The sequence below is a fragment of the Lactuca serriola genome, chromosome 8 (genome assembly GCF_051521515.1).
Source record: "Lactuca serriola cultivar US96UC23 chromosome 8, Lser_US96UC23_V15, whole genome shotgun sequence".
Lineage (NCBI taxonomy): Eukaryota > Viridiplantae > Streptophyta > Magnoliopsida > Asterales > Asteraceae > Lactuca > Lactuca serriola.
This window is the reverse complement of record NC_136415.1, coordinates 231,691,130-231,763,218: the sequence shown is the minus strand read 5'-3', so window position 1 is coordinate 231,763,218 and position 72,089 is coordinate 231,691,130. Positions and strand designations below refer to the sequence as shown.

Below are 72,089 nucleotides of genomic sequence, written 5' to 3'. Positions count from 1 at the left end.
GATTGTTGTTATCCCGACCCTAGTGGTCATATCACATTGAGTGTGACTACGATTAGTAGGTTACATGGTTCAAAGAACCAAGTTTGATGTAGCGTCCGACTTAAACTAAACGATTGAAATCAAAGCGATTAATAGAAGTATCGCGCTTGTTGTTAAAGAAGTTGGTAGCTAGAAATGCTACATGTTAAAATGTGATTATATCACATTAGACCATGAAGGAAGGCATATTCCATTCTGGAATTGGACTCTAAGAGACCTAAGTCTAAGCGTTGCTACATACGATGATAGGTCATTAGAATATGACACATCGGTCAATTGTAGTAAATCAAATTGACTTATCCTAAGTTTGTTAAGAAAAAGAAGGAGTCTCTGATAAAGAATGAGGTTGTGACACGACGTTCATGATTGAAAGTCTAACGAGAAGGTGCAAGACCAAGCACCGCCTGCAGTCAAGGAGTCCAAGAGTTAGATACTCGTTCAAAGTTCTTCAGAAGATTGGGAACTAAGCTTACAAGTTGGAATTGCCCGAAGAACTCGATGGTATTCATAACACCTTCCATGCGTATTATCTGAGGAAATTCACGAGAGAAGTTCCCGACATAATTCCAATCTCAAAGTTAAGGATGGATGAGAATAAGAGGCTGATTGAAGAGCCTGACAATTATTGACCGTAAGACTAAGAAGTTACGACGCAAGATGGTCAACTTAGTGCTAGTCCGATGGAAACATTCGAATGGGCCGAATCTCACTTGGGAAACAGAGGATGACATGATGACTCGTTATCCACATCTATTTGCTGATGCATGATTCTGGGACGAAATCATCATAAGGGGGAGAGAATTGTAACGCCCGGTTTTCAGGGCTAAGCATTTTTGACGATGTAATAGTCTACGTCAACTATTGTAACTCTTTTTAATGTAATAAAGATGAAATATTTTAATTCTACGTGAATTATGTGTATTTGTGTGCTTATTACTTTATTATAAATATATAATTAATAAACGATAAAAATAAGCGTCAAAATTAAAGTGTGACATAAGCCCGATATCTCTACATAAAGTTTTAGTGTTCGAAACAAGGATTCCGGAGATATAAATTACGCCGAAATTCGAGTTATAACGAAAAAGTTATGGCCCGCCGAAGTTTTACGGCAAAACCGGCACGACAACGGGAAGCGTAAATTGTGAATTTACGATAGAGTGAGATTTAGCCTTAGAGACCTAAACGAAAGTCGTAGAATATGTTAAACTGAGAAAATCCATAAAGAGAACGCCCAAATCTGACTTCGTATGAAAAAGTTATGATTTTTCTAAGATTCGGCTTAGCAGTGCACGACTCGAAACTCGAATTTTAGTTCGAGCGGTTTTTGGCTTACACAACCTAAATGAGATGGACGAAAACGGAGTTCGTATGAAGGAGTTACGAATTATCCGCGGTCATTTAACAGTCTAAATGCCTCCTACTGTTAAATTTGAGATCGGTCGAGAATTAGCTAACGGAGTCTGAATGAAAATTGTAGATATTATTTTTACCTACGCGTGGATATAAAGAACGTCAAAAACAGAGGTCGTATGTGAAAGTTATGGATTTTAGAAGTCGGAAGTGTGTAGTGAAAAATGGGTGATGTGGCACAATCTTAGCAATGCACGACCCGAAACTCGAATTTTAGTTCGAGCGGTTTTTGGCTTACGCAACCTAAATGAGATTTGAATATGTCATTAATAGGAACTCAATGGTAAAAAGATGGACGAAAACGGAGTTCGTATGAAGGAGTTACGAATTATTCGCGGTCATTTAACAGTAAAAACGCCTCCTACTATTAAATTTGAGATCGGTCGAGAATTAACTAACGGAGTCTGAATGAAAATTGTAGATGTTATTTTTACCTACGCGTGGATATAAATAACGTCAAAAACAAAGGTCGTATGTGAAAGTTATGGATTTTAGAAGTCGGAAGTGTGTAGTGAAAAATGGGTGATGTGGCACAATCTTGGCCATTGCTTTCTCCCCAAGTCTTGCCACTAGATGGTGACATGTGGCACCAAGTTCAGCCAATTTTCACCTTATAAAAAGAACCTCTCCGCCCTCATTTTCATCACACCTTTCTCATTCTTTTTCTCTTTACTCTCTCTCTCTAGAACCTCTCTCTAGCCCCGAAACCCCCCGAAAAGCCTAGGGAATCTCCCTAACACGAGGCGGAAGCCCCGGAGTGCTCGAAGGCTCCGAGAAGAAGAGCTTTTCGGCTCAGTAATGCTGCTCCAAGCAAAGCCCGGTTTTCTATAAAACCCGCTGTAAGTGAGCTACGTCTATGCTATTTTTACTATATCGTTTATTTAATTATAGTAACGTTATTAGGAACTTATAATAAATACTTGGGCTATTATTATGGGTTATATAAGTATTGTTTGACGCTTATATAATACTAATAATAGCTAGACTATTAATTAGTCTCGGCGAATAATAGACTAAACTCTAGTGTTAATAATACTAGGTTTCGTCGAAGGAAATTATTTTTAAGAAGCGAAGCGTTGTCTGAGTTCAGATTCACCACCTTTTCAGGTGAGTGCATAGTTACTTTCAACTTACACATAGATATGAAATATTTTATATATATATTACGTGTTGTGAGTGCATAGTCTCTTTCATCTTACACATAAAATATGAAGTATTTAATATAAATTACGTGTTGTGAGTGCATAGTCCCTTTCATCTTACACATAAATATGAAGTATTTAATATAAATTACGTGTTATGAGTGCATGGTCCCTTTCATCTTACATATAGATATGATGTATTTTAATATAAATTACGTGTTATGCGTGCATATTGTCTGAATACTTGCTGTCTATGCTGGTGAAAGATTTTTGTACATGTTTTAAATGATGTAAACTTTATAATGTATTTTATATCTACAAAATATGTTGGGTAAAACATGGGTAGATGAATGATGAGGGATAAAAGCTGAAATAGAGGAACATTAGTAGTACGGACCTAGTGCCCGATAGGTATACATTGGCAGCAGTGGAACTAGTACCTTATAGATGAGCACTGGCAGCTGCGCCACAACCCGTAGATGATTTAGATCTAAAGTAAACGTCCTAGCAGCTGCGCTCTAAGGATAGTATCGGCAGTTGCGCCTAATAAGGAGCCTTATGACCATGACAGTAGTGTTTAAAGGTCAATACCGGCAGAAGAACCTCATACAAAATGTCCCAATTCTGGTAGTTGTGCCTAAGTGAACATATTAGTAGCTGCGCTTGACCAATGTGTCATTGGCAACAATGGACTTCACGTTGTTTCCTTAGGATGATCCTTAGGAATGAATGAATGAGAAATATTTAATTCTTAGGGTAGATACTTAAGAATAAAGAAGATAATGGGGATGGGTAATTGGGTTGATTGTTTGATTTTTTAAACATAATAATTATATTATTGTGGGTTGAAAACCCTATGTACTCACCAGGTTTCCCAACCTGACCCACTCAGTTTATTTATATCACAGCTGTTGATATGAAGTCACATTACACTGAGAGATTTAAAAGAGATGTAGATCACTAGTGTAAATAAATGTAAGTTCTGTTTATGCTTATGTTTCTTTATTGACGATGACATCCCAAATGTTTTAAAAGTGAATTAAAATATATTTCTTTAGAAATGCTTTGATAACCGATTATCATGTTTTTCTGGGAACAAATTCCGCAACCTTTTTTATTAAAAGAGATACTCTGATTTTTATAAAGCTTAAAAAAATCGGTCTTTTCTGACTGTAAAAATGGGGATGTCACAGATAAGGCCCATTGGACAGGCTTGGGCCCAATTGGAAAAATTGGGCCATAGATGGGCCATAACTGGGCCTTGGTGATTATGAGATGTTGGACCATCAGAGTGTCAAGTTTTCGACCAAGAATAAATGGTTGGGCCTTAAGGCAAGACCATGTAGAGGTTTGGCCCAATTTGGAAAATTAGGCAATAGTTGGGCCTTGGTTAATTATTAGACTTATGGTCCTTTGGATTGGGCCTTGGGATTGAATCTAAGACAGAGGCAAAGTAGTATTTTACCCCAAACATGGACTTATGGATATGTGTTGGAACCCAATTGTTAATTGTGTATTATTTGATGTTGACAGATTCGGGAATCTGTCTTCCAGCAGCTAGGGTTTTTTTCAGCGGGACTTCAGCAGTGCGAGGTGAGTTTTCCTCCAGTAGGAATGGGTCGAAGGCACTAATGTCGGCCCTTTTATGTATGTTAGCATGTGTTGGAATTAGGTTCGATGTTGGGGATAGCCCGATGTAGCTTATATGTTCCAAACATCGGTCCGATGTTGGGGCGGTCCCGAGAAGCGTTTATGTATGCTTGATGTCTTTGTGATTCTTGCATGTTATGTGTTATGTGTTCCGTACTTCAGTCCGATGGCGGGGCAAGCCCAATGAATGTTTAGCTTATATGTTATGTTGTATGTATGCCAGACTACGGTCCGAAGCCGGGGCAAGCCCGAGGAATGTTTATATGCTTATGATATGTGTTTATGTTATATGATATGTTGTATGTATGACAGACTTCAGTTCGATGTCGGGGCAAGCCCGATGTCGGGCGGGGCCTAATGTCTGATGCAGTCAGATGCCGGGTGGGGCCCACTACACTTGGCTAGGCCCAAGTTATGCTTATGTTATGTGTTTATGTATTTGCGTTATTGATGTGTTTACATTTATTCCATATTTTGGTCCGATGCCGGGCGGGGCCCGATGTAGCGGGAAAGGCCCAGTGTATGGTGTGTGGTAGTATAGGGAGACTCACTATGCTTCGTGCTTATAGTTTTCAGTTTTGGTTTCAGGTACTTCGGTTTTCAGAAGAGGAGATCGGGATGATTGCAGTGCACACACCATTTGTTTAGCCTGGGATGTTGATACTCTGATATATTTTGATAGCTGTTATGATATTTTGAGATACATTATTTATGCTTTTTATATGATGATGATATTTATGGTTTTATTAATGATTTAAAAACGAAATTTTTGGCCACTATTTTTGGGATGTTACACTAGAAAACAAAATACAAAGAAGAAAAACATACCTCTTATGTAGCCCTCGATCTCCATGCTTAAGATCTTGATATTGTGCTCCACGAAGTTGTTTGGATGAGAGGACCCAGATCAGAATCCCTCTAATGGTATCACACCCAATGACACCAAAGAGTGGAATAAAAATAACTAGGAGAATGATCAATTTCACAAACCCTAAGAAGGTTAGAAATCGTCCCTAAATGGGGGAAGAAGAAGGGTTGACGAAACTTCAAGCCAAGGTGCAAGGAAGTATGAAATCCTTAAGGTCCTATTTATAACATTGGATGTCTTCCTAGGTTTTGTACTCCTTCCCATGTGGAATGGGAGCGTAACTACGAAATTCACTCATTTTCTCATATAGGATGGAGTGATTTTCATCCAACCCTAACTCCATAAGGGTTCTGGATTATTCTTGATTAACCAACTATCGATTAATGAATATTCAACCCTTTGATTAACTAAACTGTTAACTAATTCCCAAAATAAATTTCCAATTAGTTTCTAGTTAATTATTAACCATAATAATTAATAAACCAGTTTCTCATTTATTTATTCTACTTAATTTGGGTCTTCAGGGCAACCAAAAAGAAACTTGTTGTTATTAGAAATATTATCAATAGTTAATGACATTGGACACTCTTTCCAACAAAAAAACATAAAAAGAATATTTCTGATATATTTTTCCAAAAGACAAATAAATAACTTTTGATTTTGAAAGACGTTTTCTAAGTTCTAACCTTATGTGGTATTTTTTTTCCTCCACCAATGCCACCATCAGCTGTTATCACAACCCCCCCCCCCCCCCCCCCACCCATTGCAACCACCACCACAAACTCCATCATCACTTCACCTCCACCACCAACAACACCAATACCGTCATTACAGCCATCACCAACACTAATACAACCGATCTTTTTTATGAAAAATTTAAAAAACAAAAAAAAATATTATGAAGATTTTTGGTCCATATTTAATTCTGCGGACAAAAAAACAAAAAAATTCATCTGTTAAAAACAAACACCATCTAAGACTTTTTCTCCAAGTTCTAACTTTCTAACAAGTAGGTCAATGAAAAATTTTAATTAAACCCTGAAGTTTGACTAACTTGTTGAATTTAATCCTTACTCATTTATTTTATATTTTTATATTTTAAATGTTTATTTTTTAATATTTAATATAAACCTTTTATTAACTCATTTCTTTATTTATTTTATTATTTCATAAATTATTTAGACGAATATTTTTACTTATTCAAAAAATTATTTTCACTAAAAAAGACAAGATTTAGCGTGCACAAAATCGTTAAAAAAAATGGGTACCTCCAATATGATGATTCGAGCATTATGGAGTACCACATAAGGAAAGATTAGTGTGTTAGTTCCATTACTCTCTCTCTTTCTAAATTCTTTTTATCTTCTTCAACCGAATGTTATTTATATATCATGCATAAAAACTTATATTAAAATGTGTTTGTATGTTATTAATTTGTCTGTGAATTAATTTTATATATTTTTAATGTTTTATAAATTATGTATCTATTTTGTAGGCTGAGAAATAAAATAATAGTAAAAAGAAAAAAAATGATTGCAAACATTTCACGTTTGGTCCTTTTTTATTATTTATTATTTTATTATTATTATTATTATTATTTTTTTGCGTTCGGACTGTTCTAACAGTTTTTTTTTTTTTTTTTTTTTTTTTTTTTTTTTTTTTTTTTTGTCTCTAGCCACCATGAAATGACTTTTTTGTGCTTTAAGTTTATTTTTTAATTTTTGTACTTGTTTTTTTTATAAATTTAAAAAAAGTAAATTAAATAAGTTATCTATTTATGGAACCTAGTCCAACTCACTCCTGCCACCGCTAGTGCCGCCCAACAACAATAAGTAGTCACTGGTGACCAGCAACCACCGACAACCTTCGGCGACCACCTCCGACAATCACCTGTGTCATCGAACCACCGCTACAACAATATCGAACATCGCCAATAGATGTGGATCTGGTTTGAAAACACCATCACCACCATCATTGCCATCAAATGTCACCACCACTTCCATTAAACATCACCACTACCAACCTAAACCAGAATGTAAATTAAAAACAAATCTATATCAAATGTTTTAGATCCAAAAAACATTATCAGGTGTCTAGTGAATTTAAATTGGTTATAGTTCAACAACCGTACTGTTGATGTAGATTGGGGGTGTTAGCACAATCTAGGTGCCGACGGCCTTTTACTTTAGCTTCTCCGACTTTGTAGATCAGGAAACTGGAGAAAAAACAACACTGGAACAGGTCATTAATGGTGGGTAGTGGGTGGAGACCTTTGGGTTCCAAAAGGGAGGAAGACGGAGTAAGGACATCTCCAACTCACCCCCAAACTCTATTTTTTCTCCCATTCTTCTCCAACCCTACCCCATTTTCACCTCCATTTTTGGAGATATGAATAGTATTCCCCCATATATGGGGGAATACTATTCATATCTCCAAAAATGGAGGTGAAGTTTGGTTGTCAATTTTAGTCTCTTTCATTTTTATTTTATACATTTCTAGTTTATTTTATCTACTAATAATAATTTAAATACAATATTTAATATTTATAATATAATGTTATATACTAATTTATATTAATTAATCATAAATATAGAGTTTAATTAGTAGAGGGGTGTATTTGACAATATATATAAGTTATAAAAATAGAATATTCCAAGAATATACTTTCTTGGGTAAAAAATGGGGTAGAAATGGAGTAGGGCTGGAGATGAAACACTGTTTACTCCATTTTTTACTCCATTTATCGGGAAAAAAATGGAGATGGGTTGGAGATGGTCTAAAGAGAACCACCGCCTCCCTTAACCCATACAGACGAAAGTAGATGTCGGCGAAGATGGTTTCCAGCACGAAGAGAAAGTCGCCAATCTGTTGTTTTCGAGGTCAATCTGCTGGTTAAAATGTAGATCCGGTTGTCCATGTGTTTTAGTGGGTTTTGGAGTCGACACGTGTTCCGGCATCATTCTGGTGGTTCCAAAGGCGATCCGACTGTGTTGGCAGGAGGTCCAGCCATGGTGAAGGGAGGTCCGACGATGCTAAGCGTAGATCCACAAGGTTAATGTTTTATTTCTTCAACTTGCAACTGAGAGAGATATGTGAGATACGAACGAGTTAGACCTACAAATTTATTACTTATTTTATTTATATAATAACAAATAGAAAAACTAAAAAAGAAAATATAAAGGGCTAAAGAGTAATTTCATGTTGATCAGAGTCAATAAACGCAACAAAAAACAAACTATAAGGACAGTCCGAATGAAAAAAAAACAATATTAATAAAATAAAAAACATAAAGGGACCAAGCATGAAAATTTTACAAACCACATACAACTTTAGTAATTTGTTATAAGAAATGAATTGTGGGTCTGTTGTCTCTACTCCCTCTATTTTTAGGCTACATGGTGTCCTACTTTTAGGCTTGAGAGTATCATGTCATCCTACAAACTAAGTGTCATCCCATATTATTGTTACAAAAATGTGGTTCTTGCCGCACATTCAGTTTGGATACCTTGGCAGAGAGAGAGGTATAAAGAGTGAGAGAGAGAGAGACAATTGAATAGAAAAGAGAAGAGGAAATATAGAGGAGAGAGATGCAGCAAATTATTAACGTGTGTGGCAAAACCACACCAAGACCGTATTTGGAGCCGGTGTTTCCTACTATCACCGTAACAAACCCTAACGAAGACCGTACCAAATTCCGATAATCTTAATGTCTTATAAGCAAGTTTCTAAAAAGCTCGCCGACATTGCACGCCATGACTCCAAGGCTTGTGGTTGCGGTCAAACTTTACAAAAACGCTACCATAACTCATATATGTGTATAAAATAGAATAATAGTTCAAAATACTTATAAAAATATTAATTATATATAAAACTGCCAATTTAAAATCACGCCTTAGAAACAACATGACTCGTCTAACACTGGAAAAAACTTAAGGTTTGACATTACCGCACGCCTTACGTTATTTAAAACATTAGTTATAAATTATTACCAAAGTGGTCTACTCCGTCCAACTTTAGACCCCCAAATCGTGCAACTTTAGACCCCAAAATGGTTTTTTTTTTTTTGAATCGGCAAATACAAATATAGTAATCTACTCCTAAACTAACACCTAATTGTACCTATGTCCACTACGGGACTTGAACCGTCGACCTCAAAGAGAGAAGGCACCACCTGATACTTCTGGGCTAGAAAGCCCTTTGGTAGACCCCAATTAATATTGCCGCCATAATGAAAAAGTGTATTAAATGGTAAATAACTGTTTGGTTGTACATAATTAAAGATTTTGTATCGGTGTTGGTGAAGTGTAATTAAATAGTTATATTTGGACGGCATCGAACTACCCTGCCGCTCCTTCGCTGAGATTGACACTTTTTTTCATCATAAAAGTCATTAGAAACAAAACAATACAAAATCTTTAAGCATGATGCATAAATTATAGTAAAAATGGTGGATTTAGAAATTTTTCTCAACCGGAAGGTACAGAGATTTTTTGATCGAGTTTGACAATAATTCTGATAGGTCAAATAAAAACATTTGGTTTCTAAAATTAATGAGTCTGTGTTAAATAATTTATAGCTCTATTTATATAAATATATTACATTACTTGTTATAAGACTCATGTATTATATAAATGAATTAAAAAAAAAAACTAAATATAAATGTTAAAATATTTAAGAACTTTGAATTTATAAAAAAATAATGAATAATTATAATGAAAATGTTTTTTATCTTTTAAATTTAAACAAATAATTTAAATAAATAAAAGAAACCATGAAGATTTAATTTTGAGAATTTTAAAAATAAAATGTAAGTTCATTAATGAAACTGATATCAATTTATTACTACATTTATTTTAATTATTACATTAAAATATTATATGAAATTTAATAAAAAAAACTCATAAACTCACATGGACAAAAAATTAATTCAAAATAATAATAAAATGATATTTGGCCAATTGAATAAAAATGACAAGTAGCAAAAAAACATTAATTTATTAGAGATTTTTTTTGGAACCGACAAATAAATATATTAATTAAAAATCTGCTACCCGCCTAACAAGGAGCTAGACAGACATAGCAGAAGCAAAAAAAAAAAAAAAAAAAAAAAACAGGTACATGTTTAAGATTTACAAGCATAACAAAGGGCAATTAACCCATTCAACCCATTTAATTGAACATTTCAACCTCCTATATTTTACCCAAGTAAAGGCCTGTGACTTGATGATCTCCACTACCTTGACCGGTGGGATATGGTTACCTTTGAAAACTCTAGCACACCTTGCTTTCCATATCCACCATAGTGTCCCAATGCTGATGAAGTTGTTCCTCCTAATGCGACAGTTCCCCCATGAGTTTGCTAACTCGATCATCTCGTCGACTATTTTACATTGGTGCTTAGGAATACTGCACCAACTATAAGTACAGTCCCAAACATCTTTTGCATACGGACAGGAGATGAGAATGTGATCTGAGTCCTCTTCAGCTTCAGAGCAGTAACCACATATTGTCGCTCCTGCATTGAGTCCTCTCCTAGATAAAGCAATTAAAGATGGGATACGACCTTGCATTGCTCGCCAGACGAAACATGTAACTTTGCTAGGAAGTTCTCTAAATCTCAGCATAAATCATTTTACCTAACATTTTATAAAGAAAACGATAAAATCTAATCTATTAAATATTAAGAATTATCAATAACAAATCTCAATCAACAAACCTAACATATTATTAGACATTAATTATTAGTAAGACAAAACTGTAAAATGTGTGATATGCATTTTTTTTCGGATTTTGCTCCAATCGTGACTTTTTTGGATTGATGGTTTTTTGAGCTACTTTGTCTGTGGTTTTTGTCTCTCAGTAAGTTTAAAAGACTAAAATGACATTCTTATATAATTTTTTTTATGTTTTTTTGTATTTAATTTAAATTCTTATTAATAAAAATTATGGGCCCGACCTCTATCTCTCTCTCTCTCTCTCTCTCTCTCTCTCTTTCTCTTTCTCCCCCTCTCTCTCTCTCTCACACACACAACTAGCATTTGCGGGCTAGGAAATTCGTCTATGTGTAATCAACTTTTGATTTATCTTGTAACTCCATGTTTGATGTTATACATATTACCCATTCAGAAACAATTATTCGAATCAATACTCACTCGTGAAGCCCTAAACCTACTTCAATGCACTATACTCATTCTACTTTGGGTTGTAACCCTAAACTTCCTGGTTCAAAACTCTTATTGGACCAGGATACCCTTATTGGGCCTAATGGACCAATAAACCCTCAATTTGATTATTTTGGGTTAAGAAACCTCATATGGGCCCTAGTTGGACCCACATTCATTAAACTATAGGATTTTTGGTCAAAAAGACTCTTCATGGGCCTTATTGGGCCTAAAATTTCCTTCTTTGATTATAATGGGCCGAAAACCCATTCCTTTTATCATATTGGGCCGTGAACACATGTGTGGGCCCAATGGGACAAAAATCCTTATTGGGCTAAGATTCTCTCGACTTTTATATGCATAATTCAAGCCCAACACCAAATTTCTTTCTTTCCCTCACTCCATTCTCATTTTTTTTTAAAAAGGGAGGGGGATGGAAGAAGGTTTGATTTAGGCTTGACAACACATAATTAACCATCATGTATCAAGGTAATCACATACATCTAGAAGCCTATTGTCCTCCATGCAATAATGTCTAATCTCTCTCCTCCTTCCTCTCTACTTAAGGTCGAAGATCCCACACCCTTCCCCACTTCATCCATCTTCAATCCCTAAAATCCTCTAATAGCTCTCAAGAAGTCTCTCATTTCTCCTATAAAAAAATAGTGAGTTAGTGTGTGTGTGTGTGTGCTCAAGAAGGTCCTTCAAACTCACACACTAGGTAAGATACTCCTCTCTAAAGTTGAATAAACCCATCTTATGCTAAGATCTTACCTCCAAACCTCACGAATCTCATGTTTATGCTCCTAGAACTCTCTAGGAACCGAAAATCTCATCAAAGGAGCTTGCTAGGCCGAAATCTCCTTCAAACTTCTCTTCAAAACCGAATCCATCACCAATGTGAGTTCATACCCCTTGTTTTCGGTTTTAATATGTTTTTGGGGGAGAATACAAGTGGCTTTTGTGTTAGATCTATGTATTTATGCATGCATCTATGTGTTTTCATGCTATATGTTGTGATTATGTTATGAAAACATGCTAAATCTTCACCAAACTCGAAATATCTACTACACTTGGTGAAGTTTGTAAACTAAACCATCTGATGTGACTTACTATGAAGTTGAAAGGATTAAACATGCCTAGGATGTTTGAAAACTAAATAAATTCGTATAAGGGGCCATTTTTGACAAATAAACAAAAAAGTGAGGTCTTTATGACACTCATGGTTTTGGAGAGGGCCAAAAGAGTCATTTTTAGATGAAAATGAATCATTATGATATTCATGGTTTTAAAAGGGCCAAAAGTGTTAATTTTCATAAAATGGGATTCTATTTGGGCCTTCACGGTTTTAATGGGCTAAATTAGTCAATTTCCACAAAAATGGTTTTCATTTAGAAACTGACGATTTCATGGGCCTAAAAAGGAAATATTTGACTTTTTATGGATTAAATTGATATTTTAAACAAACATGGGACAAAAATGTAAATTTTCGGTTAAATGGACTGAAAATGTCATTTTCATAAAATTTGGGCCAAAAATGTTATTTCTATCAAAAGTGGGTTAAGAATGTCATTTATACAAAATCAGCCCTTAAAAGTAAACTTTTGGTCTTAATGGGCCTAAAGTGTCGTTTTTACTAAAAATATGCCTTAATTGTAAATTTTCGGCTTAATGGGCTAAGACTGTCATCTTTTACAAAAAATGGGCCTTTTATGTCATTTTGGTAAATAACTGAGCTAAAACAATCAATATAATAACAAACGGGTTAATTACGTCGTTCTCACTTTTATTGGGCCTTGTTTACCATTTTTCATGTTATTGAGCCTTTGTGGCCCATTTACATGTTTATTGGGCCTGATACATTCATTACATGTTTATTGGGCCTTGGTGACCCATTACATGCTTATTGGGCCTGATACATTCATTACATGTTTATTGGGCCTTAGTAACCCATCTACATGCTTGATAGGTCCTGTATACTCCTTACATGTTTATTGGGCCTCAGTGACCCATCTACATGCTTGATAGGTCCTGTGTACCCCTTACATGTTTGTTGGACCTTGTTAACCCATTTACATGCTCGACGGACCTTGTATACACATTTCATGCTTATTGGGCCTCATTCATCGTGTACATACCCATTAGGCCTTGTTATCTAAATACATACATGAAAACATTATTTAAAACACTAAACAGTGTGTTACAATATTCGCGTAAATATAGTTAAGGTTCTTGTGAGACATTCTTTCATTCGTACCTATCCAGTGTACAACCTTCAGTCCTATAGTTATAACCAGAGTCTCCTGGAGGGAGAGAGAGAGAGTTTGTGTATAGATCTATACGGGGTTGACAGCCCCACACCTGAGCTGTTCGCTACAGCTACACTAGGCTGTTCTAGGGTGACAAACGTCTTATCTGAAACAAGTCGACGTCTAAAAAACATCATAACAGGAAGATCCGTCATATCAAGCATGGTTATAACGACTCACATAGAAATTAACTCCACTGTAAAGTTACAGAATACATATGCGTTTCTGGTGATACAAAATCATACACACATTGCTACTCGGTCTTAGGTTTTTTTAGACCACAACTCCTTTACATGCAGAAAATGTCACAACTAGCATTTTCGGCTAGGAAATTTCGTCCTCATGTAAACATCAACCATTGTAAAACTTGTGCTAAAATGTTAAACTTTACATTATGATTCCTAATGAGCCATGTATTGTGAAAATGCAAAGCATATATGTATCCCAGATCTCTGCCAAATCTCTCTATGAATCTCAAATCTCCCTATGTAATTTCCTTAGTCGAAACTAACTCAAACTGAAAGGAGAAAACTTGAAAGAGAAAGCCCAGTTCGGAAACCCTTAAGTGACTTTGGACCCTCTCATCCGGACAAATTCGCATCCAAAACTCCCTCCAGTTTTGCTTCGGAACTCGCATACTCCGGAAGATTTCGCCCCAGAAAATGTCGCTCCGGACGACCTGCTGATCTGGAACTGCTGACTTCGGAAGGTCTCGTATCACTCCGAAAGGATCAGCCACCGAGCCATCTCACACCGGAACCCTTCACACCTCAGAAGAAGGCACTCTGGAATTTGAGGTTTGACTTTGGAACCTCTTGAACCCACTCCAGAATCTGAGAAGAGCTTCGGAACTCCTGGTTTGACTCCATAATTCACCATTTGACTTTGGATTTTGGACCACTTCGGACTATTTCATCACTTTAAGGTATTTTGATGTCGAAAATCCCACCAAACTCGTATTCTTTGTATCTCCTTAAACCCCTATTTTAAGCCAAATTTGATTACTTAAAATAATATTTAAGATATCTAAAGATGTAATAAGATGTGAAGAAGATAAGGATAAGAGTGTTGACCTTGTTGATTAGACACTTTTCCCTATTTTCCCATGTATTTTAATATTCAACATGTATCCATGAAATTCACCAACGGATTCCAAAGCAAATATCACATCAAAATTCCTACTCCCTATATTTGGATGATTTCCTTCCAAAAAGCCCCACCATTCCTTGTCATTTTACCTCCTGTTCACTTCCATTTTTTCTCAAGAGTGACTCAAAGCTTCAAAAGGAGTTAAAGTCTTCAAGCTTACTCTAATCTTTGGATAAAATCACCTCCACGGAATTTTATTCTCTCATTCAAGATTTTATGTTGAGATCTTCAAACATCCCATAAACCAACTCAAGGTGAGCTTCATATCCCTATCTTTTGAGTTTTCATTGTTTTTGGGGGAGAATACAAGTCAAGGGTCTGGTGAAATTCTAGTATAATTGTTTGGTTATGCATGTATGTTATGATTTATGTTCTTAAAGTTATGAACTCTGTATATTGGTTCCAGAACTCAAGATTTTTAGCAAGACTCAAGATTTTTAACTATATATCACAAAGTAGATGCTAGAAACAAAAACTAATCTGTTTATGAAATATAAATCATAAATTCTTATATTAAGAACCATAAGGTTTTGCTTAAAAAATTTTTTAAAGCAAGTTGTTGGACAAAATATTTGGAAGCGGTTACATTACGAAAATAATGATATTTTTGGAGGATACTTTTGGCCATATCAATATATATATGGGCTATTTTGGATCATGGGATATATTTGGGAATATATTAAACATCTCAATTTCTAAAGGGCCAAAATGAAGTGTTTGGATAAACAATGGCCTTTTTGAGCAATTTCTTAAATATAAGTCGAAAATTAGCATTTTAGATGAAATGTGCCATTTTCAACAATTCACCAAGTTTTGGGCCACTTATGACACCTTTTGACAAGTAAGGATCTTAGTTTGATACTTTACGAAAAGAAGAGTCATTTTTGCCAATATCGATAATATTGGATCATTTTTGATAAATAGGATTCAATGTGGATTATTTTTAAATAGACAAAACGAGATGATATACCTAGTCAACAATGCACAATTAATGTTACGAAACAAAAACGATAATTCTATTCAACGAGTACAACTATTGTTATTTATTTAATAGATAACGAATTTCAACTATTAGCACAAATATCTGTTAGTATTCTAGTCATATGCATCTACAAAGTACCTATATATATATATATATATATATATATATATATATATATATATATATATTAGTGTACGTTTAAAGTGCTGTAAAGAGTTGTAACCAAAGTCTTTTGGAGGGAGAGCGGTAATTTGTGTATAGATCTATACAGGGTTGGCGCCCCGCACCTTCGCTGTTCGCTATAGCTAGACTGGCCAGTCTAGGGTGACAAATGTCTTTAAAGGATTCGGGCACCTGAGAAACTCAAAGACAGGCCTCCGTCATATTGGTATGGTTATAACGGCTCACTAGAATATAACAAAGTTATTTAGAAATTTACGTAGGGAAAACCTTTCAAATAAATTGGCACGTTGTGTCCACTACCCCTATGCACGGTAGTGATTGTCCACATTCGTTGTGTTGATCGTCCACTTGCATTGTGCGGATTTTCCACAATCGCGTGTTGATTTCTCACACCTCTCCAGTCTTAGGGTCTTAAGACCACAAACGATTACACACACACAAAAAAAAATATAGGATTTTCTGGGGAAAACAATGCCATCAATTCTGAAAGATGGTCAACTAACACAGACACACATGCAACAATACTCGATTGGAACCAAAACTTACAACTATTTTATACAAGAAAATATAGGATTTTCTAGAGAAAACGGTTTTATACGTTTTCAAAAACGATAATCTAAAACACACACCCAACTCTACCTGATAAGAAAACAAGACTTACAACTATATTTCTTTTAGAAATCATGGGATTTTCTGGAAACTATTTGTTGTTACTACTCAAAAGAAGTATTCTCGAATGCAGCTTGCCTTTATAATTTATAGTACTTTCCAAAAATCACTCCTTATAAAGAAGAATAAAAAGTAATGACAAGCATGCATATATCCATGATTTTAGAACGAGACTCCAAACAATCGGACTTTCTGAAAGTACAATGAGAGCAATTCTAAAATGGTGTAAAACTATTTTTATACAAAAATGCTTATGAACTCACCAACTTTTTAGTTGACGCTTTTCAAAACAACTTGTATTCTTAGGGATCTAGTAAGCAGGCAATCACCACGATCGAGGACTGGCGTTGCTGTACTATGTTATTTCTACATTTGTTATTTCGTGTTTAACTTTTGAACAGAGCAAGTATTGTAAACAATGTAAGTTTAAGATGTTTGGATTTGCTATGTTTCATTTATATTCAATTGTTATGATACTGCACAATGAAGTCACCCGCCTCTGGAGGTTTCCACCGTCTGGTCTAGGGTGTGAATGATAGGTATCAGAGCATTGTTTATAGTGAACTAGTATATTTAGCCATACAAGATATACAACTATAAATACAATAGGAATAAGCCACTCTGACTAAAATTTTAATTTTTACAAAAATTAGTATAAATACATACCTACATGCATGCGTGCTAGGAGCAGTGTTATAATAAGTATGTTATAAAAGTAGTGATGAGTTGAACACTACAAGTAGACCCCGGGATATGTAATTAGACATTTAATAAATGTAGCCTGGTCAACTACATTTATCTGAGGTGTAGCTAGCATATGCTGAGAAATAGTCACGGTGGTCAGGAAGTCTGGTGCATACTAAAGGAACTCCAGAATCAAACATAAACAATTAAAATGCTATAGGAGTATTTTAAGATCTCATAGAACCTCCCACTCTTAAATCCCCCCTACATAGCCCTCATGCCTCTATGATTCCATAGACAACATAGTTGAATTTCCTCACCAAAACCTCTACTACCCTACTACGATAACTGACAGGTGGATTGAGGGGAGCCTAGAAGTGAAATCTTAAAGAACACCAAGAAATGAAATAATAAGGGGGAGGATTCTGATAAAAGACCATACAAGGATGAAGACGCTAGAGAAATTCTGAATGAGTCTTACTTGACCAAAGGTAGGCAAGGAAACCCTTCACCTCTTCCTCCCAAGATACGTAAGCATATAATGTAAATATTCTTGGAATAGACATACCTAGTAATAAAATATAGCCCAAGTAAGTACAAGTTTCCTAACCAATGCCTACCAGATTTAAGAATGCTTTACTATCAAGGGGAAACCCAACTACATGTCTGATAGCCAACAACCCACAATTGACATGAACTGTGCTCCGATCCCCAGCACCTTCACAAATCAAGCATCACCTCCGTTTGGGCCACAACTAGCTCGTTTAGACTCCTAGCCTCCGACGCTCGATTATGAAGTAATGGAGACTACATGCAAAGCCTGATATATGAAAATGTAAATCCGACCCCCCACAAGTAACAAGAACACCATTCCAAAGCCTAAAGAAACCCACAAGTAGGAACAGAAAACTATGCAGACCATCTACACTCCTTGAAAGAAGAAGTGGTCATCTGGAGACCACAACGCATTGTAATCAAGGCTAGGACAGCCTTAGCGGCGTAAGGAACAAAAAGGGGCACTGTAATGCCCCAATTCTCAGGTATGGTTTTAAATAAAATTTCTTGGGTTAAGCTCTACTCGACGAGTTGGTTGCCCTACTCGTTGAGTAGCAGCAGGATGGGATCGCGAGTTAAGTGATCTACTCGACGAGTCCATATTGGGACTCGACGAGTAGGAGCTGGCAGATGAAACCCTAAACCTCTGGGTTTCTCAACCTATTTAAGGGAACCTCAGCCTCCTTTGGGACTCTTTACAGTTCTAGAGAACTCTTGTGAGACCCTAATCTGTGTGTATGTGTGCCCCTTTGTGTGTTGAAGCTTGAAATGAGGATCTTTGGAGGGAGAAGTCTTGGAGGAGAAGGAGATTGGAGCAAGTAGAGTGTGGGAATCAACACTCATCTCAGTTATCTTTTTCTAGAGGTACCCAAATCTCCATTTCCCTATAGATCTCTTATATTGGTTGAGTTCTACGGTTTCTTTTATGGAATATTAAGTTGATAAGATGAGCTATGGGCTAGATCTGAAGTTGTAACTTCAGATCTGGACCCTCCTTGGATTATAGAAGCATAAAGTTGTAGTCTTGGTAATGATTGAGGTCCCTCTTGAGCATGAAGCTCCATGAAGAAGTTAAAATAGGCATTTAGAGCCTTTATAGCCATGCATACATGTAAAGTTTGCAACTTTATGTGAAAAGCATGCCCTAGAAGCTTGGATCTGTGATTTGGAGCTGCTGCATGGCCCAAAACAAGTATGTATGGAAAAAGAACTGAATGGACTCGGCAAGTCGCAAGGTTGACTCGACGAGTCATATGAAGACTGCCGTGAACTCGACGAGTTGGATGAGCAACTTGGATAGTCCGATGAAGATTGCCATAGACTCGACGAGTTGTATGAACAAATCGAAGAGTCGGATGAGTTTTCCCCAAGATATAAATGCGCGTGTATCCGTCATGTTGCTAGCAGAAAACTCAACGAGTGGCCATAGGGTTTCGATCGAAAACCATAAGAACTCAACGAGTCACCCCGGTGACTCGACAAGTAGCCTCGGGTACTCAACGAGTTAAGTTCAACATGGAATGTTGACCTTGACTAAGGACTTTGAATCTGATCAGGGGTAAAATAGTCATTATACCCTCAGTTCAGTTACCGGTATTTGATTTAGTGTTTATGGAAATTGTAGCCGGGAAGTTCCGGAGCAGCAGTCATCCACTTTTGGATTTAGCATCTCAGCAGCCAGAGTTATGAGGTGAGTTTCCTTCCAACAGGAACGGGTCTACGACCACAATGCCAGCCCGTTTAGTTAGCAGTAGTTCCGAACTTCGGTCCGATGCAACAGTTAGATTGCTTGATGTCTTCGTGATTCAAGCATGTTTTGTGTTATGTGTTCCGGACCCTAGTCCGATGCAGTATGCAGTATATATGTTCATGCTAGTTGATATGTGTGACATCCCATTTTCACGGCCAGAAAAGACCGATTTTTGTTTATGCTTTATAAAAATCAGAGTAACTATTTTAATAAAAATGTTGCGGAATTTGTTCCCAGTAAAACATGATAAATACGTTATCAAAGCATTTTCGAAGAAAAGTATTTTATTCATTTTAAAACATTTGGGATGTCATCTTCAATATAGAACATAATCATAAACAGAACTTACATTCATTTACACTAGTGATCTACATCTCTTTAATCTCTCAGTGTAATGTGACTTCATATCAACACCTGTGATATACATAAACTGAGTGGGTCAGGTTGGGAAACCTGGTAAGTACATAGGGTTTTCAACACACAATAATATAATTATTATGTTTAACAATCAAACAATCAACACAATTACACATCCCCATTATCTTCTTTACTCTTAAGGATCTATCATAAGAATCAGTTATTCCTCGTTTATTCATTCCTAAGGATTATCCTAAGGAATCAAGAAATCCATCGTTGCCACGGTTTAGACAACGGGCACTAAGTCTACATAGTCGCTAGGATTTAGGCATCAAGTCTGCATGATCACCAAGGTTTAGGCATCAAGTCTGCATGATCACCATGATTTAGGCATCAAGTCTGCATGATCACCAAGGTTTAGGCACCAAGTGTGCATGGTTACCAAGGTTTAGAGTACACCGGGTGAACACATCATTCACAACACCTATAGGTTGCGAGCCTACTAGTGTTCCACTGGATTGTCTAGAATAGTCCGTGGTTGTCATCCATACTCTGCTGAATGACGGGGCCATCATTTGGGAAAGGCTTCTCACATCGTCCACCTCTCACCCCCACCTCGTAGTCTATAACACCTCCCAAATCATCATCCAACTTATATTCCATCTATTACATCTACCCATGTTTTACCCCAACATTATCATAGATATAAAATACATATACAGTTTAAATCATTTAAAACATGTATAAAATCATTCATCCAGCATAGACAACAAGTACTCAGATAATATGCACATATAGCACGTAATTTATATAAAATACTTCATATCTATGTGTAAGATGAAGGTAACTATGCACTCACTTGAAAAAGTGGTGATTCAGAACTCAGACAACGCTTCGTTTCTTAAAAATAATTTCCTTCGACGAAACCTAGTATTATTACCACTAGAGTTTAGTCTATTATTCGTCGAGACTAATTAATAGTCTAGTTATTATTACTATTATATAAGAATTAAACAATACTTATATGACCCATAATAGTAGCCCAATTATTTATTATAAATTCCTAATAACGTTACTATAATTAAATAAAAGTTATATTAAAAATAGCGTAGGCGTAGGTCACTTACAACGGGTTTTATAGAAAACCGGGCTTTGCCTGGAACAGCGTTCCCAAGCCAAAAAGCTCTTCTTCTCGGAGCTGTTGAGCACTCCAGGGCTTCCGCCTTGTGCTAGGGAGGTTCCCTAGGCTTTTCGGGGAGTTTCGGGGTTAGAGAGAGGTTTTAGAGAGAGAGAGTAAAGAGAAGAAAGTATGGGAAAGGTGAAAATGAGAGTGGGAGAGGTTCTATTTATAGGGTGAAAAATGGTTGAACTTGTTGCCACATGTCACTATCTAGTGGCAAGACTTAGGGAGAAAGCAATGGTCAAGATTATGCCACGTCACCCATTTTCGCACAGCAAACTTCCGACTTCTAAAATCCATAACTTTCACATAAGAGCTCCATTTTTGACGTTCTTTATATCCACGCATAGGTAAAAATAAGATCTACAACTTTCATTTTGACTCCGTCGGCTAATTCTCGACCGATCTTAAATTTAACAATACGAGAAGATTATACTATTAAATGTCTGTGTAAAATTCATAACTTGCACATACGGACTCTATTTTTGTCTGTATTTGTACCGTTGAGTTCCGATTAATGAGATCTTCAATTCTCATTTAGGTCACGTAGGCCAAAACCGCTCTGTGACAACCATTTAGGGTCTATTGGAGCGTTCTAAACGTGTTATAATCAAAGTTGGAGGGTGGAAATGGATTAACTCAAAGTGTAGGATTCAAAAAGAGGCCAAACACTCCAACACATGGAGTGTGCGGCCACACACATGTGTTTGCGGCCTCACACCCTTCTCAACCGCAGACTCCACATATATATACCACACTTAGTCATTTTTTAACACTTCTTTCACTTCTTCAAGCATAGAACACGAAATCCTCTCAAGTATCATCCATTCTCCTTGAAGATCTTCATAAAAGGTACCAAGAACACCAAGAACACCATCTGGCCGCACACATGGCAACACACACCATCTGGCAGCACACATGGCCGCACACAGGGCTGCACACATGTGCTGGCAGCACACCTGGCCGCACACACACATATAGTGTGTATTTTGGCCATACACTCCTTTGTAAAGCCTTATACCCCTTCATACAATCATATATGGTTGTAACACTTCAATATAAGTGTTTACTAGTCCCTAAGGTGGTCGCAATTCATTAATTAGTTGTTCATAACACTAATTATATTCATATATGTGTCAATATATGCTAAATAGGATTCGCGTGTGTACTCAAGTCACCACTTTATACTTAGCAACTGATCCAACATTTTCATCAGAACCACTCACTACAGGTGAGTTCATACCCCTTAAATAATGTTTTAAACTACTTTTAAATGTTTTATGGGGGGGGGGGGGAATACAAGTAGAATTATGCTAGTTATTATATCAATCACATGTGATTAATAAGCAACATTCAAATGATTGGCTACTCATTAGCCGTTTTACTAAACAGTTTCTTTCAAATGCCTTTCATAAACACTATATGTGTTTAAAACTCCTTATTTCTCTGTACATTTTACTCTGTATATTACTTTTTAAACTTATTTACAATTGTGTTTCAAACAAACGTTTCTTTATACTAAACTGTTTTATCAAACCCATGCCTTCAAAACCATTTTATAGATCGACACCAAGTCGGTCTTTTCTTAGAAAATATTTATGTTCAAAGGTTTTACAAATCTTATTTTATGCTTTTAAATTATAAATTGCATGCCTCTATATGTATAGTTATATAAGAAATGTTTAAAAGACTTAGGAAGGCTATCCACCCCATTTCCTTTTCGCGCTTGAGATGTGGTCTGGTGGGATATCGGGTGTTCATCCGAAGGTCGTTTAAACATTAGTTATATATCACATGTACATATATAGTCATAAATCTCCTTCCAGTTCATCCCATGCCCTTGGGTAGCTAGGGTATACATCCATGTCCATATGTACCAGTTAGATTACTAGTAAACTACCATGCGGGTAGTTTAGGAAGATGCTAGAACTATTACTAGAATGCGATAACATACAATGAGTCAGTTCATTCATGAGTCAATACTTGCTAGAACATTACAGTACATTACTATACTTGCTAGATAGAGAGCACGTACACTACAGCTAGAACATTTTAGTACATTACTATACTATTACATAGATAAGTTTACATGGTCACACTTACATGAGTACAATTTCATGGTCACGTTTACACGAGTACAATTACATGATCACACTTACACGAGTACACTTATATATACATAGAACAGATGTCACTAGGTGCTATAGCATGGACCCAGTTTAGGATCTAACTATACTGATGAATCACAACGCAATTGTGATAGTTATATCGAGTATACATGATCCTAGTAATGTGGATGCTCACGGCTTGCAGATATGTAGGGGTCGTGGGTAGGTCCCAAAATCCCTTTGATAGGGGAGCGTACAGCCTGGGATCTAGACATCACATTATACCTTATCCCTCAAATAAGCCAGCTGAGCATCGATGTAGTTATTTATTTCAAATACTACAGTACTTACACGATTACCCTAGATTTAAGGAAATTGGTACGGTTGTAGTTCGACACTACACCATAGTACTATTTCGTTTTCCCATTTATATTCACTTCGTGAACATTCACACGACGCACGGAAATGTAGAAACTATATTTTTGGTTAATGATAGTCATACCTGGGAAAAATACACACTTTTACAAGAGACACACGCACAGACATTAGATGCCTTGGTAGGAGACTACATTCAGAGCAGTTAGGTCTTGGTAGAAGACTACCTTGAGAACAGTTAAGTCTTGGTAGAAGACTCCTTTTGTTACTAATAGGAATCATAGGGATTTGTAAGGCTTTTCAAACGTTTACAGTTGTTTTCCAAACATTTTCATACCTAAAGTTCATTTACATTTTCAATACTTAAAATTCATATACATACAAATACTTACATTTCAAAAACATACAAGTATTTTCATACAAATTAAGACACTAAAATACTTATGATCTCACCAGCTTCAAAGCTGATACTCACTTTCAAAATTACTTGTATCCTCAGGTCATCATAGACAGGTACAGATGCAAGGATTTGGGAAGATGGAGCTCGTTGAAGACCCATCTTTCATTTTGATTTTTGCTTTAGTGTTTATCAAAATTTGACAGAACACATTTGTATAATAAATATATTATTATTGCAATGGATGATGTTGTTGCTTGTTTACTACTTTACATTGTTGTGATACTGTACATGACGTCCTCCGCCCCAGAACGTTTCCGCCGTTCTCGGTTTTGGGGTGTGACAGATTGGTATCAGATGATTGTTTATAGTGAATTAAGTATATCAACCCATAAAAGATATACTAACTATAAAGACATAAGGGATTAAAAATACTCTGACCAAGAGTTTACACTTTAAATAATAAAATATTTAAGTAAGTATACGTGCCTACATTCATACTAAAATCAGTGTCAGTAGGACAATACAAAAGAATTACGATTGTTGGGCAACATAGGTGGGCTTAGAGACATATGGTTAAAACTGGGAAGATATAGCCTGATCACCTATATTATCCGAGGGTTGACTAGCATGTGCCTAAGTTTAATTGTGTGGTTGCAACAATGCTAAAATCTTACCAACCCTACCACAATGAGAACAATAGAACATAATATTAAATTTAAAATACTATAGGAGTATTTGGTGTTACTATAAGTACGTTATACTTGAGAACTAAAACGGGATCTTCATTACTAAGTTGATAGTTTCTAAGTGGATACATTAAGTCTATATGTAATTAGGATGTCATAGACTTAGAATCTGTGAAAATTTTACTTCACCCCGATTCTGTGTGAATTTGGAGTTAAGATCACTTATTCGAAGGCCTATCCTGTTTTGATTACATATAACCAGTATGCACTTCACAAATAGCGATGTAACTAATGAAGATTTTCTAAATAATGATCTTGATAGTTCGTCTAATCATTATTTCTTACCCCAATTCTCGCATAGATAACATGGTTGGACTCCATCCCCACAGCAACCAGTATCTTCCGAACAAAGTCATTGCTGGTTGGTTTGGAGAAGAACCAGAGAATGATCATCCTATCACTTTGAATGATCACCATGATGAAAACCCTTCGGACGATGCTAAATCCGAACCAGAGGTTGAGAACCTACCCTAAGAAGCTCCCTTTCCAATTCCTAACCCTCGTCCGGCTTTTCATGGCCCGACGCCTGAGTGGGTGGAATGTTTAGTAACATGGAGCCAAGGACAAGATCAGCCCATGCCATTTAATTGAGACCGAATTTTTCACGACCTGAGCAATGGGGGCTCAGCAGATAGAATCTTGCCAATCTTGGTCCGCAGAGTGGCCTGAAATGAGATTCAAGGCAGGACAGCCCTACATCAGATCACTAAAGTTGTCGCGAATGCGAGAATGCATACCCTCCGCACCATTCGTCTAGAAGATGCTCGTGAGAGATCAGAGAGAAACCATGAAACCCCGCTGCGAGCATTGGCTGAATCACAAGCCGAAGTCATAGAGCTCCGAGTACGCCAGAGGGTGTACGAAAGACACCTACTTGATGTGGAACGTCAACCAGCTAAACTGAGAGTTCACCAGAGGGATGACCGTCGGTAGTAGTAGATTCTTTACCTTGCTTTCCTTGTTAGAAAGTAATCGTTTTCTGTCTATGCCTGATGTGGCATTTTCTATGAAATTATCTTGTACTGTAAGTACTTTTGGTTAAGTCGTTATGCTTTCAAGAACTATCTACTCCAGTATGATGTAAGACCTTTACAAGGTCATTTTCCCGAACTTTTACGTCATGAATATCAAAGATATTGATAGTCGGCTAACTTCTGTATCATTCTTTATTCAAGTACTCTTATCATACTTTCATTGGATTCTATCTGAATCATGCCGTAGCCAAGTCATTGGACTATAGTAATTTAGCTCCGGAGACATTTCCAAGTCTCTTTCAGTGGTTGGATCTTGTTATTCACCAACCCACGATACCTCGGATTGAACGACAAATGTCTAAAGACCATTCTACGAACTTACTTCTACTCATTACTAGGACTGCATCATAGGGATGTAGGTCAAATCTCCGTGAACATACTTCCAATCCGTGCTAGGACTGCATCATAGGGATGTAGGTCAAACTTTCGAGAACATAGTCGTACTCTTTTACATGAACAATCTAAGTACATCAAGGATCAACCAGAATCGCTCACAAAATCCTTATCTTTCGTGTTACAGAATCATGTCGTCACCTGGAAACAATCAGTCGAACAGCGAGACCTCCGCCTTTACTATGGACGCCGCTACCTTCCAAACAGCAGTTACAGTTGCCGTGGTAGCTGCCGTGACCGCTGTCCTTGCCCATCGTGGCACTATCAGCACAATCAATGCTGTTATTGGGAATGAAGTTTCCAATCGTGGTATCCATCCAGTAAGTCATCAAACGGTAACGGCCATAGGCGATAAAGCCGAAAATCAAAGAACAAGAAACGGAAGTGTCAAGCCCAGAAAGAACACAAGAAACCCCGAAAACTTGCCATGCAACAACAGCAAGTGGAAACCTCTGCCATCCCCGTACCGAGCAGACCATACAAAAGAACACTCCCGAAGTGCGACCGGTGCAACTACCACAACGAGGGAATGTGCTGAGCCTTGCAATGCGTTAATTACAACAAGAAGGGGCACATTGCTCGTTTCTGTAGAACTACCTCCACCACTGGGGCAAGCCTAGTTTGCTATAACTGTGGTGAGTTTGGGCACTATAAAATAGATTGCCCGAAAAAGGAATTCAAGGAAAGAACCCGTGTCCCCATAACTCCTAATCGACACTTCACTTCCACCACCAATGTAGGTGTTGTCCATATATGTCACCAATGCGGTGAAATTGGACACCTCAAGAAGGATTGGCCGATAGTGAAGAACTCGGGTGCAGATGGGAAGATTCTTAGGATCACAGCTGCAGGGGAACCTACTCCGGAACCTTCGTTAATGTAATTTAGGCATTCGTAGTAATAGACTTATAAACTATCCAGAACTAGTGCAACTAGGGTCTTACCTTTTGTGAGATCCTGTCTTTATAGGGATGCTCGTGCTGCGTATACTTGTCTTTTGTAGTATATCTTATTTGCAGTAGTGGCCTTGTTGTAAATATAAAGTACTATAACTCTGTTCATGGTTGCACGGTTGTGTTTTTTCTGTAAACGTCTTATGTTCAAATCTAATGTCTTTAAGTTTCTGTATGATTCCGACATTATCATACAACAAGATTCAATTTTATCGACACCATACCAGCTTCATACGTACATCTCTTTCTTCTAGATCGCTTCTCCATCGAAGCCGACATATCAAAACACCGAAGTACTCATGCCAAGAGTACCTCTTAGATATTTTCTTTCCGAAGAAATCCCCGAAGTACCACTCGTGCAGTACGTCAAGTTCAAATCCAAGGATTCATACGATTGATCTATCACTGTGGAATGTATACATAAGAGTGATATATAATCAAGGGTCTGCAGGCTTAGAATTGATGATTCCACTTTAATTTCTTTTTCCCAATGGGATGTGAGCTTAAAGAAGAATCAGTTATTCGGCTACCTTTTCAATCTTAATTATATACAACTCGTATACACGGGATTGTGATTGTGAAAAACATGTATGAATTCTAATATGAACTTTAGGACGGGGAACTGCCTAAGCCTACGAGTAATCGCATCGTCATGTGAACAAACTTAGAACCCAGTACGACTCTTGCAAACAGATCGCCCTATAGTCTAAACACCTACGGAAATACCAGGACAGTACAGACAACTTAACGATCTGCACAGCGATAGAATAAGAAGACTAGGCTTCTCACCCTGGAGAACCCCCAGTATTGTTCTCCCAGAGATCGACGGATTGCATCGTATGTGCCTCGGATATCGAGGAATCGCATCGTATGTGCCTCGGATATCGAGGACTCCGTCGAGAGTTTCATTAGAAATCGTTATCTCTGCCTCGCATAGATGAAATGGTTGAGCAAACGCAAGGAAAGAATTACTTTCAAAAATGGATCAGAGATTCGAATATCACCAGTTCGAGTGTTAGGGAAGGATGTCCGAAAGACTATCTTCCGAACTCGATGCAGACACTTCAAGTCCGTAGTGATACCCTTCGAATAGGACCAACGCACCCATAGCGTTCATGAGCTAAATGAGTAGGGTACGTCTTTCTTACTGGGATCAGTTCGTCATTTCTCCATGTAATGACTTACTTATCGACCATCGTGGTAAGAATGAACCTCTGGAAACATTAACTTCAGAGATACTTTTCGCAAAGTTCTATGAACTCGAGTTTTGGAGTTGAAGAGTCAAAATTTCCTAAACACACAATATTAGTGATGTGGAAATTCTTGAGTCCTCTGGCAATTATCCGAAATGGTTGATAGTTTGTCGACAACGGAGACACCGACAGAAATTCGCCAAATTCTAGGTCTTACAGACCTACTGTCATAGTTCATCCAAAAATCCTCGTAAATTACAGAAACCCTTTCGACTCAAACCCATCCAGGGGTGGCCCTTGACTGGGAAGTTAAACAAGAAGAAACCTTGGAGATTTCAAGTGAGTGACCAAATTCTTCAGGAGAACTCACTATCCAAATGGATTAATACGCTTCGTATCGCATGGCAAGCTAAATCCAATTTAGTTAGGACCTCCGAGATTCTTATCAGAATCGGCCCTGTGCCTCGCACAAACTAGACCTACTCCGTGAACTCAGTAGCGTACATTCTACTTTTCGCGTCTCGATCGTGAAACCTTACCTTTCCGATAGGACTCTGGTAAGTCCACTCGTCGAGATCCTCGCCTTCGTAGTAGAACCGTAGTGACCTTCGACCGAGAGGTCAAGCGGACGAAGCATCACCACCACCCATTAGTGCAGGTTCGTTGGGATACCAACCGAGAACCCGATTTCACTTAGGAGCGCTAGAACCAATCGAATAGAAAGTTTCCTCCTCATGACTCGATCATTCGGACCTTCTTCCTTGTCTAAATTCTAATTTCGGGACGAAATTCCCTTTAATGGGGGGATGATGTGACAACCCGAAAATTCGTAGCTTGCATTCTTCATTTCTTATCAATAATAGACTCGTTTTGCTATCTTGTAGTACCATTTAGGGTCTATTGGAGCGTTCTAAACGTGTTATAATCAAAGTTGGAGGGTGGAAATGGGTTAACTCAAAGTGTAGGATTCAAAAACAGGCCAAACACTCCAACACAGGGAGTGTGCGGCCACACACATGTGTTTGCGGCCTCACACCCTTCTCAACCACACACTTCACCTATATATACCACACTTAGTCATTTTTGAACACTTCTTTCACTTCTTCAAGCATAGAACACGAAATCCTCTCAAGTATCATCCATTCTCCTTGAAGATCTTCATAAAAGGTACCAAGAACACCAAGAACACCATCTGGCCGCACACATGGCAGCACACACCATCTGGCAGCACACATGGCCGCACACAGGGCCGCACACATGTGCTGGTGGCACACCTGGCCGCACACATACATATAGTGTGTATTTTTGCCATACACTCCTTTATAAAGCCTTATACCCCTTCATACAATCATATATGGTTGTAACACTTCAATATAAGTGTTTACTAGTCCCTAAGGTGGTCCCAATTCATTAATTAGTTGTTCATAACACTAATTATATTCATATATGTGTCAATATATGCTAAATAGGATTCGCGTGTGTACTCAAGTCACCACTTGATACTTAGCAACTGATCCAACATTTTCATTAGAACCACTCACTACAGGTGAGTTCATACCCCTTAAATAATGTTTTAAACTACTTTTAAATGTTTTATTGGGGGGGGGGATACAAGTAGAATTATGCTAGTTATTATATCAATCACATGTGATTAATAAGCAGCATTCAAATGATTGGCTACTCATTAGCCGTTTTACTAAACAGTTTCTTTCAAATGCCTTTATAAACACTATATGTGTTTAAAACTCCTTATTTCTCTATACATTTTACTATGTACATTACTTTTTAAACTTATTTACAATTGTGTTTCAAACAAACGTTTCTTTATACTAAACTGCTTTATCAAACCCATGCCTTCAAAACCATTTTATAGATCGACACCAAGTCGGTCTTTTCTTAGAAAATATTTATGTTCAAAGGTTTTACAAATCTTATTTTATGCTTTTAAATTATAAATTGCATGCCTCTATATGTATAGTTATATAAGAAATGTTTAAAAGACTTAGGAAGGCTATCCACCCCATTTCCTTTTCGCGCTTGAGATGTGGTCTGGTGGGATATCGGGTGTTCATCCGAAGGTCGTTTAAACATTAGTTATATATCACATGTACATATATAGTCATAAATCTCCTTCCAGTTCATCCCATGCCCTTGGGTAGCTAGGGTATACATCCATGTCCATATGTACCAGTTAGATTACTAGTAAACTACCATGCGGGTAGTTTAGGAAGATGCTAGAACTATTACTAGAATGCGATAACATACAATGAGTCAGTTCATTCATGAGTCAATACTTGCTAGAACATTACAGTACATTACTATACTTGCTAGATAGAGAGCACGTACACTACAGCTAGAACATTTTAGTACATTACTATACTATTACATAGATAAGTTTACATGGTCACACTTACATGAGTACAATTTCATGGTCACGTTTACACGAGTACAATTACATGATCACACTTACACGAGTACACTTATATATACATAGAACAGATGTCACTAGGTGCTATAGCATGGACCCAGTTTAGGATCTAACTATACTGATGAATCACAACGCAATTGTGATAGTTATATCGAGTATACATGATCCTAGTAATGTGGATGCTCACGGCTTGCAGATATGTAGGGGTCGTGGGTAGGTCCCAAAATCCCTTTGATAGGGGAGCGTACAGCCTGGGATCTAGACATCACATTATACCTTATCCCTCAAATAAGCCAGCTGAGCATCGATGTAGTTATTTATTTCAAATACTACAGTACTTACACGATTACCCTAGATTTAAGGAAATTGGTACGGTTGTAGTTCGACACTACACCATAGTACTATTTCGTTTTCCCATTTATATTCACTTCGTGAACATTCACACGACGCACGGAAATGTAGAAACTATATTTTTGGTTAATGATAGTCATACCTGGGAAAAATACACACTTTTACAAGAGACACACGCACAGACATTAGATGCCTTGGTAGGAGACTACATTCAGAGCAGTTAGGTCTTGGTAGAAGACTACCTTGAGAACAGTTAAGTCTTGGTAGAAGACTCCTTTTGTTACTTTACATTTTCAATACTTAAAATTCGTATACATACAAATACTTACATTTCAAATACATACAAGTATTTTCATACAAATTAAGACACTAAAATACTTATGATCTCACCAGCTTCAAAGCTGATACTCGCTTTCAAAATTACTTGTATCCTCAGGTCATCATAGACAGGTACAGATGCAAGGATTTGGGAAGATGGAGCTCGTTGAAGACCCAACTTTCATTTTGATTTATGCTTTAGTGTTTATCAAAATTTGACAGAACACATTTGTATAACAAATATATTATTAATGCAATGGATGATGTTGTTGCTTGCTTACTATTTTACGTTGTTGTGATACTGTACATGACGTCCTCCGCCATAGAACGTTTCCGCCGTTCTTTGTTTTGGGGTGTGACACGCTCGATCTAAAATTCGAGTTTTGGGTTGTGCACTGCTAAGCCAAATATTAGAAAATTCATAACTTCCTCATACGAAGTCAGATTTGGGCGTTATTTTTTGTATGTTCTTGGCTTAACGTATAATAATTTTTTTTTATATTTCTAAGGCTAAAAATTCCTCCATCGTAAATTCACTATTTACGTCTCTCGGTGTCGTGTCGGTTTTGCCATAAAACTTCGACGGACCATAACTTAATTGTTATAACTCGGATTTCGGCGTTTTTTATTTGTATGGAACCCTTGAGACGTATTCTACAACTTGGTTAAGACTATTATTCTAAATAACCTTTTGTTTAAAATTCGTTTTCAACCCTTATTATCCCTAAATTGACTAGCCCGAATCTACGTGTGTTACAATATGTTTATGCTATGTTATGTTCAGTCAGTTCCGGACATCGGTCCGATGTAGTGGACAAGGTTCTAGTCAGTTCCGGGCTTCGGTCCGATGCGGTTAGTTCCGTACTTTGGTCCGATGCAGGGGACAAGGACCCAGTTAGTTCCGGACTTCGGTCAGATGCAGTTTTTGGACTTTGGTCCGATGCAGAGGGCAAGGCCCTGGTTAGTTTCCGGACTTCTGTCCGATGCAGAGGGCAAGGGCCTGGTTAGTTTCTGGACTTCGGTTCGATGTAGTTTCCGGACTTCGGTTCGATGCAGTGGGCAAGGCCCAGTATGTGCTTTATATGTTATTGTATGGTATGTGGTAGTTTAGGGGAGTTCATTAAGCTTCGTGCTTACAATTTTCAGTTTTGGTTTCAGGTACTTCCGCTAGCAAAGGGAAGAGCTCGGGATGATGGCATCGCACACACCGCAGTTTCAGTTTTATCTTAGGAGTTTTATTCGGATATTGTTACGATTGATACAGGTTTTGTCTGGACACAGTTACTATGACATTTGAGTTACTCATTCCATGGTTTTTATTGTTTATGATATTCGATGATGTGAATTTTAGTAATATTAAAACAAAATTTTTGGGTTGTTACAAGTTGGTATCAGAGCCTTGGTTTGAGGGATTCAAGCACACTTCCGAGTGTGTCCGAACTCAAACTAAGGAAGTGGTATAAAGTTTTCAAAAGAAAAGAGTTCTAGAAAAACGAAAAGAATTTTTAGTAAGAAAAGGATTTTGAAAAAGAGAAAAAGGGTGTGGTGCATGCGATCAGCCGAGCTCAAGTAAGTACTCCCAAATTACACATACAAATTATGTTATGCTTATTTGTTTTAGTTCCAGTAGAACACATTGATAGAATAGGAATAAGGATCTAGGAAGATGCCTTATGTGCCTGCTATATGCGTTCCAACTTTATGATAATTGCATACCAACATTCAAAAGACAGTAGTAGGATAGCTTGTTTAGGTTATGCCTGATAGTATGAGCTTAACATTGTATGCTAGTACAACTTCGTCTTATGAGGATATATTTGCTTGAGTAGTTTCCTGTGTCCGAATGTTGCTTGCTTTGTGCTTTGTGGCACTCTGAGTGATGGGAGTTAGCCATTAGGTGAATATGTCACATCACATGTGATCAGGGTTGAATAATCTCAGAGTGCTGGATTTGGCCCTATTGCGCAACTCTTGTTTGAGTCCAACCGTTGTAGGGACATGTCTTTTACTCGAAGGATTATCCGAGCCTCGTCACATGTCATGGTATTCAAGTAATGGCTAATTGGGATTACAAGGAGGCCTTCAGCAACTGAGGACTGGTTTGGGTGGAGTCATGAATCTCCCTAGGGAAAGCCTAGGAGGAGAGTAGCAAAGATTAGTAGTAGTAGAGGGGACTTAGTGGAGTCGATGCAATACTTGAGGAAAGTACGGATATATGTGGAAGGTAGTAGGGGCCCATACTACTGAAATCAGAGGATCTGTACTTGAATCAAGGAAGTCCGAGGCGAGACCAGGAAACCTGTAGTAGTAGCGATCCCTCGAGATATAGCAGTGTTTCTAAAGTTTGATGTGATGTGTTTTTAGTATGGTGGTTTTACGCTCTAGACCAGCAAGCGGCAATTCAGGTGTTGGGGAGGGATCCGGATCAGGCTCGAGGGCCGAGCATTTAGATGAGCAGACTAGGGAGTTTTTCACCTTAGAGGTTACCCGTATCATACTTGAGTAGACTCCTGTGGTCTTTGGTTCGATCAAGGAGGGTATTTTGGAGTTGATGGATGAGAAGTTGAGCATATTTCGTGCTGAGGTGGCGGCTATGATGGGGTCGTGCACACTCACCTTTAGGGAGTTCAGAGCTTGTGGAGCTCCAAACTATCATGGGGCGCGGGATCCCATAGCGAGTACTTGGTGATTGGTAGATGTTGCCAACGCGTTCCGAACTAGCAGATGTCCTGAGGGGTACAAGGTCAGACTACCATCTTGTCTTCTGAAGGACAGGGCACGTGACTGGTGGGAGGAGGCTGTGCATGTCATCGGGGATGACATAGCGCTTGATGCTATGACTTGGGCTGATTTCACCACCAGTTTCAGAGCCGAGTTTGCACCGGTTATTGAGGTGCAATAGTTTGCCAGAGAGTTTCAAGATCTTACTCAGACTACAGAGACAGTGGTGGAGATTTCCGCCAAGTTCAGGGAGAGGGCTCTTCTTGTTCCTTAGTAGGCGGCTGATGAGGACATGAAGATGGCCCGTTATCATGAGATGTTGCGTAGTGATATTTTCCAGTTTATGAGCTGGTCCAGCTGCAAAACGTTGGATGACATGATTGCTAGGGCTCGTGAGAGAGCGATTGATTTAGAGATGGAGAAGAAGAGGAAGCTAGAGGCGGTATCTGGCACTGGGAGTTCGGGCAAAAAGCCCAAGGTATCCGATCATATATCTAGAGGACAAGAGAGCCACAGTCAGTGTGGCAAGTGTGGGAGATTGCACGATGGAGTGTGCAAGGAAAGTAGTGCTAGCTACTACAAGTACGGCCGGACCAGGCATATGAGTAGAGATTGCACAGCTCCTACCACCATCACCGCATCTGATCTGATTTGCTTCCATTGCAATCAGAGGGGACATAAAAAGTCCTAGTGTCCAGGTTTATCAGTCGCAGGGAAGGTGGTAGCAACTGCCCCTGCAACATTGAGGATTACAGAAGGCCGTCAGGGCCGGAGTGAGGTGCTAGTGGCGAAGAGTAGGGCTTTTCAGATGACAACAGAGGAGGTGCAAGTGACTCCTGATGTGGTGACAGGTATGTGTCTTTCTCTTACCTTCTCATTGATATTGTTTGTTTCTCATGATTATATGTTTGTGTAGAGGGTCGTTCTTAGTGAATGACATTTCAGCTACAGTATTGTTTGATTCGGGGGCTACCCGATCATTTGTTTCGCTTACGCTCAACAAGAGGTTTATCAGAGCTCTGAGGGAGCTGGATTGCCCACTCGAGGTTGATATAGCTGATGACAGGAACATTAGGGTCGCGAGAGTGCATAAGGTATGTTCGCTGCAGTTATTCGATGAGCAGTTTTTGGTAGACCTGGTTCCTATTCCCCTACGAGGGAACAAGGTTATAGTAGGCATGGATTGGCTGAGCCCTAATGGGGCAGTGATTGATTGCGAACTGCAGTTAGTAAGGGTTCGCACTGCCAGTGGGGGGGAGTTAGTGATTCAGGGTGAGAGGCCACATCGAGGACCGGTTCTTTATTCAACAACGAGAGCACGTCGATACTTCTAGCAGGGTTGCGCGGGGTACGTTGCCTATGTTTTAGATGCCCGGGAAAAGCGCAAGACGAATGTTTACGATGTACCGGTGGTGCGTGAGTACCCGGATGTTTTCCCAGAGGATTTTCCTGGGATACCTCCTGAGAGACAGGTCAAGTTCAGATTGACATGGTCCCCGGTGCGACTCTGATAGCCAAGGCACCATATTGGTTGGCTCCTCCGGAGATGTAGGAGTTGTCTACGCAGCTGTAGGAGCTGCTAGACAAGGGTTTTATCAGGCCGAGTAGTTCACCATGGGGAGCCCCGATCCTATTTGTGAAGAAAAAGGACGGACCGCACCATATGAGCATAGATTACCGGGAGCTGAATAAGTTAATGGTGAAGAACCGTTACCCACTCCCAAGGATAGATGACTTGTTTGATCAGCTTCAAGGAGCATCTTGGTTCTCCAAGATTGATCTGCTCTCCGGATATCATCAGATGCGGGTCAGATGTGAGGATGTACAGAAGACCGCTTTTAGGACCCGCTATGGTCATTATGAGTTTGTGGTGATGCCGTTTGGGCTCACCAACGCTCCAGCCATGTTCATGGACCTCGTGAAATGCATATGCAGGCCCATGCTGGATCGGTCTGTGATAGTGTTCATTTACGACATCTTGGTTTACTCCAAGACTCAGGAGCAGCACGAGGAGCACCTGAGAGAGGTGCTAGAGACGCTGAGGAGGGAGAGACTTTTTGCGAAGTTCTCCAAGTGAGATTTCTGGTTGCACGAGGTGCAATTCCTTGGTCACCTCGTCAACCAGAAGGGTATTCTAGTAGATCCGGCCAAGATCGAGGCCGTGATGCAGTGGGAGGTCCCGAGGTCTCCATCAGAGATTCGGAGCTTCCTGGGATTGGAAGGGTACTATAGGAGATTCATCCAGGATTTCTCCAAGATAGCAGTTCCACTGACCCGAATGACCAAGAAGTCGGTGGTCTTTCGTTGGGGGCCTGAGCAGCAGGAGGCATTCGAGACCCTGAGGCGGAAACTGTGCGAGGTGTCGATTCTTACCCTGATAGAGGGTGTAGAGGATTTTGCAGTCTACTGTGATGCCTCGGTCACAGTTATGGGAGTTGTGTTGATGCAGCGGGGGCATGTGATATCTTATGCCTCTAGACAGTTGAAGCCTCACGAGGCTAACTATCCGACTCACGATATAGAGCTGGGGGCAGTGGTGTTCGCCCTCAAGATTTGGAGACACTACCTCTATGGGGTCCGTTGTACCATTTACACAAATCACAAGAGTCTGTGGTACCTCATTGACCTGCCAAATTTAAACATGAGGCAGCGTCGATGGTTAGATGTAGTGAAGGACTACGACTATGAGATCCTTGGTCATCCGGGCAAGGCCAACGTTGTGGCTGACGCCCTGAGCCATAAGGCGATGGCGACTCCGATCATAGACATATGTTAAGAATGACAGTGATTACACCATTGTTGGAGCATATTAGAGAGGCACAGGTTGAGGGCCTGAAGGAAGAGAGGCAGAAGTGCAAGAGGATTATGGGTCGGGTAGCTTCTTTTGATTATGACAGTCGATGATTGTTGACCCTTCATGGGAGGATTTGGGTGCTGTATTGGGGAGGAGTATGGCAGGTGTTGATGGATGAGGCCCATAAGTCTTGGTTCTCCATCCATCCAGGGGAGACGAAGATGTATAGAGATCTTCGACCCAATTATTGGTGGACCTGCATGAAGCAGGACATAGCCTGGTATGTGGAGAGGGCCCTGACCTATAGGATGGTCAATGTGGAGCATCAGATACCCCACGACAAGATGCAGCCATTAGACATTCCTGTGTGGAAATGTGAGGATATCACCATGGATTTCATCACAAAGCTTCCCACGTCCGCACAGGGAGTTGATTTGATTTGGGTTATAGTGGATCGGCTGACCAAGAGCGTGCATTTCATACCGATTCAGAAGAGCATATCGGCCGAGAAGCTAGCCGATATCTATGTGCGCGAGGTAGTGGCATGGCATACGGTGCTTGTATCAGTAGTATCAGACCAAGACGTCCGTTTTACTTTCGGGTTTTGGAAGTAGTTTCATGACGAGATGGGCACTCGTCTCTATTTCAGTACCGCCTTCCACCCCCAGACGGACGGGCAGAGTGAGAGGACGATTCAGATTCTCGAGGACATACTTCGGGCATGTGTCCTAGATTTCGGTGGCAGTTCGGATACGTATCTTGCATTAGCGGAAATTTGTTATAACAATAGTTATCACACTAGCATTGACCGCCTTCCTTTCAAGATGTTCTACGGGAGGAAATGTAGGACCCTGATTTGTTGGGGCAAGGTTGGTCAGCGAGTCATCGGGAGCACTGAAGTGGTGCTCAAGACCACAGAGTTGATCCAACAAGTTCGTAGTAGACTGCACAGAGTAGGCAGAAGAGTTACGCCGACAGGAGGCGTTCAGACTTGGTGTTTCAGGTGGGTGATATGGTCGTCATGAAGGTATCACCCTAGATAGGTGTTATCAGGTTCCGAAAGAGGGGCAAGTTGGGCCCCAGGTTCACTGGTCCTTTTAGGGTTTTGGCCCGGGTGGGTCGGGTTGCTTATCGGTTGGATCTTCTAGCAAAGCTTGGACAGATCCACAACACCTTCCATGTTTCTCAATTGAGGAAGTGCTTGGTAGACGAGTCAGCAGTTGTGCCCTTGGAGGATATTCAGGTTGGTAGCGGCCTGAATTATATTAAGAGACCAGTTGCGATCTTAGATCGGAAGACGAAGACCTTGAGGAACAAGGTGGTTCAGTTAGTGAAGGTGCAGTGGAAGCACCGGAAGGGTTCCGAGTGGACGTGGGAGACCGAAGAAGAGATGAGGGAGCACTATCCAAAGTTCTTTACAGTTCCAGTAGCAACAGACTTCGAGGACAAAATATAAGATAAGTGGGGGAGAGTCGTAACGCCCCAATTCTGAGGTATGGTTTTAAATAAGATTTCTTGGGTTAAGCCCTACTCGACGAGTTGGTTGCCCTACTCGTCGAGTAGCAACGGGGTGGGATCGCGAGTTAAGTGACCTACTCGATGAGTTCATATTGGGACTTGGCGAGTTGGAGCTGGCAGATGAAACCCTAAACCTCGGGGTTTCTCACCCTATTTAAGGGAACCTCAGCCTCCTTTGGGCCTCTTTATAGTTCTAGAGAGCTCTTGTGAGACCCTAATCAGTGTGTGTGCCCCTTTGTGTTTTGAAGCTTGAAAAGAGGATCTTTGGAGGGAGAAGGATTGGAGGAGAAGGAGATTGGAGTAAATAGATTGTGGGAATCAACACTCATCTCAATTATCATCTTCTAGAGGTACCCAAATTACCATTTCCCTATAGATCTATTCTATTGGTTGAGTTCTATGGTTTCTTTTATGGAATATTAAGTTGATAAGATGAGCTATGGGCTAGATCTGAAGTTGTAACTTCAGATCTGGATCCTCCTTGGATTCTAGAAGCATAAATTTGCAGTCTTGGTCATGATTGAGGTCCTTCTTGAGCATGAAGCTCCATGAAGAAGTTAAAATAGGCATTTAGAGCCTTTATAGCCATGCATGGACGTAAAGTTTGCAAGTTTACGTGAAAAGCATGCCTTAGAAGCTTGGATTTGTGATTTGGAGCCGCTGCATGGCCCAAAACAAGTATGTATGGAAAAAGAACTGAATGGACTCGGCGAGTCGCAAGGTTGACTTGATGAGTCATATGAAGACGGTCATGAACTCGATGAGTTGGATGAGCAACTCGGTGAGTCCGATGAAGATTGTCATAGACTTGACGAGTTGTATGAACAACTTGGCGAGTCAGATGAATTTTCCCCAAGATATGAACGCATGTGTACCCGTCGTGTTGCTAGCAGGAAACTCGACGAGTGGACTTAGGGTTTTGATCGAGAATCGTAAGAACTCGGCGACTCACCCCGGTGACTTGGCGAATGGGAAAGAGTTTCAAGGAACTCGGCGAGTAGCCTTGGGTACTGGGCAAGTCAAGGTCAACATGGACTGTTGACCTTGACTAAGGAATTTAACTCTGATCAGTGGTAAAATAGTCATTATACCCTCAGTTCAGTTGTCGGTATCTGATTTAGTGTTTATGGAAATTGTAGTCGGGAAGTTCCGAAGCAGCAGTCGTCCAGTTTCGGATTTAGCATCTCTGCAACCAGAGTTACGAGGTGAGTTTCCTTCCAATAGGAACGATCCTACGGCCATAATGTCGGCCCGTTTAGTTAGTAGTAGTTTCGGACTTCGATCTGATGCAGTAGTTAGATTGCTTGATGTCTTCGTGATTCAAGCATGTTTTGTGTTATATGTTCCGGACCCTGGTCCAATGCAGTATACAGTATATGTGTTCATGCTAGTTGATATGTTTATGCTATGTTATGTTTAGTCAGTTTCGGACTTCGGTCCGATCCAGGGGACAAGGTCCCAGTCAGTTCCGAGCTTCGGTCCGATGCCGTTAGTTCCGGACTTCGGTCCTATGCAGGGGACAAGGTCCCAGTTAGTTCCGGACTTCAGTCCGATGCAGTTTCCGTACTTCGGTATGATGCAGAGGGTAAGGCCCTAGTTAGTTTTCGGACTTTGATCTGATGCAATTTCCGGACTTCGGTCCAATGTAGAGGGCAAGGCCCTGGTTAGTTTCCGGACTTCGGTCCAATGCAGTTTCCGGACTTCGGTCCGATGCAGTGGGCAAGGCCCAGTATGTCCTTTATATGTTATTGTATGGTATGTGGTAGTTTCGGGGAGCTTACTAAGCTTCGTGCTTACAATTTTCAGTTTTTGTTTTAGGTACTTCCGCTAGTAAAGGGAAGAGCTCGGGACGATGGCATCACACACACCCCAGTTTTAGTTTTATCCTGGGAGTTTTATTCGAATATTTTTATGATTGATACAGTTTTTATTTGGACACAGTTACTATGACATTTGAGTTACTCATTCCATGATTTTTATTGTTTATGATATTCGATGATGTGATTTTTAGTAATATTAAAACAAAATTTTTGGGTCGTATTTTGGTTCGTTACAGGCACTCATAACGTAAGTGAATTGGCTAAGCACTTTGTGCGCCATATCAGCATAAGAGAATCACCGCACTACTCGCCTTATGGAATAATGTCTTTAATCGCAACCAGTAATAGTAAACCAAGAGGAGTACGCCCTCCAAGAACCCATATAACCAAATCCGCTAACTATATTGCTACTTATGTGCTATTTTGATAGACTTAACGTCATACAATATATGTTTCTACTCTCGACGATAACTACATCATGGGGATGTAGGTTGACGCAATTAGCATCATACACCAACACATTAAGATTATATGAGTAAACTCAATTAGAATTAACCACGATTGCTTACAAGCTCACTTTTCACGTGCAGCATAATCATGTCTACTCATGGAGATAACTAGTACCCCGACGATACACCAGTCCTACAAATAGATTCCGCCACTTTCCAAGCCACTGTAATAGCTGTTGTGGCAGCTGTCATGGCACATCTCAACTCCAATAACACATACGAAAATGGGAGAAGTGTTTGTAGTTTCAACCGCAATAACAACCAAGGAAATCAACGAAGGACAACTCGCCAATGCACCCTATAACCTAAACCTATGAGCAACAAACGGGTGTTCGGGAACGAAAAATGAGACGGTTCTACTCAAAGGCTTACCAAAAGGCAACAAGCGGGAGCAATCCCTACCCCTATTAACCCTACTTCCTCCACACCGAGAAAATCATATTTTGGAAACTTTCTACACTACAACTAGTGTAAATACCATCATCTCGGAACCTACAAAGTTACGTTGCAATAGGTGCCACAAGCAGGGACACATCGCCCATTTCTGTAGGACCCAGGTCCAATGCATCACTCCAACTCCCGAGACTAGAATAAGGCCAGTATGTCACAAATGCAGTGCAATAGGACATTTCAAGTGGGATTGTCCAACAGAGAAGTATGACGGAGAGCTGGGGCGGATCGAGCAGTTAACATATGATGAAGCAAAAAGAATTCCTACCGAGAAATTTTGGTACATTTCAGATTACAAAATTTAAGCATCAAATAGTTTTTACAAAAGGTGTTGTCAATTAAAAAATAATCAAAAGTTAATTCCCTATCCGAACAAATTACGACAATCACAGAGAAATTAAAAATCCTTACGGGTGAATCAAGATGGTTCCATGTAAAAGTTAGGGACATATATAATTAAGGTTCTACGAACTAAGAGTGCGTGATTTTGACCTATTTTCTGTCCCTGGTATGATTTTGAGGCAGGGTAGAACCACGCAGTCGATTTTCTTTTAAATCCTAATTATGTGTGGTTAGGTCACACCCATCTATAATAGAAAAACCTAGCAAATTCAGATTACAAGTCTCATCACCTTATATCAGAACTCTTGTATTACTAGAACACCCAACGAGTAGTAACAAAATAGACGCAATAGTAATAATAAAAACGAAACTAGTGGTGATAAGAACATTAATGTAGAACACCCTATCATTCCTAACAACCATTTTTTCCCAATAGACATAACATCTGTTATAATAAGGAGTCCAACGTCATCAATTGGAACGAATTGGCTTGATTCCCACCTTACAAACTTCGAGCACTGCAAAGAGACTTCCCACCTTACCCAATCGATTAACAAAACTCTTTCACCCTATAACGACAAACCCTAGGTTTCAGGCATAAGAGTACGTAAGTAAGAATCACCACACTCCTTCCTAAACCCCACAATAAAGATGGAAACAAGAAAAAGAAGACATGCAAGAAAATCCCAGAGGTTTATAACTTCTCTCAGATACTCCCTGAATTTCCTTCGGAAATCTCAACCAGGTGCTAAGCCGAGTTGGAATCAACTCGACTCTTGGAACCATCTCAATGACCAAACCTCTGATACCACTTAGCACAGTCGCAAAAGCAGATAGTGTCTGATCACAAGAATGATATAATAGGTAAGGAAAACATCAGACAAAGCCCCTAACCGCAGAAAGCACCCATCTGATTCATAAGGGGGAAAGGTGAATTGCCTATAAAATTATTAATAACCAACAAATCAAACAAAACCCTTCCCCAATATTTCCTACCCCGAATCAGAGACTTGTTCGACTAACCGCAAAGAACTAACAGAGGCCGACTTACCTTTAGCTCAGAAAACCATAAGAAGAAAACTCCCAAGATAACCTAAGACCTATAAGGTCAACTACACCACACGCAAACTCAACCTTGGTGACCATAGTGCCAACTCTTAAAGCCCATAAACTCTACTTCTAGGACACTAGGACCCCTATCCCTAGAATACCAAAAAAAACATTCTCGCCAAGATAGATCCGATAACCTATAGCCTCCGATTATCCTAAGAACTCAACTTCGTACATTTCACAATCCATGTATTCAACGCTCATAAGTGTCGGACCACCGAAGCTCTAGAAATCCCACTTGACGAGATTGAGGTGAACAAGAACCCACACCCCAAAGAGAAGCATGTGTAATAGACATTATCAAAGCTTGGGATACCCACTTGTCTCTAATAGAGTATGCATATAACAACAGCCACTCAAGCATAGGCGATGCACCCTTTGAGGCCCTGTATGGCCGGAAGTGCAGATCATCCTCTATTGGGCTAACGTGGGAGACACCCAACTGGTAAAAGGGAAAATGCCCAACAACACATGCACTGGGCCCACAGTTATTCGAGAGACAACAGAGAAGATAATACTAATCAGAGCACGACTCCAAGCATCACGGTATTGGTAAATGGGCTATGCAAATAGTAGACTAAAACCTCTAGAATTCCAAGTAGGAGATCTGGTATTATTAAAAGTCTCCCTTTGGAAAGTGATGATACGATTGGGGAAGAGAGGTAAACTAAATCCCCGATACATCGAACAATTCGAGATCCTTGCCAGGATCGGTTCGGTAGCCTACAAACTCTAACTACCCTCAGACTTAGTAATGTACACCATGTATTCCATGTGTCGGACCTAAGGAAGTATCTATCAGGCAAAACCCTCCCAACTCCACTAGACGAGATTGAAGTGAGCGAGAACCTTCTATTAAATGAGCAGCCTATCAACATTATGAATAGAGAAGTTAAGCACACGAAACGAAGCCGCATCCCGATGGTGAAGGTTCGATTGAACAGTAAGTGTGGACCGAAAATTCACTTGGGAACGTGAAGACTAGATGAAGCAGAGGCACCCTCACTTATTCTCGTGTTTATGATCCTACCTTTCCAAATAAGTTCGAGACGAAATTCCCTATAATGGGGGGATGATGTCACAACTATCATTTTTGGCTAGGAAATTCCATCCTCATGTAAACATCAACCATTGTAAGACTTGTGCTAAAACGGTAAAGTTTACATTATGATTCCTAATGAGCCATGTATTGTTAAGATGCAAAGCATATATGTATCCCAAACCACTCCGAAATCTCTCTATGTATCCCAAATCTCTCTATAAATCTCAAATCTCTCTCAAATCTCCCTATGTAATTTCCTTAGTCGAAACCAACTCACAATGAAAGGAGAAAACTTGAAAGAGCAATCCCAGTTCGGAACCCCTTAAGTGACTTCGGACCCTCTCATCCGGACAAATTCGCATCCAGAACTCCCTCCAGTTTTTCTTCGGAACTCACATACTCTGGAAGACTTCGCCCCGGTCAATCTCGCTCCAGACAACCTGCTAATCCGGAACTGCTGACTTTGAAAGGTCTCGCATCACTCCGGAAGGATCAGCCACCAAGCCATCTCACACCGGAACCCTTCACACCTCGGAAGAAGGCACTCCAGAATTTGAGGTTTGACTCCGGAACCTCTTGAACCCACTCCAAAATCTGAGAAGAGCTTCAGAACTCCTATTTTGACTTCGGAATTCACCATTTGACTCTGGATTTTGGACCATTTCATCATTTTAAGGTATTTTGATGTCGGAAATCCCACCAAACTCGTATTGTTCATAACTTAGACCCCTTAAACCCCTATTTTAAGCCAAATTTGATCATTTAAAATAATATTTAAGATTTCTAAAGATATTATAAGATGTGAATAAGATAAAGATAAGAGTGTTGACCTTGTTGATTAGAAACTTTTCCCTATTTTCCCATGTATTTTAATATTCAACATGTATCCATGAAATTAACCAATGGATTCCCAAGCAAATATCACATCAAAATTCCTACTCCCTATATTTGGATGATTTCCTTCCAAAAAACCACACCATTCCTTGTCATTTTACCTCATGTTCACTTCCATTTTCTCTCAAGAGTAACTCCAAGCTTCAAAAGGAGTTAAAGTCTTCAATCTTACTCTAATCTTTGGATAAAATCACCTCCAAGGAAGTTCATCCTCTCATTCAAGAGTTTACGTTGGGATCTTCAAACATCCCATAAACCAACTCAAGGTGAGCTTCATACCCCTATCTTTTGAGTTTTCATTGTTTTTGGGGGAGAATACAAGTCAAGGGTCTTGTGAAATTCTAGTATAATTGTTTGGTTCTGCATGTATGCTATGATTTATGTGCTTAAAGTTATGAACTATATATATTGGTTCAAGAACTCGAGATTTTTAGCAAGTCTCAAGGTTTTGAACTATATATCACAAAGTAGATGCTAGAAACAAAAACTATTCTGTTTATGAAATAGAAATCATAAATTATTATATCAAGAACCATAAGGTTTTGCTTCAAAAATTTGTTTAAAGCAAGTTATTGGACAAAATATTTGGAAGCGGTTAGATTACGAAAATAATGATATTTTTGGGGACTACTTTTGGCCATATAAATATATATGGGCTATTTTTGGATCATGGCATAAATTTGGGAAAATATTAAACATCTCAATTTCTAAAGGACCAAAATGAAATTTTTGGATAAACAAGGGCCTTTTTCAACAATTTCTTAAATATAAAAAAATGAGCATTTTATAAGAAATGAGCCATTTTCAACAATTCACCAAGTTTTAGGACACTTGTGACACTTTTTGACAAATATGGATCTTATTTTGACACTTTATGAAAATAAGGGTCATTTTTGCCAATATCGATAATAGTTGATCATTTTTAATAAATAGGATTCAATGCGGAAGTTTGTGTATAGATCTATACGGGGTTGACACCCCGCACCTTTGTTGTTCGCTATAGCTAGACCAGCCAGTCTAGGGTGACAAATGTCTTTAAATGATCCGGGCGCCTGAGAAATGCCAAGATAGGCCTCTGTCATATTAGTATGGTTATAAAGGCTCACTAGAATACAAAAAAGTTATTTAGAAATTTACGTAGGGAAAACCTTACAAATAAATTGGCACATTGTCTCGATTGCCCCTATGCATGGTAGTGATTGTCCACATTCATTGTGTTGATCCTCTACTTGCATTGTGCGGATTGTCCACAATCGCCTGTTGATTTCTCACACCTCTCCAGTCTTAGGGTTTTAAGACCACAAACGATTACACACACACACATAGAAAATATAGAATTTTTTTTGGGGAAAACGATGTCATCAATTCCGAAAGATGGTAACCTAAAACACACACACACATGCAACTATACTCGATTGGAAATATAACTTACAACTATTTTGTACAAAAAATATAGGATTTTCTAGAGAAAACAGTTTTATATGATTTAGAAAACGATAAACTAAAACACACACCCAACTATATCTGATAAGAAAACAAGACTTACAACTATATTCCTTTTAGAAAACATGAGATTTTCTAGAAACTATTTGTTGTTACTACTCAAAAGAACTATTCTCGAATATGGCTTGCTTTTATAAATTATAGTACTTTCAAAAAAATCACTCCTTATATAGATGAATAAAAAGTAATGACATGCATGCATATATCCATGATTTCAGAACGAGACTCCAAACGATTTTGTAGAAAATATTGGGTTTTCTGAAAGTACAACGAGAGCAATTCTAAAAAAGTGTAAAACTATTTTTATACAAAAATGCTTATGAACTCTCCAACTTTTTAGTTGACGCTTTTAAAAAGGACTTGTATTCTCAGGGATCTAGTAAGCAGGCAATCACCACGATCGAGGACAGGCGTCGTTGTACTATGTTATTTCTACCGTTGTTATTTCGTGTTTAACTTTTGAACAGGGCAAGTATTTTAAACAATGTAAGTTTAATATTAATGTATGATGTTTGGATTTTCTATGTTTCATTTATATTCAATTGTTATGATATTGCAAAATGAAATCACTCGCCTCCGGACTTTTTCGTCGTCTGGTCTGGGGGTGTGAAAGAAAACATCGGATTTTCTGGGAAACATACGTTATACACTACCTTATACTTACAACCAAAAATATAGAATTTTCTGGAATACTCTCTTTATACATTTTCAAAACAAAAAAACACACGCTTTAATACAAGATTTGACACAAAACTTTCAATCCATTTTTACAGAAAATATCGGATTTTCTGGTGCTTACAAAGTGATACAAAACTTTTCATACAAACATGCTTATGAACTCACCAACATTGTATATGATGACCGTTTTTAAAATAACTTGTATTCTCAGGAAATCATTAAGCGGGTTGGTCACCAAGAACAAATGGATTTTGTTGTATTTTGTTATCATCATACACTTATTATTTTGGAATGTAATTTGGATTTCAATACATTTATGTAAACAATGATGGTTGTATTATTGTGTGTGTGATGATGATGTTGTCTTGATTTAATTATTTACACTATGATGATATTAAAAGATGAAGTCACCCAACCCCCGGACGTTTCCGCCGTTCCGGTTCAGGGGTGCGACAGATTGGTATCAGAGAAATTTTTATAGTGAACTGACATATCTAATCATACAAGATATGCAACTATAAATACATTGGGACTAAAATACTCTGAACAAAATAAAATACATACCTATGTGTGCATTTTAGAGTACTGTCATGATAAGAAACAATAAAAGTCTTTGGAGGAATTAAACATGGGTAAATATAGTTTGATCAACTATATTTATTCAAAATACGACCAACATGTGTTTGGGAGTGATCGTGGTGGCTAACGAATTTAAAAACATGCCAACCTTGTAACCAAAAAGTTTTAAGGAACTCAAACATTAACAATTAAAATACTATAGGAGTATTCTTGCATGCTATCCATTTTCCCCGCATTCATATAGTTTTGTGCAAACTCTATGGCTAGATTTCATCACCCCGGAGATCCTTACTTCCCCAACTAGGGGGACGGAGGATGGCTAGAGTTAGAAGCAGAAGAGGAACCAGAAGAAGAACATGAAGAAGGACCAACAGAACCGGTGGCGGACTTAGTGGAGGAGGAGTCTGACGGGGACGATGCAGATGACTTGGACGCAGAGTCGGAATTCATCAATCCACCATACGTTGCAAGGGTGTGCCCCACATATGATGGGTCCCAATAGCCCTATGCCCCCATGGGCACATGAGATCTGGAGGTAGAGTCAACAGCAGGAGGTGTGTCCCCCATTCGACATGAACCAAGACTATTACGACCTGAGTCACGACGGACCTATGGATTGAGCCCTGCCAGTGATAGTTAGGAGGACGCATAATATAGGTGAGCAGGCACAGACAACCTCCGGTCAGATGGTTGCAATGAGAGCTGCGGTTGAGCGCGCAGAGAGAATGACTCATGAGATGGTTAGGGACTATTAGGCGGGACAGGCAGCGTTGAAGGCTCGGCTACGTGCCACCGAGCATCATCTGGCTGAACTTCAGGGTGCATCCGCCTCATCATCAGCACCACAACACTTCCCGCCGTGACTACGATATGCTCCACCCACTACCACTATTATTATGGTTCTCTTTTATGTACTATTGTATGTAGGACAGGACAGACTTTATAACTAAGTGACTAAACTACTCATAAAGTTGTTATGCTGTCCGATCATATTTTTCTCCATGTACTATATGTCTTTTTAAAGGTAAATTTTCATGTATAATACTAAAAAGTTTATCACTTGTAAAACAATTATGTGCTTTTGTTGTGATGTTGTATCTACTATGTGTCCTATTTTCCATGTTTCATAATATTATATGAATTCACTTATATTCGCAACTGAACCACTGAAACAACTATATACCATAAGAACTCAAAACCACAAACTACTATGTACTCGCCATCATTTTGTTCCATGAAAGAATATGCCTCAAAGACCGGTGCGCGGAAACAACACGACACCACCACCGCCGCCGCCTCCGTCAGAGGTAGACTTTGGTGCATTACAGGCAGCAGCATCGGCTGCGGTCACCGCAGCATTGGCACATATTCATAATGGAAACAATGGTGGCGGTAATGGTCAAGGAACTAGAAGCTCAAACCAAAGAATGAACCAAGGGCCAACAAAATTATGCACCTACAAATATTTCTCAAATGCCAAACCTTAGACTTTCAATGGAACCGGTGGCATGATAGCCTTGAAGCACTGGATTGAAAAGACCGAGTTTGTCTTTGAAATATGCGAATGTTCGGAGGAAAGCAAGGTGAAGTTTGATGCCTGCATATTTGTTGACCAAGCCCTATTCTGGTGGAATGGTCATGTAAAGGCCATGACTTTGTCAGTCGCCAACACTATGCCTTGGGTAAAACTTACAGAGATGTTGATGGCAGAATACTGTCCCCATGGGGAAGTGCAGAAACTAGAACAAGAGTTATGGAATCTCACAGTGCAAAACTCAAACATCGAAGCGTACATCTCAAGATTCAATGAACTAGCCCTTTTGTGCCCGGGTATGATCACTTCGGAGGGAAAGAAGATTGAGCGGTTCATTTGGGGATTAAGTTCTCCAATCCAAGGAAACGTGGTTGCGGTAAACCCATAGACTTTTGACTGTGCGAAAAGGCTAGCTCAAAAGATTTACGACCATGGAAACAAGAAAGGAGCCAAAACTGCTAAGATTGAGACCAAAAAGGAAGAGAATAACAAGAAAAATGGGGACAACAAACGAAAGGGATGACAAAATCAGGAATCATCCAAAAAGCAGGAAATTGTGGCAGTTCACGTTGCTACCACTCAAGTTGCGCCAATACCAGCTGCTCCAGCCTCAACCACGCAAACCACTACCAGGCCAAACTCAGGAACTTTACCAAAATGTAACAAATGTAACTACCACCACCATGGCGAATGCAGAGAAATGCAGTGTACCCACTACAACTGCAAGGGACATACTGCCCGACACTGCAGATCTCAACCCCATCAGAACCAACAACCAAATAACAACAACAACAACAACAACAACAACAACGCTGGGGCCAATTACACTTGTTATGGATGTAGAGGTACTGGCCACTTTACGCAAAACTGCCCCAAAGCCAACAACCAAGGAGCAGGAGGATCAGGCAGGGTCCTGACATTGGGAGAAGGAGAGGTAGTTCCAGACTCGACGGTTGTTACTGGCACGTTTCCCCTCAACAACACTTACGCATGCATCCTATTTGATAGTAGGTCTGAGCGGAGTTTCGTGAGTAATAACTTCAAACACTTACTAAACCAACAACCCTAGAAGGTCATTTCAAATAAATTTGATGCCAGTAAATATTAGGATGAACGTTAGCATTAAATAACCACTCATTTCAAATAGATTTGATGCCAGTAAATATTAGGAGTTTTGATGTGATAATCGGCATGGATTGGTTAAGCCCCCACCATGCTGATATTATGTGTCACGAGAAGGTCGTTCGCCTTCACCTCCCCAACCACCAAACCCTAATAATCTATGGTGATAAACCTGACACCAATCTCCATCTTATCTCGTGCATCAAGGAACAAAAATGCCTGCACAAGAAAACGTATTCCTTCCCCGCCCATGTTGTGGATAAAACAAAAGAGGAAATAAACATCAAAGATATCCCAATGGCATGTGAATTTCCGGACGTATTTCCCGAAGACCTTCCGGGAATACCCCTAGAAAGACAGGTCGAATTTCGAATTGACCTAATACCGGGAGCCACATTAACTGCCAAATCACCCTATAGGTTAGCTCCCGCCGAAAAGCAGGAGTTATCAAGTCAATTAAGCGAAGTCTTATACAAAGGATTCATCAGGCCGATTTTCTCACCTTGTGGAGCTCCTGTCTTGTTTGTCAAAAAGAAGGACAGATCCTTCAGAATGTGCATCGACTATCGGGAGTTGAACAAACTCACTATCAAAAAATGATATCCACTCCCTCGGACTGAAGATCTATTCGACCAGTTTCAAGGAGCCAATTATTTTTCAAAAATAGATCTAAGGTCCGGTTATCATCATCTGCGAGTTCGGGAAGAAGATATTCCCAAGACTGCTTTCCGAACCCGATATGGTCATTACGAATTCGTTGTTATGCCTTTCGGTCTGAAAAATCTCCTGTTGCATTTATGGACCTCATGAATCGAGTATGCCGCCCATTCCTCGATAATTTTGTAATCATTTTCATTGATGACATACTCATATACTCTCGAAGTAAGGAGGAGCACGGTCAGCACCCATGCACAAGTTCGGTGAATTTATCTTATGAAATCCAAGATTCGCACCCCCTGTGCGTCCAGGTTGGATTTGAAGTAAAACCATAAACACAATCTTGTTAGCCTATCATGCATTCAAACTTATAAACTCACTTGATTATGATTTCCTAACAATGTGGGATTCATTCCTATATCCATGCATTTTGCTAACTTCGATTCTCAAATACCCAATTTTGATATCGATATCTCATTCACATATGCTCCATTTTGGACATACGATATATCATTTCAAAGCTCTCATGGAGTAGATTACAAACCCGCTTAGAGTAAATTATATATACAACATATGTATATATTTATATACGTCTAAAGTTAGTAAAAATACACATATTTATACTAGAATTTCCAACACCTCTTTCTCTCTCGTGTTACAACATCTATTGTAGATCCAAATACAACCAAAAAAGAAGACCAAATCCACCCTGTGCCTACAAGCTCGATACAACCTACATGAAAGCAATGAAAACCCAGGTGATACCCAAACGATACCCACCGGGTGTAATGTAAGGGGCATCAACAGACCTAATCCTAAATCAAGCCATCAAACTGAGCAAAATAAAGAATCCCATCCATAGATTGAAGCAAAGGTTGTTGATTGGAACACATGCAACACACATCAACCCAAATATTTAGAAAAGCACTGAAATCATAATCATTCATTTCAGTATAATCGCTTATAAACAAAAAAAGGTAATAAAAACTCATTGTAAAGATTGGATGCCGGAGATAAGAACAGTTTAATGAAATAGAAATTTGATATCGCAGAGAAGAGGAACACCTAAATACATATTGGTTCGGGTGAGATGAGCCTCTTTTATTTTTTTAATTATTAAAATATTAAAATAAATATTAAAAAATATAAAAATAAAAATGAAAAGGTATAATAGTTATTTGAATTTTTGGAGGGACCCAATATTATGAACATGCGATCACTCATCCAAAAAAGTTAAAAGTTATAAGTAACATATTAGAAATTGTTGGGTTTAAGATTAACTTGGAAAATGAGATTAAGTGTTTGTGATGGGATGTCTCTTTCCAATTTCTAAGTGGGGGGTCATACAGAAGTGCTTATTATATAAGCTGGTTACAAGTCGAACACATATTATTTATTAGAGCATTTAACACCTAAAAAAACACACAAAGTGACACAGATATGGATTTGCAGGTGAAGGTAGGAAAGGTAGGAGGTGTGGAAGATGTAGAATTGTCAGAACCCGTGAGCCCAATCGGACAGTACTTGAACAGCTCGGTGCTTTCTATTCACATTATCGGCGTCCTGGAGTTTGACAACCCCATTGATGACGCTTCAAGGCTTGCACTTTATATTATCGATGTCTTTCTTCCCATTAACCATCGTTTCTCTTCCATTATGGTAACATTTCTACTTCTTAATTTCGCTACTTTCCAGCTGGAGGTTTTAGGTTATCATCTCGATTTCTTTTTTCATGTTCATATGAGGTGCATGGGTTACGTTGTTTTGTAGGAACTTATAAGAAAAGTACCATTTCACCGTCCTAGTGCAAAAAAAATAACAAATTTCAATGCATTCAACCTTTTTGTTATATATTGATTACTATAACAACAATTTCATTAGCCCATAAGATAACCTAATAGTGGAATAATGACCCAATCTATTAATCAACTGAAACTATATGAGCTTTTAACACACATGGTGATAGCCGTCATTAAAGACAATACGATAAGATTTTTCTAACCATGTAAAATGGTAACATGTGTTATATTCGGATAAAATTATCATTAATTTAATACATTTGTTATCATTTCAAATGTGGAAGACAATATGTGGGAAGAAACGTAGGATAGGATGATATTTAATTTCTCCAATACAATTTCTATTTACCTTTGAATACTTGGCAAACGGTAAATAAATACTAAAAAGCCAGGCTATTATGGAAGTTAAAACCAATACTGACTAAAAGTAAAACCAATACAAACAGGGCTATTACTGAAATTCACATATTATATGCCATTTTTTGTTCTACGATTTGAACAGGTTGAAGACAAAGAAGAAGGGAAGCGCTGGAAGCGAGTCCAAGTGAAGGTGGAAGACCACATCGTAGTCCCTTCTTTTCCTGAAGCATTATCCCCCGAATCTTACGATCATTATTTAAGTGATTACCTATCAAATATCTCGATGGAACCTCTCCCACAAACACAACCGTTATGGGAAATTCACATCATCAAGTACCCAACAAGCAATGCATCTGGAAGCGTTGTTTTCAAGCTTAACCATGCACTTGGTGATGGTTACTCTATTATGGGTGCTGTCCTCTCTTGTCTACAAAGAGCAGATAATCCTTCTCTCCCCTTAACATTTCCAGTTATTCGGAAAACTCGCAAGCCTGAAAATGATCTCAAGAGCTTTTTTAGTGTTTTAGCATTGGGCCTGAGTGGTGCACGTAACTCGGTCTTGGATTTCGGTTGGAGCATCTTAAAGAGCAGTTTCTTGGAAGATAGCCGAACTCCCATACACTCTGGCAAAGAAGGAGTGGAGTTCAGGCCGATCAATATAATGACAATGACATTTTCTTTGGATCAAATCAAGCAAATTAAGTCCTCCTTGCAAGCGGTATGTATATGTTTACTTTCTTTTCATTTATTTATATACTATCATCCAAATATCCGTACGTTATGTACAATAAATTATATAGTTAAATTTAAACAACTATATGTTTTTGTAAAATCGTTTGTTATTCAAATTAAATACCATAAAATAACAATAATAATAGCACTAACAATAAATTACTTGTTTATTGTTTATGTATAAAATTGTAACCGTTCTATATAACATGAAAAAATAAATAAACTTTATAATCCATCTACTCACTTGCCTCTACCAAGGGTAAATTATTAAAATTAAATATAATTTTTCGCTTTATGTAACTTTTAACTTTTGTTATAATTAATTTATTTAAAAGTAAATTATTTGACAATTTATTAATTTTGATTATGATGATTATTTAAAATATCAATAATTGGTTGTAAGGAACGCAAATCAACTTATAATATTATGTTATTATTAATATTGATTAACGTTAATTAATTTTAAAACTACTAATTATTAGTAAAAAAATTATAAAGTGCTACCTTACATTAAGTAACAACTTTAAAATAATTATTGACAAAATATAATGTATCATTTTCACAAACAAGGTTTTCATTATTAAGTAAGGTAAAACATAATTTTTATAAAAACCCAAGTTAGGAAGACTCATTTGTTCCAAAATACCATTGTATGAAAATAAAAGGAATATAATAAATGCGGAATCTCCAATGCTGATGATAAGTGTGTATAGTCACGTCTTTGCCTTTTCAAGATCACCAATGGTACCTGAAAAGATTTAATCCACAACTATAAGTCAAAACTTAGTGAGTTCCCCTAAAATATGACACACCATTATACACATACAATGCATGAACACATACGAGCCTTCAGTCCGACTGGACCGCCTCATGAGGCATATAGTATACATGGACTGCTCACCTGGGCATCAAATCCACGACTGGTCTGTCTCCTATGACTACTATATACAAATATTTTGCACCTGGCCTACAACACACCACTGGCCCATGCAGGTATCTTGGCCTATTGCACAAAGCAGGAAAGTCACAACCTACCACCTAATATGTAGACTTATAAATCAAACAAGAACATAAACACAAACAACTATGTACACTGGTCTACCTGTCTAACAACTCACTACCGTATACCGAGCCTTATACAACAATCTACGTCGCCATTGGATGATCACTAATGAATGGGTGACTATATGTAATCAGAGGTTAGATAGATAGTCGAACACGTGTTCCCACTCTAGAGCCACAATCAAACAAGGAACAAGCAACAAAAATCCTAGATCAAGAGTTCTCAGGTTATCCTACATGACTGCATACAACCCCTAAGGAACTTAACTAGACAATCACCGACCTTAGGTACTCTAACCAGCATATCACTATTCATATATCCTAACATACAATGATATATACTATAACACATAGTATAGTGAGGAAACTCACCTGAATCAAAGACACAAGGAACAAAATAACACAGACAATCCCTGTACTAATCTCTCCTGCGAATTGACTAGCACCAAAAAGAAAGATCCTAAATCAACAACCCACTTCCTTCAAGCTTGACCCAATGTTAAACTAATTAAAAGTCAATGGTCAACAATTACCTAAGTTAATTCTCACCAAGGCGTGGAGACCTCTTAGCTATGTCGTGGGCATGCCATGGCAAGATAGATGTGATGCAGAGTACCAACACCTTGTGGCCACTGGTAGATTGTCATAGTCTTCACTGAGAGCTTAATCCTTTAAGCTATTTGTTCATACTTTCCAGGACTCTTTTTACATAAAATACATCATAAAAATCATTTCTTTATAGACATGCATGTCCAATGCATGCCCTTTTCCGAACTAGGTCACTAATGATAGAAATGAACTCCAAAACGCATGCATGAGACTAAGTACTCTATAGATCATTAGATTTGGAACATATAACCACAAATGGACTTCAAGGATCTATAGTGTTTCCAACTTTATGGAGTCCACCCACTTAAACCACCTTGAATTATTAAGAATAAGGTTCTAAGCCTAGATTTAAAAAGAATAGTACATAAAGATAGAAACATGGAGACTTACCAAAAGTCCAAAAGATGTACAAAAAGGTGGTGAAGAGGCTTACTTGTTGTATCTTTGCTGAAAGGTCACCTCTCCTTCTACAAGTTACAATCTGAGGCTTAGCACTTCAAAAACACCACAACCATATGAAGAACACTCAAATGAGGCTAGGGTTTTCAAGATAATAGGGTGGAGACTCGAGAGAATGACCTAACCCTGAATTTAAGGTCCTTATATATTCATAAAACCCTAAAAGTCGTGGGCTTAGGCTATATTAGCTGCCACATCATTGCATTCCTCTTTCCACGTCATGGCAGCCATCAAGAAATACATTCTAATAATGGACATGTCACGTCGTGGTTTTCCATACACCACGTCGTGGCACCTGGCTTTTCCAAAAACCTTATCTTGACGCCTTTAAGTCCTCAATTGATCTATTATGGAAATAGGTGTTACAAAAAATTTGAAAAGTCATACAAGTTTCAAAACATTATGTTGCAAGTAAAATTGGCTTCATTTCTAGTGTACAAGGGAAATGCTTGTGTGTTGCCAGAAATACAATAACATGCCAATAACATTGATACATATCAATATTAAATACAATCATGATTTTGTTATTAGTTTTGAGTTGACAATTCTTACACTACTTATTAAAGGCTTATAGCCCAAGAGAATTAGATGTTGGAGGAAAGTAGTCAATTAGTTGTAGGTTAAGGATTGTAGTATTTCTATAGACAATGTAAGTATTTTAGGTTTAGGTAGAAAGTGTTTATGTGTGTAACGTCCCAAATTTTCAAACCAATATTTTTCATTTTAAAAAAGAATTGTTATTCAAAATCAGTTTTCGAAAAGTATATTAAAACATCCATTTGATCAAAACATGTCATACCAGGTACAAAAGCAGAGTAATAACAAATCATAGTAAAATCTTATCAGCGGAAGTCTTCAAAAACAAATTATATAGATGCGGTACAGTCAGACCGTACTCTTCCGCTTTGTACTAAACAACCTGAAAAACATTCAAATTTAACGAGTAAACACAAAGCTTTGTGAGTTCCCCAAGATACTACATACATATATGAATGTAATGATCCCAACATGGTTTTATACTCACTTCCATCATTGTAGTCCCACTTCGATGATCCTACGATAGTATTACATATAATTGTTATGGTCCCACCATAGTGTTTCATACTAGTGTTACGGTGCCAACATAGTCTTTCATACTAGTGCTATGGCACCACCATAATCTTTCATACAACAGCTATGGTACCACCATAGTCTTTCATACAAAAGTCACAACGACAAACTATTAAATTAAAAAAGCGCATCCCGACACCTCAGTAGGCACGATGTCCTCAACATCTAAACAACTTTTGATATTTAAGTCCTTAATCCTATAAGACTTAAGCTCCAAATTTCCAGAATACAATGAAATAATGTCCTAACACATAAAGTTTCTAACTTTCTCCATTTACATGTCCCAAACATCACCAACTCTAAACCTAGGTCTAAAGGGACCAAAATATAACCAAATCCTTGCATGACACAAAATACAAGAAAATAATAATTTATTAGTGCCACAAAGTGTCTATAATACCTAAAATTATAACCTTTAGACTCAGATTTGTCTAAACTCCATTCAAATACCATTAAAGGGATGAAAAAAGCATACCAACCTAGATATAACATGAATAAGCCATAAAGTATGAACTCAAATACTTACAAATCTTGATAGAGTCATAAGAAGGTAAAAATTTCAGGTTTTGCTTCATTTGATACCAAAGATGAAATCAACTTCATCAAACCTATCGAAATATCACACACTTAAGCCTAACACAAAAGAAATGAAGGCTAGGATTTTATAGAAACGTTTTTGGGGAATGGAGATTGCCAAATAAGGCACTCTAAGGGTTAACATCCTTATATATGGTTAGATTAAAGCTTAGGGTTTTCTGTAAACAACGATTACGCGCCGTGATCTCCAATTAAGGCACGCCACACATAAAGATTTTCCTTCATACAACGACATTAAAACTCATGTGTCGTACTTTTAGGTTTTCTCCCAAAAACCTACATTATTATATTCTTTTTTCTTAATATGAGACAATTCCGTAAACATGTGTTAAAATTTGCATCTATTTGAACTAGATGTCGTCCTGAAAATCCAATAAAATATGCATTCGAAAAATAACTTACAATACTTCTCACACATTTCCTCTTGGGGTTTTCCAAGACCATTCACAATTTCACTTGTCATGCCACTACATTCCCATTAAGTCAATCAACTTAGTTTAGCATCCCAAAGCAAGAATCAGTTTAGTCTGAAACCTTTGAAGCTAATCCCCCAGACTGAAGATCATCACTCAGACATGAAAGTCAATTGTCCTTGAACAATCCAGTCATAACAACTCAAATAGGTAGAATCCCATATACATGCCTAGAAAGATTTGACTGCACGATTGACCTTTCGATAAGTCAACACTATTCAACATGCATAACATATCACATATTCAAGCACTAAAGACCCATTGTGGCCTTCCAAAAAAATCATATGGTCCCTTCGTACTCCCTAATACAATTGTTATGGCTTGACCATAGTCTTACTATAATTTCTATGTTTCAAACATAGTCTTCTACAATTGTTATGGTCCAATCACAGTCTTCCAACAATGGTTATGGTCCTATCATAGTCTTCCTATAATTGTTATGGTTTGATGATGGTCTTTTTATAATTATTATGGTCCAACCATAGTTTTCCCACCGATCCTCACTCATGAACTCTTTGGTCAAAACCTTTCCACTCACATTTAACAGAGTTGCAACCATGGAAATTCCTTAATATACCCTATGATTACAAAACTTTGTTCATCTTTAATTGAAAGCATCATCTTCCATGTTACATTTCTCCGGAGGACAAATCATCTTTTAGCCCCAACACTTCACTGCATTCACTTATATCCATAATCTACTCACAACGTCCAGTTAGAGTCCTACCTAGTCTCATATCCAGGTCAAAGTGACTATTAAACATCAATCCACTAAATGAAACATTGTCCATAACTAACTGCACAAAAGCACCAAAACCGTGTAAAATTTAAACAGATTATCATCAATATTCGGCTATCCTAAAAATCACTAATTCAAGAAGAAATTTACATGAACTCCTACTTCCTTGTTGCTTCAAACCTAAACTTGGTTGACCAAATTTCCATCTTGGGTTATGAGGCATTCGAAAACTAAACCTCCAATGACTTTAAAGCTACACTTGAAGAAGTTGATCTAGGGTCATTTCATTAATAGATCCTCTACTACCTCATGTAAAAGATCCTTATGCTCCTCTTTAGTTCTCGAACAACTTAGATATTAATGATAAACATTATAACCATTTAAAATGTATGATGAGGTAAACAAACACACCCTAAGTTATTATCATTAAGATACTAACTATAAAATAATTATTTTATAATATTGTAAAACATTTATATAAATCTTTATTGTCATTCTAACTATTATTATTATTATTATTAATATTATTATTATTATTATTATTATTATTATTATCATTATTATTATTAATTGATAAATAATCATTTGTTTGAAGTTGGTTATCCTGATTATCAAAAGTCTTATGTATTATAAAATATTCTTTTACATCAAACTAAAAATCTTACATATTAAAGAAGATAATGGTGTCTCAAATTGGTTATCCTGATTATCAAAAGTCTTATGTATTATAAAATATTCTTTTACATCAAACTAAAAATCTTACATATTAAAAAAGATAATGTTGTCTGAAATTCAGTTTTTCTATGGTTAATCACAATGGTAGGTCATGTACTAAATCTTTATCTTTTAGTTATGTCGTTTATTATTAATCTTTATCACTTGCATGGTTGTTATTACACAAAAACTCCAGATATAAATGTCACTTCATGACATGATTTTGGTACCACAACATTATTGTATCTTTAGTTGGCATGTCTACTACGGAAGACTCCAATGCGGGTTGTCACTTTTTGTTCAACAATATCCGCCTGAGTCTTAGTAGTAGTCTTCCCTCTTCCCTTAACTTCTCCAAAAAAGTCTGTTGTTTTCTTGAAAAATCCCCTGATAGTGAACATCCACTCTATTTTCCTTGTAATTTCTATAAGAATTTTTGCTCATGCTTGGGGATATTCCACTGTGGTTAAAATAATTGACAAAGTCCTAGGAGCATTGATTATTCGGGATCAAACCGAAGAATAATTTCTGATCAAGTTTGTCCATAAAGTATACAACTCCTAAAAATTTGGAATGGGAGAAGTTGGTTTATTTCAACATCGATAGAAGCAAAGTCTAAGGTTAGTCTATGAAGATAGCTATGAATTAGAGCAAAGGCGAAGCGAGAAAATCTTTGGAATGGATTCTTTATAATACAACTTTTCAAAGTACAAATGACTTTTAGGATTGGCACGGGAAAACTGCAATAAAGTCTTTATATAGTGTTCTCATAATCGATTTACTAATTATATTTTTTTATTCAATTAAGTCCCACATACCGGTAATCGTATTCAATTTAACCTTTTGACCCGTGCAACAGGTCATCCAATTTTCAAAAATTATATTTTTGGCTCAGATTTTAAAATTTATTACAACTTTGGTCCAAAATTTACGCTTTTGGCCCATTTTTTAAATTTTGTTACAAATTTGGTCCAAAAATTACATTTTTTGCCCAAATTTCAGAATTTTATTATGAATTCATCATAACTTTCATCTTCTTACAATTTTTTTTCTCAAAAATTTGTTTCGAATATGTTTTTTCTTTATAAACTCATATTTATACAACAAAACGTATTTTCACATAATAATCTTATATTTTCTATATAAAAAGTTTTTTTAAAAAGTTTTTCGTTTATGAAATATCTACTTATAAAAGTAGGTTTGGATTATTTCTGTGCTTTCTCTTAAAAAATCAATTATGAAATTAAAAGTAACCCTAAATTAAACTATTAAATTATAGTTTGTCGTTATTTGTTCTATAATCACATTTATAGGATAAATAGTGTCAGTTTTTAATTGTAGTTCATGGAAAATTTCATTTTATACCTAAGACTAAGAATGTGGAATTTGTAGATATTTAATTAACAATAAATATGTTTCATTACATTATATATCCTTTTAACTGTTTTATTTGTTTTAAATTAAATAAAATTTGTTAAACCTCAATTACCATATTTACACCATGTAATTAAATAAATTTATTTGTTAGCATTTGGTCATAATCGAATCTTATATAATTTTTTTTAATAATATAACTAATACTACCAACCAATCTAAATTTATTTTACCATTGATCAACAACCTAAAAACTAAAATTACATTATATATGAAAGTTTAGAATATATATATATATATATATATATATATATATATATATATAGGTATATTTATATATATATATATATATATATATATATATATATATATATAAATATATAGATATATTTTTATAACTTTTTAATAAATATATTATCTAAATAAAACATATCCATTTCATAACACGTGTCCGATCTAGGTTGTGATTATTTTATTGCCAATGAATCTCTTCTTACTTGAATTGTTTATAATCTTGTATTTCCTTTCTTTTTTAATGTCTATTATATGGAATACCAGCTGCAATTTATTATCGATAAACATGTTTTTAGGGGAGTGAAAAAATGACCAAAAACACAATAGCAACACAAATATATAAAATATTATAAATATCAATAACAGAACATAATACTTTAATTAAAGTTCTAAAGAATTTACACATAACTTTGACAAACAATAACTTAATAGTATAATTTACGGCTACTTTTAATTTCTTAATTGATTTTTTAAGAGAAATCACAAAAATAATCTAAACCTATTTTTCTAAGTAGATATTTCATTTAAGATTTTTGTGTGAAAATATGTTTTTTTTTTTTTTTTTTTTTTTGTAGAAATATGTGTCTATAAAGAAAAAACATATTAGAAACAAATTTTTGAGAAAAAAGTTGTAAAAAAAAAACTAAAGTTTGGATGAATTCATAATAAAATTATAAAATTTGGCAAAAAGGGTAATTTTTGTACCAAATTTGAAACAAAGTTTAAAATCTAGGCCAAACGTGTAAACTTTTTACCAAATTTATAATAAATTTTGAAATCTAGGCCAAAAATGTAATTTTTAAAAGTTGGATGACCTGTCAACAGGGTCAAATGGTTAAATTGAATACGATTATCGGTATTTAGGACATAATTGAATAAAAAAAAATATATAATGACTAAATCGATCATGAGGCTAATATGTAAGGACTTTATTGTATTTTTCCGGATTAGCACATAGGAAATTTTCTTTACTAAGTAAGTAATTATTCGACACTCATAGGTCTCTCATATGTTTCCAGTCTTTATTGTGATGTTTTATCTTGTATTTTTTTTCTTATTCTCAAAGGGTTGTAAATGTAAATTATTCTTATTATAAATTATGGGCTTCTCCTCCGGTATTTGATATTGAGACACTTTCTGTCATGGTATTATTTGCCTAAAGATCCTATCTTTCCTCCTTACCTTCTCTGCACTTTTTTTCCTCTTCTAATCCATGGCAGGTTCCACCTCCACTAACACCCTCCTCCCCATTAACACTCTTAAGCATCTCATAAATCTTCGCCTTTCCCTGTCAAAGTCTTTGTTAAGGAAGATTCAACTTATTCCTCTCCTCACACATCAAAATATGTTGACCTCACCTCCTGTGCTCCGCCCACAGAACTCCTCGTTGATGAAAAATCCTCCCCTAATTTGGTGTACTCGGCATGGCTTGTTGTTAATCAACACAATGTTATCATCCTCCATGCCTCTCTCACTTAAGACATCTTCTTAAAAATTATTAGTCTAGAGACTGCTCGAGAAATACGGGTTGCCTTTGAGACGGCCTACATTAACTCTTCTGTCAAGCGTATTCAAAACCTATGCAATCAGCTCTACTAACTATCTAAAGACGCCTCGATTGTTACTGATTATAGTCATAGGTTCAAGACCATTTGTGATCAGTTATGAGTGATTGGTTATCACATAGAAGAATCTGATAATGTCCATTGGTTTTTGTGTAGCATTGGCGGATCCTTTGAAACCTTTTCAACTGCGACTCGAGCCTCTCAGTCACCCCTTCTCTTTCGCGATCTTCTTGCGCAAGTAGAGGGGTACAAGTTGTTTCTCAAGTCCATTTATGGGTCCACCACAACACCTGTTATGCTTGCTACTTAGTCTCGTGATACTATCTCTAACCGGGTTCGTGTTGGTCGATCCTCCCATGACGGTCAGGGTACGTGGTCGATGTCCACCGCACTTCCAATTGTGTCACACAAACGATCATTATGCTAATGTAATCCATTGTGTTGCCACCTATGTCATGCATGCTCCCACCTCTGATGTTGATTTCCCCAAAGCTTTTCATGCCCAAAGTCATTTTTCTTCCACCGGACGGGATTGGTATGTTAATTCCAATGCGACAAGCCATATGCCATCTTCTTCTTCGTCGTTGACTCAACCCACACCATATTCGGGCACCAACCACGTTACCTTTGGGAATGGTTAGGTTCTTCCCATCTCACATGTTGGCGACTCCTCTTTTAAAAATAGGGAAATTTTCATATATATATATATATATATATATATATATATATATATATATATATCATTTTAAACTTTAAGTGTTATATCAATATCCCTATAAACTTTAAAATTACATATATATCCATCTAAAACTATAAATATTACATTTATATCCAAAATCATTTTTTAATTAGCATTATATAAAATTTATATTAAAGAACTTAACTAAAATTTGAAATTATATATGAGTTTACCAAAATACCCTTCACAAATTACGTTCTGAAAAAAAAAAATCCCTAGCCAGATTACGTATATCTCTTCAATCAGTTAAGGCACCTTCAATGTTTATAGTCTTCTTCATCATGTATCCCGTCTCCATGAATATAATCGGTTCGCATCTTCTTACTCAGAACAAAAGCGGTAATGTCGTATCCTCTTAGAACCATGTGTAAATTGTAATAGCAAAAACCTAAAGAACAATAATTTATTTACCTGCATTAAAAGCATAACAACGCAAATATAACCTTTACAACTTCTGTCAATTAAGTTGGACACTAGGGAATCACCATTGGGTCCGATATTTGTATAGATTTTCAACAAATTACATTGTCTAAATTAATCATTCCTTGCATTTGATGTTTTTCTATTAGATAGATTAGATTAGGAAGAGGGTCGCTACTAGTAGCAACTAGAAGTTACCCATTCTTGTGGAGGAATGTAGGATCTGATAAGGCTATGATATTACGAAGTTACGCATTCTTGTGGAGGAATGTAGGATCTGATAAGGCTATGATATTAACGTGAATGTGGTCATAACGTCAATGTGGTAACTACTAGACATGTTATTTAACCTTAATATACACTATCATTAAACATTGAAAATTTTGCAAATATTGTTAATATCGTGAATTGCTTGGACGCTAATTTTCCAAAGACAAAATAATCACAATTTTTTTTCAAAGATCCAAAAACAATAACCTGAAACCAAAACAATTTCAGTAATGTTCATGCTAATGTACTTTAAAATCGACTGTGAACTAAAGATTTGAATTTTACCCATATTGATTTGGTCATCACTGTGCCAATATCATTCAACAAGTTCATATACTTCTCCCTCTAATAAAGGATGCCCAAAGAACTTCCTCTCTTCTTTTACCTTAGGCGATGTCGACTGCCTGCTGCAACGGAGCCATGATGCCTGTCCACTCACCGGGAAGAACGACGTTGCAGAGAATAAAGGGAGAAAAAAAAAGCCACACTAGGAGAAGAAAGATGAGTAAAAGAACACGATTTGAAGCTTTTCAAATCCCTAATCCTAATTAAATGGTTTAGTCTTAATTTTGTATTTAGATAGGGTATTTTAGTAACACTATATGTGATTTTGAATTTTAGATAAATTTTTTAATATTATATTACTTTAGTTTTACTTAAAATATAAGTTTGGATATATATATATATATATATATATATATATATATATATATATATATATATATATATACACTAGCCGTTTACCCGTGCAAAGCGACGGGTGCGGATCAACAAAATGACATAAAAAAGTTGTTAAACAAAATGACGAACATATAAAGATTTCTTATAGCTGGGCTAGGATTAAACGTAAGACATTTTTGGGCTTATTCGATTTTAATAGAAAGAAAAAAAAGGATGAGGTAGCGAGCATTAGAGAGAACCAAGGTTTTGCGGTCAATGACAAAGTATTCATGATAGACGAATGCTAGATCAATGCGCCACTTCCAGTTTATATGAAATGTTTTATAACGTATACATCGTATTAGACCGATTCAAATGGATATGAAGAACACTTGGTCAAACTTTGACCTATTCAAAATCTTATCATCATGTTATTTGAATTTTTCATTATTATTGACAGATTCAGTATTTAGCGATTCAATTGGGATATGAGAAATACTTGGTCAAAGTTTGACCCATTCAAAATCTTATCATCATCATCTTATTTGACTTTTTCATAAATGTTGACCGTATAAGATTTAGTATTTACCGATTCAATTGGATATGAGGAACACTTGGTCAAACTTTGACCCATTCAAAATCTTATTATCATCATCTTATTTGACTTTTTCATAAATGTTGACCGGATAAGATTTAGTATTTACCGATTCAATTGGATATGAGAAACACTTGGTCAAAATTTGACCCATTCAAAATCTTATCATCATCATCTTATTTGACTTTTTCATATTTAACCCATTCAATTTGAAGATAAGCTTAGAAAACCTATTCAAAATCTGTCTTTGACCGGATAAGATTTATTATTCTCTGATGCATAAAATTATTTTATATGATGCTTAAAAGCTTGTACCTTTTAAAATTCAGCAAAATCTTGTAAATATTTTTTAAGGTATATATATATATATATATATATATATATATTATAGTTCTAGAATTTAAAATTTTATAAGGACATTGACGTAATACTTAAAGTTTAGAAGGATATATATATGAAATTTTACAAATTTTTTAATATTATATTAGGTTAGTTTTAATTAAAATATAAGTTTGGATATATATGTAAATATTGCAAGTTTTGTAAAACATAAGGATCATCTCTATAATTTTCACTAATAATAATATATTAACCAAGATAATAAATAATTATAAAAAGAAGGACTATTACAAGGATCATAATCTTACAAAAGCTAAAATTTCCTATGGAAACATGTTGGAAACAAAATGTTCAAAGAATTGTTGAATTGTAATAATTTGCAAGGCACATAATGTTAATGATTAAAAAACCAATCAACAATTAGTGATAGGGGCTTTTAGATCCTTCCCATTTATTTATCATGAAATAAATGCTCATAATTAGAAATCTATTTTTCCTAGGTATATTTTCCAACTTGCTGCTCTGTCTTATATTTCTGAATGTAAATTTATTGTTTCAAACAGACAGTAAATGATGTAGTTTGTGGAATGATTTTCCTGGGGATAAGATTGTACATGGAAGAAACAAGTGAAGAAACAGGAAGTACAAGGTCTACGGCTTTGGTGGTGCTTAACACTAGATCTATTAGTGGTTACAAGTCTGTGGATGAAATGCTTCAAAATCAGGAAGCTAAAAGTCTATGGGGAAACCAATGTCTTTTCTTGCACATTCCATTACCAGAGCTTCACCAAAATGGCAATCCTTTGAATCCGCTTAATTTTGTTCAAGAAACACAGAATGTCGTCAAAAGGATGAGAAACTCCTTTGCTGTTTATCTCAATGGAATGCTACTTGAATCTATAAGAAAATTTAGAGGTCTAGAGGTATGTCTACATCATGCATTAGCTCTCAAGCGTACTCATATTTTTCTATCCATCTGAATTTAAGTTGCTCTGAAATGTTAAGGCAACCTCTCGATACGTTCATAGAACCCTAAAGAATTCAAGCATACTGGTGACAAATGTGATTGGGCCAATTGAGAAAATAACTCTTTCTAATCAAACGGTTAAAGGAATGTATTTTATGGGAGTGAATTTCCCACAGGTATCATCAATTTTTTGTTTCTAGTTTATTTTTAGTCCATTTTAATAATTTAGCGTGCTAAATACCGGATCCATGCATATTATGTCATTACTAAAACTATGAAGAATGTTTTCCGTTGATAACTTCTGGCAGAGTCTTACTGTCACAATAATAAGTTACATGGACCAGTTGAGGGTTGCAGTAGGTGCTGAAAAAAATTTCATAGATCATGTGAAGTTTCGTACATGCACTGAGAGGGCATTCAGTATGATTTTTGATGCTGCAGTTAAGCCTAATTGACATGAATGTTCTTACAAATGTCTTGATCCATGGATTTCGTTAGTCACCTGTTCAATAAACATTGATTTTCCTACAAGACAGTCATGTCTTGATTACATATTGGCGTGATTATAATGTAATATGTACTATCACTCTTGTTTCATTATTGAATGTTGAACTTATTATTATTATTTATGTTTTTGCTTTTGCGTTATTTATTGGGGTGATTACATGTATTCGCTGCCTTATTGAACATAGGTACTTTCCACAAATCTCTTTGAAATACATCGGCAGGGCTTGTAATTAGCTTGAATTCTGTGATTAAGAGTCTTGATCAATCTTTCTTAATCCATCTCCAATGTTTTAGACTATTTAATTGATTGTCATTCCTCTCAATCACACAAATTTACCCGATTCAAATTTACACTCCATTAAATCCATATGAGTTCAATGCATTTTAATCATTTTAATATATATATATATTGTGGCAACCCGATATTTCAACTCCTTGTAAGGACCAGAATGGGTCAAGTATTGTAACCGCTTCTAAGTAATAAAATTTACTTTCATAATAAAACGTACAAATAGTTCTATTTAATTTCCTTCTATGATTAAATGTCTTTGAACCATGATCGTATGTGAAAAGAACGCCCAAATCCGACTTCATATAGCGAAGATGTGATTTTTCCAAGTTCGGCTTAGCAACAGACCGCTAAAAACTCGAATCGGAGATCGAGCGACTTTTGGCCGGAATGACCTAAACGAGAATCGAAGGTCTCGACAATGGTATTCCAGCGGTAAAAAGTCTGGCAAAAACCGACATCAGATAAAGAAGTTATGAATTTTCTAAGAAATTCCTTAAACACGATGGATTTTTAATAAATAATAAAAATATAATTTTGGAATTTGCCGACGGTGTCTAAACGAAAGTTGTAGAGCGTAGTCTCACCTACGCAAGGCTATAAAGACCATCGAAAACGGAGTTCGTATGAAGAAGATATGGATTTTTGAAGTTTATTAAATATATTATTTATTTATTTAATTCAAAATTCGGATATTATCCGAAGGGGAGTCAGCATCCTCCTCCGAAGTACGCGCTGCGTACTCCTGTACGCCCCGCGTAACCGAGAGGATTGGCCTCGGATCGTCCACGTCGCCATATCCGAGGAATCCGATCCATCCGACCCGTCCGACCCGTGCGACCCGACGTCCCATCCGACCCGGCGTCCCATCCGACCCACCTCCCCAGCAACCCGTCCCATCCGACCCGAGAACCCAACAACCCGTCCCATCCGAACCGAGGCAGTCGAGGCTTCGGTCATGCATGACGTACGCGTACGCAGCGCGTACGAGCGTACGCCCCGCGTACCGAGGCAGACCAGCCTTCCTATAAATAGAATGCGAGGGTTTCCAAAGAAAGGGTTCATTTCTCTTCTCTCTCTCCCAACTTTGCCTCGTTTTCCGTGTCCGTTCAAACCCGAAGCTCTGGTCTTTTTGGCTCAAGTCCCGAAGGTCGATTTTACTCCCGAGATTCCCGAGAATCCCGAGGAAAATCCGTTTCCCGAGACGAAACTCTGCCCGGTTTTCCATCTCGCTATCTTCAAACTTTCAAGTGAGTTTCATATCCCTAAATCAACCTTTTTAATTAGTCTAAATACTTTTATATGCTTTCAAAGGGGGGGATTACAAGTAAAACACACGAGTATTATCGTGCGTTACATAAAGAAATTCTTTTATATACTGTTATATATTCAAATCACATGCGATTTATAAACATTTAAAGGAACTTATATATATATGTATATATGTATATATATAACATATGTCACAATAGCATTTTCCCTTTTAAAAATATAATGTTCTTGTAATGCATGTATAAACTAAACTATTCTTAGATTTTTCTTGTCTATCCTAGACTCTACACCCAAAAATCTATACTTTCATAAACAAGCGATTCCTTTCTCAATGTTTCTAAACAAACAAGACACGTTTTTTGGAAACTATAATAGGTATGGTTTTACGAAACAAATTTCTAACTCTTATGTAGTAGAATCACATATTTCAAGAAGTTCACTTTCGTGTACAAGAACAAACGTAACATTTTAACAAGTAGATTTGTTTTTATACCACGGATTTGTGAGACACTAACTTCATGTACGTTCGAGTACACATTTCAAGTCTTGTATTATATACCAGAATCCCTTGGAGGGGGAGCATGGTGTTTGTGTATAGATCTATACGGGCTTGACAAACCCGCGCCCTGACTGTTAGCTGCAGTCCACCGTTTGGGGTGACAAACGTCATAACATTTCAACGCCTGAAGAACGTTGTGTATAGGCATTCAGAGTCAATAGTATGGTTATAAAACTCACAAGGGGTATTAAAATGCATTGATTTACAAGGTTTTCAAATTCATTGGTTCTTTTACATTTACATACATTTTAGAAACAAACATTGGTCTTGAGTGAAGGCTACTTTTATACTAGTAGAAAATATTGGATTTTCTAACCACAAACAAACGAAGATAAAACATTTCAGTTCATTCAAACATTGTCACTTAAATACTTATGAAATTCACCAGCTTAAATGCTGATCTACTCTTTCAAAATTACTTGTATGTCCCAGGGAATCAGTAATTTCAGGTATTCATTTCGCTTTTGATGAAGGGATGCTGCGGCGCCAGTTTAATCTCGTATTTTGACATCATATTGTAATTGAGTTTTGAACATGTAACTTTTGACAAATGTAAACTTTCAATTATATATATGATGGTTGTATTGCTTTCTTTACTATGTATTCATTTGTTACGTTACCACATGAAGTCATCCGCCCCCGAACGTTTCCGCCGTTCAGGTTTGGGGGTGTGACAGATTGGTATCAGAGCAATGTTTATAGTGAACTAAGTATATCGAACCACATAAGATATACAAACTATAAATGCTTAGGGGACTAATAATCTCTGACAAAACAAATTTTCTTTTTACACTTAAGCAGCATTTCGTTCAATTTAAATTGGTAGTTCATTTAAGTACAAATACATGCCTACCACGAACTATGTTCATGTTATACAACTATACAAGTATTTAGACAAGTTGACACTACGATTGGGACTCGATATATGTAATCAGATTTTGGACAAATATAGCGTGATCAACTATATTTGCCCAAGATTGGACCAACGTATATCGAGGAATGATCGTAGTAAGCAACAAGTCAAAACTTACCAAACCATTTCAAGAATCAAACACAAGAATTTAAATACTATAGGAGTATTTGCTATCTAAACTAGTTTAACTTACATGTTTTACATGTTCCGACTTTACTCAATTCTTATAACCCTATTTCTCGTACAGCCAAATGGCTGGATTTCACCACCCTGGCGACCCCTACTTTCCCAACCAAGGCAACGGAGGATGGATCGAAGATGATCCCGAAGAGGACGAGGAACCCATAGAAGTGGGTGATGACTCCGGTACCGACTCAGAGCCGGAAGTTATCGATCCACCACCCATTCAACCTCCCGTCTTCGTAAGGAACTTTCAAGGACCGACTCCCGTCTGGGGAAGTCACCTCCACCATTGGAGCCAACAGCAGAACCTACGCCCTCCCTACGGCATGTGCCGGGACTTCTATGATGTCCGCGGTGGAGGTTCGGCTGATCGAGCACTCCCGGTAATGGTGGGTAAGTTAGCCAATCAGTCCTATCTGTCTGGAGTACAAGCTAGCCGACTCCGGGATATCAACGTGGAAGTGCAGGTTCACACTTCTGACATCCGTAGGCTGGACAAGATGCAAGACAACGCTCAATTCCAAACCGAAGCGTTTCAAGCGCAAATGATTGTAGCCCTCGCCGAACTAAGGGAACAACAAGCCGCTTTCGATAGGCGTCTAATGGAGTCAAAGCAATCAGATACAGAGTCAAGCTCCAAGCGCAACCTTCGACGCAAGTAGTGCTTGTCAAGGACTCAAATTTTGTTATAGCTTAGGACCTCGGCTAAAAGTCTTTAAATTTCTCGAACTTTGTAATCGGAGACCCTTATAGGGGTCAAATTTTCATGATCGTTGTAACAACTTTTATATTAATATAAGTGGCACTATTACTACTATGTTGAGTATTTCGTTCGAACCTTGAATGGTCTTTGAGAACCCCAAATACTTGTTTCATACCTTCAGTCTTACAAATAACTTTCATTCTTCTATTGTAAGACTCATACTATCATCTGTTGTTGAACTATAGCGATTTAGTTCATGAGACACATACATTTTCCATTCTATGAAATTCTTATCCTTGTCTTTTCAATCTATAGTTGAAGGATGCCTCCGCGTAGGAATCCGAGGCGAAACAACGGTGAGGAAGCACCTATACCACCACCACCTCCACCACCCCAATTTGATGCTGTTATGTTTCAAGCAGCAGTCACCGCAGCAGTGGCAGCTGCCATGTCACAGATCAATAACTCGAGTACTAATGGCTCGGGATCTGGCACACACCTATCCAACCATGGCGAGAGTCATGGACCACCTCGGGAATGCACCTATAAGGACTTCACTAATGCCAAGCCCCGAATGTTTTATGGTACTGGTGGTGTGATGGCCCTGAGGCAGTGGATCGAAAGGACGGAGGCAGTCTTTGAAATATGCTCCTGCCCCGAGCACAGCAAGGTCAAATTTGCAACTTTCACCCTTCTCGATAAAGCTTTAACTTGGTGGAATGGCCACGTTAAAGTACTTACCCTAATCGTGGCGAACTCCATAAGCTGGGAGAACTTGAAGGCCATGATGATGAGAGAATACTGCCCACGGGGAGAAATTCAAAAGCTTGAACACGAGCTATGGACTCTCGGAATGGTGGGTACCGACATCGCTACTTATACCAACAGATTCTGCGAGCTGGCAATCCTTTGTCCAGATATGATTGCTCCCGAGAGCAAGAAGATAGAAAGGTACATCTGGGGACTGACGCCCCAAATGCGATCAAGCGTGTTAGCTTCTAAACCTGACACCTTTGAAAGTGCTAAGGAACTGGCACAATCTCTGATCGACTACGGAGGTCATCAGAACTCAATCACTTCTGCACCAGCACCACAGAAAGCAAACAACAACTACAACAACTAC

The 72,089-nt window shown here is 37.6% G+C and overlaps 1 protein-coding gene across 1 annotated transcript; it reads left to right on the top strand.

The window, feature by feature from the left end:
• The first annotated feature begins 52,048 nt into the window (after positions 1 to 52,048).
• Positions 52,049 to 67,188, top strand: LOC145070233 (wax ester synthase/diacylglycerol acyltransferase 4-like). Its single transcript, XM_079017170.1, has 5 exons — positions 52,049 to 52,322; positions 52,965 to 53,540; positions 66,137 to 66,496; positions 66,579 to 66,716; positions 66,849 to 67,188. Exons 1-5 carry the CDS (start codon positions 52,104 to 52,106, stop codon positions 66,993 to 66,995), a joined length of 1,440 nt encoding a protein of 479 aa, XP_078873296.1. The 5' UTR covers positions 52,049 to 52,103; the 3' UTR covers positions 66,996 to 67,188.
• The last annotated feature ends 4,901 nt before the right edge of the window (positions 67,189 to 72,089 follow it).

Excerpts from the sequence above, each read along its gene's own strand:
- LOC145070233 (XM_079017170.1), top strand. The coding sequence starts at position 52,104 with ATGGATTTGCAGGTGAAGGTAGGAAAGGTAGGAGGTGTGGAAGATGTA. Across the intron at positions 53,541-66,136 it reads TTAAGTCCTCCTTGCAAGCG|ACAGTAAATGATGTAGTTTG; the intron begins GTATGTATATGT and ends TGTTTCAAACAG. Across the intron at positions 66,497-66,578 it reads GAAAATTTAGAGGTCTAGAG|GCAACCTCTCGATACGTTCA; the intron begins GTATGTCTACAT and ends TGAAATGTTAAG.